Consider the following 72,089-nt stretch of genomic DNA (forward strand, 5'->3'; position numbering starts at 1 on the left):
CATCAACACGTAACTGATGCAATTCCCTTTTAACACTCCTAAATGCAAACATTTGCAGAAACAATACATACCAAATAAGAAACAGAATAGGTGTAGTAATTGACTGCATCTGCATCCCCTTCCCATTCCCATTGATCTATAAGTGTAGAAGAAAAACAAAACAAGCCTTGTAATGCTAGAAGAAAAACAATAGAATTTAATGTTTTTGCTGTGAAATACAACCAGAAGAACAAAATAGACCATGTAATGCTAGAAGAAAAACAACATAATTTGCTATGACATACAACCAGAAGAACAAAACAAACCTTGTAATGCTTAAAATTAAATAATAATACTTAATTTTTTAGCTATAAAATACAATCAGAAGAACAAAACAAACCTTGTAATGCTAGAAGAATAACAACATAACTTAATTTTTTAGCTATGAAATACAATCAGAAGAACAAAACAAACCTTGTAATGCTAGAAGAAAAACAATAGAACTTAATGTTTTTGCTATGAAATACAATCAGAAGAACAAAACAAACCTTGTAATGCTTAAAGATAAATAATAATACTTAATTTTTTAGCTATAAAATACAATCAGAAGAACAAAACAAACCTTGTAATGCTAGAAGAAAAACAACATAATTTAATTTTTAGCTATGAAATACAATTAGAAGAACAAAACAAACCTTGTAATGCTAGAAGAAAAACAACAGACATTAATGTTTTTACTATGAAATACAATCAGAAGAACAAAACAAACATTGTAATGCTTAAAGATAAATAATAATACTTAATTTTTTAGTTATAAAATACAATCAGAAGAACAAAACAAACCTTGTAATGCTAGAAGAAAAACAACAGAACTTAATGTTTTTGCTATGAAATACTACCAGAAGAACAAAACAAACCTTGTAATGCTAGAAGAAAAACAACAGAACTTAATTTTTTTGCTATGAAATACAACAAGAAGAACAATTGCTATGAAATACAACAAGAAGATCAAAACAAACCTTGTAATGCTAGAAGAAAGATGCTAAAAGAAAAAACTTGAAAGAGAAGAAATATGTATGGTGATAATTATGTGCATATCATTATATAGGGATCAATGTCGTGTGTGTTGTGTATTGGGGTGGATGTGCGGGGGTGGGGGGAGGGGTAGGAAGTAATGTATTGGGATGGGTATTTGTATTGGGGGTGGTTGGGTAGGAAAGGTGTCTGTTAAAGAAAAAAAGTGGAAACAAAAGAGTAATAAATTTATTTTAATAAGTGTGCATATCTTTTGTAATAAGTATGTGTTGTGTGTTGGAGTGGATGTGCGGGGGGGGGGGGGGGGGGGGGGGNGAGGGGTATTTGTATTGGGGGTGGTTGGGTAGGGAGAAGTGTATGTAACTGCCAAAAGTAAAAAAGTGGAAAAAAAGAGTAATAAATTCATTTTAATAAGTGTGCATATCTTTTGTAATTTGAAGTATTTATTTTAATACTTTAATAAGTGTGTGTTTGATATTTACGTAATCAAGACACAACTTCTAATTCGAGTGTCTACAATCGTACAATAGTAAAGTAACTCAATCAAGGGTTGAGATCGAGTCCCAAGGGAGTGGTTTTGAGAATTAATAGAAAAATAAAATTTAGTTCTAATTAGTCTTAGCTATATATATTATTGAATATAAACATACTAAATCTAAAGGGGGTGACACAAGAGTCAATTATCAATGGGGGTTTTTTGTATTAATTAACAACTACAAACAATGAAAATATACGAAAACTAGATAGAGAGACGTGATTCTTGGGATGTGATAGGAATATATGATAAACTAAACTGTCGGGTACATGCTGTTGATAGTAAATTGTTGAGTATTTGTTACAAGACTAGACTATAGTGGGGGTAAATTTTCTCTCGAACAACTTACCCCGAATCGACTCGATTTCTCTCGAACACCGAGTTGTCGCTTTAAGCACAACCTCTGCCTTTGCCCATTTACTCTCTTGAGCTAAATGTGTGGGAGAAGGACTATGATTCACTCTCTCAAGTTGAACCCATGTCGACCCAATACCACCGGCTATCAATTTAGTAGTCTTAGTTTTACGACCTCTCTCTCGAGCAAGCTGAAAACACTAAGATGAAATCGTATTTGCAACTACAACTCTATTAAGTTCTTACACAACTACTAAACGAAATCACATTTAAACAACAAATAAACCATCAACAAGCAAGACCCAACAAATAATCTAACCCATATTCACAAAATCACACCCAAAGAATTGAGGTTTTAGCTAGACATGTCAAAGAGATAAAAATTTATACTAATATTAGTTTCCATCAATTGGGTATGAAAGATTAAGTCTAAAACACTTCAAGAGTGAAGAATCTTCGAGACCTAAGTCCAATTTCTTAAAGTTGACACCCTTTGAATCTTCAAGGTCTTAGAATAAAGTCTCCAAAACCCTCTAAAACTTAAACTTTCTAAAAAACTGTAAAAAGTTCTAAGAATAATAATGATATGATACTAAGCTAGAAATTTAAACAAGTATTTATAGTGTTTGAAAATGTGCTGCGAAGGACCCTTCGGTGAAGTTAGTCGGGATCACCGATACATTCGTCGATCTGCCATTTGGTCGATTTTATTGCCTTCCTGCTTTAGCCTTTAGCCTCTTAGCGTTTTGAGTCATTGGGCAATATGGTATTGCTTTGCGAAACTGTTCGGCGACACGCAGACTCCTCTATTTTATCGCCAACTTAACCTTTTCCTTCAGGGCTCAGCGCACTGGAACAAAAGGTGATCTCTAGGACGATCGGCGACTCGCCAACTGGGCTCAACGACCTTCAGGCTTTCATTTTTTCGTTCTTTACAGCCGCCTTGTTCATTCTTGCCTAATAGTGTCTATGCTTTGCCTCAAACTCCAAATACCTGAAACTTAAGAATTTTCATCAGATATTGAGATAAAATATGCATTTGAGGACACTAATTCTATTAAAATATAGTCCTAAATGAGTCCAAATTGTGGACTTATCAATGTTGTGTGTTGGGGTGCATGTGCGGGGGTGGAGGGAGGGGGGAATGAGCAATGTGTTGGGATGGGTATTTGTATTGGGGTGGTTGGGTAGGGAGCCTCTCAAGCACCATCAATGGGGAATGACTCATTGGTCGGGACTTCAACGAAGTTCTTCATGCAAGGGAGAAGCTAGGAGGAAACAATATTAACCATAATAGAGCCAGTCTCCCCTGGAATTGTTTAAATGAGTGCAAACTGATAGATTTAGGCTTCAAAGGGTGCAAGTATACCTGGACTAACAAAAGATATAAGAATAGAATCAGCCTTATTTTTGAAAGGTTAGATAGGTGTGTTGCAAATGACTCTTGGATAAAACTCTTCCCCAACTCTGTGGTAACTCACCTCCCCATGACCAAGTCTGACTACTATTGTAATGACTCTTCTGGTCATTTCTATGTTTTACCTTCTGTGTGTCGTTTAGAGCATTCCTGTAGTGACCCCAAGTCATTTATGACTTGCTGGGACTGACAGTTCGGTCACCTGATTGTTTGTTTGGTCATTGTGCGAGTTTTAGTGTTTTTGGAGCTTATGAACCTTGAACGATCATTTTTGATCAAATGTTCAAGAAGATGACATCATAATCTAATTTTGACGATTTCATCAGCTTTGGAAGGGTCATTTTAGGCTAGTAGCATAGTCAACATGACTCCCGAGATTTTCAGTGTGTGTCGTTGCGATTAGGCGTTTTAAATTTAAGTTTAAGCCTAAGTTTGACTTTAGTCAACATTTTGAGTAAACGCACTCGGATGAGAATTCCGTCAGCGCAATTAGCTCTGGAATGTCGAGTTTGGTCTAGATTGACCCTTCCTTTGTGTCCCGAGGTTTCTGATTTTTTTTTAGCCTTTTTTTGGTTTTTGACTTAAAAAATAACGGTTGGGTGTAGGACCCACTTTTTGTCAAGATGACCTCGTATGGAAATTTCGACTGTGCCATTGAGTTTGGAATATTGAATTTGGTATGGTTGCATATCTTGTTTGTCTGTACGGGATTCCGAACGAGATCGGAGCACCCCGTCAGAGTTTTAAGTTTTTGGAAAGTTAGTGTAGAAAAATCTTCTATAAAATGCAGAAATATCAGCAACCCTTTTCCAAACTTAAAATCCTCATATCTCTCTCATCTCACAACCGAATTAGGCGATTCGAAGTGCGGGAGCTTTGTATTTTTGTTGGCTTCGCAGTAGAATTTTCGGAAGTTGTCGCGGGTGCACGTAGTTTGAGGTAATTTCACGATTAAGCTGATTGTTGTTCCCTTTTTCGAGCTTTTGTTTTTGGTATTCTTGTTTTGGTCATATCTCTTTCATTTTAGCTCTTTTTTGGGTGATTCGAAGTCCCACATGTTGGGAATTGCGTTGCTTCGTCGTGGAGTGCTCAATGAGTGTTGGGCACCATTAGATTCTTGTAAATTTTGAGTTTAGATTGCTGCGGGTTTTTTTTTAAGTTGATTAAAGTGTGGTTTTCTTGCTTGTTTTTTGCTGCTTTTTGAGCCTCGAATTGTGTTCCATTTTGAAACACAAGTTTGGGGTACTATTTTGGGTCTCTTGACGGAGTGAAATTCGAACAGTTCGGTGCGGGTCCCACGATTCTCATTTTGACTTCAAAATTGACTCGTCTTCATTTGTTATGATTTTGGTGTCTAAATGACCGTACTAACGTTGTGATTCTATATTTGATAGAGTGACAACGTTCAAAGGTTGTTCGGGAAGGAAAAGCTCCGGCAAAGTGATTTGGAGCGCACGCAGTCAGCCTTAAGGTAAGCTACGACTTTCTTTCAATTAGATTGAGCTTAGTTGTGTAAAAAACATATTGATTGGAGTGAATTCGGGGTGGGTACCAGTTTCCTACTTTACTTTGATTAGATACCTCATGTTAGGATCGATTGACCATATTTCAGGTATAGTATCATGTTAACCGATTTAGTAGAGTTGCATGCTTATGTGCTAAATGCTATTGTATGCTTGTATGCTATGTGTTGTATGCTTTTTCATCCTTAACCGTAAGCATGATTCCTTAGTCTAGGTTAGGCTAGCATTGCCTTAGACTTATTACCCGTGTGGGCTGGATAGCCTTGACTTTTTACCGACGTTATGACTTAGTTCCTTGTAGACTAAAGTAGCAAACTTGAGTCTGATAGTTGAGCCTTAGATTAGGCGTTATCACTGCCTGCTGCACTTCTGTATCATCTCTCTCTAATTTTGTGGTTTTAATGCGTTCTCGAAGGTTCGGTGCATCACTAGAGGCGTGGGATTGAGATAGTATAGGCTTGGAGCCTTTTCTGTAATTTCTTAGAGTGGACGGCGTTCCATGGTGGCTGTTGTTGGATTGGATCCTATTGGAGATACCATCACCTTCAGGATCGTTCTTTCTAGCTGGGCTGGGAGCGTATCGCTGGTTGGGTAGATTTGGTGATTTCGGCGATCACCCTCGGGCCTCTCTTTCTAGTTAGGCTGAGAGAGTGCTGTTGGCTGGGTATCCTCGGGTTGCTCTTTCTAGCTGGGCTGGGAACTGACTGCATGGTAGAATAACTCACGATATCAATGTCACCCTCTAGTCCCTCTTTCTAGCTGGACTGGGAGTGGACTGTTTGGTAGGGTGATCCCTGGGGCCACTCTTTCTAGCTGGGTTGTGAGTGCACTGCTGGCTAGGTGGAGTCTGATGGGTAATCTTGGTTACTTTAGGCGGGAAACTCGGTTTTCTTTTTTCTAAGTAGACTTAGCTTTTCTGTGTACCTGTTGGGCTTATGAGGGTCCATTCAGGTTTTATTTAATCTTGTGCACGAGTGTACCTTCTGGGCTTATGGGGGTCCAGTTAGGTTTAGTTTAGTTGTACTTAATTATTTCTGGTATGCTCGTGTGCTTTCTTTTCATATCCGTTTTGACATCTCTGTGTCTAAATTCTATCATTTCTTATTGTTTTTACCCTTTTTGCTCGATCGGCCTTTGATGCCTACTGAGTACCTGTTGTTTTGGTACTCATGCTACGCTCTGCATCTATTTCGTGATACATGTCCCAGTACTAGTTACCAGCGGTGAGTAGTTCCATCTTTCTTTTGCAGCTGTGATTCGGAGACGAGGGCGAGCACTTGGCGTTTTGGGTTTTTCTTGTCTCCCTCTTTTGTTTTAGCTTGCCTTGTTGCCTTTGAGACACGTTCTGTTGTGGTTCACTTTTGGGACGTGTACTCTTTATTAGATAGCTCTGTACTAGTGACTTCCAGGTTCTGGGAGGGATTTCTGTATATATTTATTTTGGTTTGTTTCCACTTTTGGTTGGCTTACCTACTGGTAGGGTATAGTAGGTGCTGTCATGACTCGAGAAATCAGTTCGTGATAGTCCTATGCTTATTACTCTTGACAATAACAATTCCTAGAAAGATACCAAACCTTTCAGATTGGAACCCATGTGGTGTGGGCACCCATCCTTCCAATCCCTTGTAAAGAACTGTTTTGACAACCAAGACAACTTTGAATGGGGCCATAAATATCTTCCAGAAAGATGTCACCATTTGGAACAACTCTACTTTTAGGAACATCTTCAAAACCATGAGGAAGATTTTGGCTAGACTGGATGGGATCCAGAGGTCCTCAAACTACCCCTTCAGGCCATTCCTTCATGATCTCGAGTCCAACCTCCTCAAGGACTATGACAATCTGTTAGCTGCTGAAAAGAAGTTTTGGAAAACCAAATTTAGGATAAATTGGCTTAGTGAAGGTGATGCAAACACTAAATTTTTCCATACCTCAACCATCAATATGAGAAGAAAAAACCGCATCACCTCTATTAAGGATGATGCTGGGAACCTTCTTGAGGCCCAGGATCAACTTAACACCCACACTGCCAACTTCTTCAGAGATCTCTCTACACCACTAACCACCAACACACAAAAAGAAACGTTGATAATGTGAAGGTTCAAGATCACTTACTCTCTAAGGATATGTCCAAATCCATAGGCACTCCCCTCACAAACAATGAAATCCTCAAAGCCCTCAAGGCTCTTCACCCTCTCAAATCTCCTGGACCTGATGGTCTACATAACATGTTTTGTCAAAAATTCTGGAACATTGTAAGCAACAAAACCACTAGTTTCTGTAAGATGGCTTTGGACCAATCCAAGATGCCTGCCCACAATAACACCACCCTTCTCTGCCTCATCCCCAAATGCCCAAACCCTCATAGTCTCAAAAGCTACAGACCCATTGGCCTTTGCAATACCAGTTACAAACTTGTAACAAAAATCATTGTCAATCGCATCAAACCCATCCTCCCGTCCATTATTGGGCCTAGCCAAGCTAGTTTCCTCTCAAATAGAAGAGCCTCTGACAATGCCATCATTGTCCAGGAATACATCACCCATTTTGGCAAGATGAAAGGCCAAATGTCCAATATAATCCTCAAAATTGATCTGGAAAAAGCCTTTGATAGATTGAAGTGGTCCTACATCAGGAAACCCTCAAATACTTTAATTTCCCCCCAAGCTCTCCACCCTCATCATGCTATCCTTGTCAATGTAAGGAGAACTGATTTCTTTAAGCCCTCTAGGGGGAGACCTTGTGTCCCCCTATTTCTTTATCATATGTATGGAAAGGCTCTACAAGGACATTCAAACAATTGTAGTGTAAAAGCATTGGACTCCTATAACTATCACTACAAGAGGACCCAAAATATCCCACCTGTTCTTTGTTGATGACCTCTGCCATTTTGTTAGAGCTGAAAACAGAAAATGCATCACCATCTCCAAAATTCTTAATGACTTATGTACCAATTCTTGCCAAAGAGTCAACTTCTCTAAGTCCAAAGCCATCCACTTAAAAAACTCCACCACTCATACCAGAATCATGTGTTCCACCACTCTTGGCATAGAGAACTCTGAAACCTTTGGTAAGTACTTGGGTTTTCCTATTTTCCATCAGAAACCTAGGAATGCTGACTTTCACCACATTATTGAAAACATGAGAAAGAAAATGGCTAGATGGAAGACCAAGTTCCTTTATATGACTGGTAAGGTAGTTCTTGCAAAGGCCACTCTCAGCAACATGCCCTCTCACGTGATGCAATATATAAGGATACCAACCAGGATAACTGACACAATGAACAAAATTCAAAGGGACTTCATCTGGGGGACAATAACTGAGAAAAGGAAAATCCACCTTCTCAACTGGACACCATTACTAACAGCAAGATCATGGGAGGCCTGGGCATCTTTTCTAAAATAAAGAACAGAGCTATCTTATCAAGCCTAGCATGGAGAATCATACAGAATCCTAATAAACTCTGGAGCAAAGTCCTGATGAGAAAGTACCACAGACCCAACACAAACTCCGAATACAGAGTGGAGAAACATTCAAAATGGATGGGTGGATAGTGCTGAAGCAACAAAATGAGTGGTGCATAAGGGAGACAAAGTCAGATTCATGAAGGATAACTGGCTCCCACACCATGACACTCTACGGAGAACAGTCCAAGGCCTAATGACAAATGGAGAAGATGAAATCAAAGTTGCTGAAGTATACCAAAATGGAATGTGGAATTTTGACAAACTTTCCTTTTAGCTACCTGAAAGCACCAAAATCATATTTCCAAAAGAAAGCACCAAAGAAGACTGCTTAGTCTGGGGACTCACAAATGATGGACTATTCTCAACAAGTACAACTTACAACCACATCAAGGGCAAACTTGCTAAGAAAACATTGGAGCCTAATGAGAGATTTGAATGGATCTGGAAAGCAAATGCACCAAACAAAATTACAACCTTCCTTTGGCTTTTGTACCATCGCAGACTGTCCACTAATCAATCCCTAAAGGACAAAGGGATGAGTGTCAAGCCGCTTTTGGAATTCTTAAATTGACTCACTGGTCCTGTGCAAGCCGCTAAGGCGAGATTATTCCTGCTAGGGCGGGGCCACTGTAGCGGGGTGAGTACCGTTGTGGCGAGACAATCGCGAGGTGGGGGTGGGGTTTGGTAAGAAGGGGTATTTTTATTGGGGGATTGTGTAGGTAGGGGTATTTCTATTTGGGGGTGGTTGGATAGGGGGGGGTATTTCTATTTGGGGGGGGGGGGGGGGGGGGGGGGGGGGGGGGGGGGGGGGGGGGGGGGGGGGGGGGGGGGGGGGGGGGGGGGGGGGGGGGGGGGGGGGGGGGGGGGGGGGGGGGGGGGGGGGGGGGGGGGGGGGGGGGGGGGGGGGGGGGGGGGGGGGGGGGGGGGGGGGGGGGGGGGGGGGGGGGGGGGGGGGGGGGGGGGGGGGGGGGGGGGGGGGGGGGGGGGGGGGGGGGGGGGGGGGGGGGGGGGGGGGGGGGGGGGGGGGGGGGGGGGGGGGGGGGGGGGGGGGGGGGGGGGGGGGGGGGGGGGGGGGGGGGGGGGGGGGGGGGGGGGGGGGGGGGGGGGGGGGGGGGGGGGGGGTGGGGGGGGGGGGGGGGGGGGGGGGTGGGGTAGGGAGGGGTATTTCTATTTGGGGTGGGGTGGGGTGGGGTTGGGTATTTCTATTGGGGGGTTGAGTAGGTAGTGGTATTTCTATTTGGGGGGTGGGGTCGGTAGGGAGGTGGTATTTCTATTAGGGTGGTTGGGTAGGGAGAGGTCTGTTCACGTGAGTTAGTAGAAGAAAAAAATGGAGGGATTAAAGATTATTATTTTTTAATTAATGGGAAATAATTGAATATTAAAAGGATAGATTTGTTGCATGAAAGTAAGATGGATATAAAAGCATGAAATACAATTACGATTCATAATAAGGATTGGAGGCTCTATACCAAAATGGACACGAATTATAAATTCTTTTAAATAAATGTGAAACAGTGTTTTTCCTTTATTAAATCATAGTGTAAGTATTTAAAACTTTTTTTCTTATTTATTACTACTATCTTATGGCCAAAATTAAGTCAATTAACAATGTCTTTCTCTATATATGCTTATTTTCTATGGAGTAGCAGTAAAAAAATGACGATTATTTTCTTCCTTATTTATTATGGAGATGCAGAACATAAATTTTTAATATATTTCCTCTGTTTTAAAATACTCGTAATATTTCGCTTTTTGAGAGTCAATTTGCTATTTTTTAAAAGATAAATATGATTTGATTTATTTGATATATTAAAATTAAAGTTTAGAAATTTAAAATCTATACGGAAAGTATTATAAATTATAGTTTTTCTCATGCAAATATAATTTTAAATAATACATCGTTATTAAATGTTGGTCAAAACTCATATCATTTGACTCTTGAAAAAATAATGTATTAAAATGAGAAAAATATATAATAAAAAAAAAAAGAGATTAAATAAATAGAAATCTTGGCTCACAAGATATAAGCTTATGATATGAGCTCATCATAGATTTAACCGTCAATTAACGAATTAACGGAAATTTATGCATACAAATATATTTTTTTAATCTAAAGTACATCACAAACTTCTTTTTATCTTTTAACGTAAATATTCAAAAATTAAAAAAAAAAAATCCATACCATATAAAAAAAATAAAATCTACTCAAAGTCCTGTTTTTAAAATATGTTAACACCGATACTCAAATGGTCAACTTTTTACTTTGCAACTGTCCCCTTGTTGAACAGTTATCTATTACATTTTCTTGGCTACTCAATCATTTGAAAATTGTTGGTCCTCAAGTTGAAGCATACATTATTGCTCTATAGATTGTGTGGAGATATTTTGTTTCTTTTTCATACAAGGGAGAAAACTTACTTCAGTTCATAACCTTGATTGTGAAGGCAAAATGTGTGAATCCCTATATGATTTTGTTCATTTAACTCAACTGGTGATGCTTTCAATTATACATACTACAAGGGAGGGGTAAGCAATTCAATTGTGCTTTAGCACTCCTCTATATGGCCTGAATTTTCACTCTGCTTGTTTGCAGGATCTTCATCTTATTTATGCTTATTCTTTTCCAAAATTCATCAGTCTGAAAGTGCTTTTGGTGGAATTAAATCCGTCTAACATCTCGGGTTACTTTAGTTCACTAGTTGCTACACTTGTAAGGCTAAAGTTGACAATCAAAGTAATATATTAAACACAATATTTGTTTCTTTGTATGTTGTTGGAGAACAACTATACATAAATCCCTCCCTTTTACCTTTTCCAGATTGACAGGTACATTATGGGGTTTGAGTATATATTCCGGTTTTCAAAGGCCAAAACAAACTAAACTGGATGATGGGTTCAAAAATTATCTTGCTGTTTTTCTTTAAGAATATAGTTTGTGGGAACTTACTTGTGATTTGATTTGAGGCTTATGTGCTCAATAATTCAAGTACAAATGGTATAAAAATATAGCTCAGTGTTGCTCGTTAAGTACAAAGGGGTTGGGGTATTTTCTTTTGAACTCCTATACAGAAATAGAAATTAGGGCTCCTTCTCTGTCTCTCTGAGTTAGTTACATCTAATTGATGCAAAATGGAGTTACAATCAAACCTTTAGTTTTCTTTATTTCCCTGTAAGGAATTTTATTTATATATGTACATCTGTTTTGTTTTTAAAGTAAAAGTTGGAGCTTGTTTTGGGGAATTGTTTTAGACAAACAATTTTCAAATTTTTTATATTGAGTGGTGATATGACATCATTACACACTAAATCTAGATTGGATATTAAAAGGGATTACCAGACATAACACAATATATATCTTCTGATCGAGCCCCATGGTCTGTCACTATGACTCGTGAAATAGAAAAAATTACAATATCCATTACACCTAAAACTAACCAGGATTTCAGTCTAAGCCATGAATACTCTCATGCACAGATACATTCAAAGTAAATGATGCTGAAGACATAACAATGAAAATGCACACTTCCAACAAAAAGTTCAATTTGATTTTGCCAGTTGACATATCCACCTTATTAGATGCACAAACATTAACCATTAGAAACATTACACTGGGGCTCATGTTATTAGTCAGCCCTTCCAATTATCCTTTCGTTGCCTGATTTCACGCATGGCTTCAACAGGAGACTTGCACCCCACTTTATCCTGTTTAGCAAGCAAAATATCCTTGTTAAAAGAAGCTTTGTAGCACATGAAGACGAGCATAATTTATCATTTTGTCGGCTGAGTCACACACTTCGGTCCTGACTCTATGCTAATTTATCATCTGACATGCAATAAAAGAGGTAGGTATTACAGAACTATTGTTTACCTGAACCTCTGGAAGATCAACCCGCATGAATGGGTTACTCTCAAATTCTTCCTGAATAGTCGATGGAATAGTTGGAAGGCCTACTCTTCTCTGACGCTCAGCCCATGCCAACTTTTGTGCAATTTTGGCATTGTCCGGTTCAACTGTTAATGCAAACTGCAAATTTTTTACTGTGTACTGCAAATCACTTAACAAACATTAGGAGTATCTTAGAGAGTATAGAATGGCAGCTAAAACCAAAAATGAGAAAGTCATGTTAGAGAAATTGGTAACACTACATGAACGAGCACCTACAATATGAGAGAGGCGTACAGTAATGCATTCAAAAATTATTTGTGGAAAAGAAGTTCAATTTCCGTGTTGGATAACATTCATGTATGTATGCTCAGATCACCTTACCCTGGAGTTACCTTTATTTGAAGGCTTGAAGCATGTGAATGAGAGCACTAACACAATGAATTTGTATTGATAGGAGAGGCAGGTAGGGTAATTAGAGAGGGGATGAGGGAGAATAAGCGGGAGGGTATTTTTAGTCTGCCTAAGAAGTAATTTTTCTCCTTTATCATTATTTTTTGGGGATAGAGGAGGGGGTTTAAGTTCTCCTTAAGTTCAAATGCTCTCACTGGAGGAAAAAAAAATTAGATACAAGGATCTAAAGTCGGAGAATAATTCTGATGTAGAACAGCCGCCAGGAGGGTCATACATATACAAGTATTGGAATCAAAACTACTGAATGTGTCTACTTAATGGAGGTTCATTGGAATGCAGCAGTGTCTTACAGTTGATGACATCTTTTCACAAGAGAAACCTTAGAATACTTGCACAGGCCAAATACATGTGATATACTACACACATTTGGAGAGAGCTTTTTGCATGTGAGTGAGTACATGCAAGGTGGTACTATATGAATTTTTTATTTGTCCTTCCTTCCAAAGTGTTCATCATACCGAATGCAAATAGACTATCATATCTGGTACACCAAGTCTAAAGAGGAGGAAAATTAAAGGAGGAACTCTTTTGATTAGTAAAAACGAGAAATAATTTCTCTGTGCTATAAAGATAAACTAGAGCTGAGGAGCTAAAGTTACTCTAGTCCTTAACACATGGACAAAGAAAAGGCAATTTAACCACAAGTTCTTCTCACTTTTTCACTCTTTTATCAAAGCAATTTTCACTCTTACTGAAAGTTGTACAAATGTGGCACATTAGAGAATCTAGAATCTGATCTGAGACCACTATATGAAGACACAGAATAACTCTTTTCTTTAAGAAAAAATTATAAGAGCATGCACACATTACCTCATGACCACAATATACCAGAGTTGGCTTTGGCAAAGAACCTAATGTCACACAGAGTGATTGATACATTTGTTCTGCAGTGCCTTCAAAAAACTTACCGCAACCAGCTATAAACTGCAAGACAAAAAGATGGAAATGTTCAGAGAAAACTCTTTTGACCATCCAACAGTATAATAATACAATTTTTTGAAAGAGGCTGTCCGTCCACAATAGCTCCTCCTGCTCACATTGGCAGACAATCTTATGGTTTCAAATATTGGTTAGTTGCTTTGTATTCCACATTTAGCAAAACTTGCATGGAGTGGTTAGAATTCCTATCATCTTCTCCCAAAATAAAACCTTTTCAAATCCATACACCTATATTCCAAGATAGAGCAGAGAAAGCTGGAAGAAGTAGACAGTAAGCCAAATTGGGTTCAAACCACCACTTCCTTTCTAAATCTTGAGCAAAGTTATAGTGAACCACTTAAGGAGGTTGAATCTAAAGATTCTTGTGTTATCTATTGTAACACCTCAAAGTTGAGAGATATTTACCAGAAAAAAAGAAAGAAGAAGCAGATGGATTTGGCATTGTGATTGCAAGGTATCAGCCTAAAGATTTAGAGCTGCGCATACAAAGAGGACAGAGGAATGAGAGTGAAATTGTAAATAAAGCATGGTAGGGATATTGATGATGAAGAGGAAGTGTTTTCTTCAGTGGGAAAAATAACTCGCCAGCAAGGGGAATCGAGGACCTCATCTTATTAATCGACAGGTACTCTTTTGATTTTGATTTATTTTGAAAACATGGATATACCTGAGTGTCTTTAAGTTGACTCTGCATATGAAGGGTGTTCAAGAAACCTCTCCTCTGGTTTATGCACCAGAAAACTTTATCACTTTCATTAAAATCTTATTCAATAAAAGATGAAATTTCATTAACTCTGCTGCAGTGTGTACAACAAAAGCAGATACAAATTCCCATTGAATCCTGTAGGAAGCTAATTAAGTATGAGATTTTCAGCATTCTCTATATATTCATTTCACACCAAAATGGAGTAACCAGAGGCAGTTGAACTATTCTTCCTCATTCGCTCTGCCTTACGCTCAAAGCATTTCAAGTTCCTTTCTTTATCTCCATAACCTGTTCAATTTTCCCCTTAGAACAAAACTGGAAGAAAAGAAAACTCTCATCAATTGAACACTATCCATGTGTTAAGATGCCAGGAGCTACCTTGATCTCTGAATATACATTCAAGATCATATGTTGTTTTGATGATTGACAATCATTGTACAAATGACAATCTACGCACAAGAAGAATGGTGGAAGAAGTACAGGAACCAGGTCCTTAACAGATCTCCGAAAGGAACTGGTGAAGTTGGCAACACTGCAGGGGAACTGCTCAGATTGAGCAGAACGGGAGATGGTTTTGGGTCACCAAGAAGAAGCTATTCCACGAGCACAAAAAAGAAAACCTTGAGAATTGATTACATTCTTAGTTGATTGTAGTAGGTGTTGTTTTGTATTGTAAGGGACTTCATTGACTGGGTAGAGTCATTGAACAGTCAGGCGACAGAGCCAGCAATTGAGAGTATTGTTGGGGAGAGGGGTAGGTACTGTTGGGAACAATTCCTTAGCTGTACAAAAAAAATTGTAACCTTCAATTACTCTAGTTTTAATGAAGAGTTGAGGAAAATCCTATAGAGAGATAGGTCATGGTTTTTGCCTCTCTTGAGCAAGGAGTTTTCCACGTAAAAATCCTTATGTTTATTTATTATACCGCACTTCAGCTTCTTGCATAATTACTCAAATAACCAGGTTTTTCGAGACAGTAGTCGCAGCAAAATAACAGTCTTTCCGCAATGATTTTCATAAGGAAGGAACACCCTCCCTGAAATAACAAACTATAAACAAACAGAAGCAATAGAATGATGAGAGCAATACTATAGGTAAAATGAATAGGTGCACCATGAATGACCTAAAAACAGGAAACAATGAGCAAAAAGTATGTGCTAGTTGCACAAGAAGTATAATTCTATTAAACAAATTCTTAAAGTAGAAAGCTTCTCTTGCCACAAAGCAAGATGTACCCTGTACAGGAACCAACTATTAATTAAGTTCTATGTGCTCCTAAAAGATTTAGAGGTAGAAACCTCCACTCACCAATGTATCCCCAGTAAAAACAGCAGGATCCTCTCCCTCTTTGTCAGTAACATAGTAGCTTATATGACCTTTAGTGTGGCTGAGAGGAAAAAAAAAGCAATTAATTTTGTGAGAAATGATCGTGTAGGATAACGAGATGAGATACAGTTCCCTATATGAGTCTATTATGTTCCAGAGATTATAATGGTATGTTTCATAAGATCCATCGAGCCTACTGCTATGCAAGAGATATTTCCAAAATGAGTAAAGCTTTTTTTCATTAGTATCAAGAGGCAGGGTCATCAAACAAGAGTATCCAATTAACGAAAGCAGTTGAGTCCTTGACAAAAAATCAGTATTAAGAACATCAAATTTAAAAATTAGTAACGGAAGGAGAAAGTAAACAAACTTTAAATCACTTACGCTGGTGTGTGAAGAGATAAGATGCTGATGTCAACACCAAGGGATACCCTGTCACCATTTTCAACTTTATCTGTACAACCCCTCACATTATCAACTGATCCACCATAAATTTTTATTCCAGGAACGAGCTGCTTTATTTTATCATTTCCTCCAGCATGATCCCTGAAATGCGTTGTTGTTCATCAGGATCAGATAAATGCAGATCCCACAGATGTCCTAAATAGATGTTTACAGCATATGCAGACAAATAAATGTAAGATGTCCTACAGTTGATTCGTTTGTCCTAAAACATGTGTTCCCATGGTGTGCTGTTCGACCTATGCTAGCCATGGATCAAGCTTGTGAATTGTTTTCCCCTCTTGGAATATGTGTAAACTAAATAACATCCAGAGAACAAATGGAAAGAAAAAGAAGAAAACAGTGTAAATGACAACCCATCAGAAATGAATTAATTTTAATTAGATAGCGCTCGTCCTAAAAGCAGCTAAGTTACAATCACATACCCTCCTCAAACAAACCAACTATCAATCCACCACCACCACCACCCAAAAAAATAGCACAGATCAAACATCATTGGTTCATAGGATATTATCCTCGAAAGATTCAGTTCCCAAGTCCCAATTGATCCCCCAAAAACTGCTTCTTTGCTTTTCAAGATCTGATCCCCCAATACTCTAGGAATATTCTCCTTTGCACTACATTCAACACCTCAAGAGGAGGCCCTCTGCAAATTTGCAATTTCCAACTTTTCAGTCTCACGTAATTGTGTCCATCTTAGTTGTAATAGCAAATATATTATTATAGCTGAGATATTGTTTTGATCCGTATCTTATTTCTGATTTATCAAACTATAAGTTATAAACTATTATACTCTCTTTCCTAATTTGCATGACACACTCTCCCTTTTTGGATGTCCCAAAATGTTTGATAGTATTCAATTTTTCACAACTTTCAAGGATTCAATTATTTTGTTTAACTATTCAAATTTTAACTTAGATGTGATGTTATCTCTATCGAACAAACTTTCAACCATTATATTATAATAATTTCTTCTACCAACACTAATAAAGCATATAAGTCAATGAACATCTTAAAAGCTCTATGGCGTGTCAACAACGTCATATAAATGTGATGGAGAGGGTGTCTATTATCAACATTTTTTTCAAGATATATCTTTCTTGGGCTGAAACAAGGAGAATTTGGGATTTCAAGTTCACAGAATGCCCAAATTTGTCCCTATACTGATCTGAAGAAACAAAAGCAACCTGTTTTTAAGGAGAACTGATGCCATATGAAAAGCAAGCATGATCAAACGGTCCCACAAATCTTTTTCCCTAATTACAAGACAATATGTCATAAGCTTGCCTTTGCCAACAGTCGTCCAACTAGTAGGCCAGGTTCAAAAACTCACGTGCCCTTATTTATAAACTTGAAAAATAGCAATTTCAGGATAATTCATCATACATCAGACTGAATTGATCATCCCCTTAGAATAATTTGACCATGTCGATAACAGCTTCTTGGGCATGAATACTATTTCAGCAATTACTTGCACATATTAAACTTCAAAATTTATATGATGACTGAGATACATAAACACTAGCCTAAAGGTATATCTGAATTGAATTATTGGTTTCATACCTTCAACTCTCAACATATATTTTCAAGTTCATTTAATGAACAAACACAACTTATGAATTACACAAAAAAAAAAAATCCAATTTCAGCTTCCAGCACTGTTTTGCTCAACTTTTAACTAAAATATTGTTCAGATGCCTACTAAGAAAGACTTAATTAGAAGTGTGAACAGACCAGTGGTGATGAGTGGTGAGAACAAACTTGAGGTCAACTTCGTTCTCTTGAGCAACTCTGAGGACCTTGTGCGGCTCGACAGGGTCTACCACCGCAGCTTCCTTAGTAGTTTCATCGATGATCCTGCCGAAATTCATGGAAATAGAAAGAAAAAAAAAACCTAATAAATAAATCTGATATGAATTAGAAAATCGAAATAGATATTCTGATATATAATATACATATAGGAATAGTTGTCATCTAAGCATGGGATGTGAAGAACTTTCATCTCCGACTCTGACTCCGGCGCCGATCAGATTTTACCACTTCACCTCTCTCAACTTCGATAAGCAAAGAGGACAGGGGACTAAAATGACGTGGGATAAGGTTCGAGCTTACACAGCGTTTAGCAATTGACGTGGCAGAGAAAATTATAGGGAGTAGCTCTCTTTCGCTGGGATAGAAATCAAAATTTTTGACACCCATCATGGACAATTTGGTCATCAAAATTATTGTGCCGAGTATTTTGAAAACAGTCTCTCGAGCTCCCATCATGGATCATTTGGTCATCAAAATTATTATGTCGAGTATTTTGAAAACGATCTCTCGAGCTTCACAAGTTCAGGTGAGTATTGTTGTTGTTGTTGTTGTTGGTCATCAAAATTATTTGATTTTTTTCCCTTTCATTTGAAAGATTAGTGTCTGATAATAATTTTTTTATAGTCGTTTGATCATGTTTCATTATAAAATATGAAAAAATAATTTTTATTTATAAAGTAAAAAATGATATTTGAATTGGAATTACATTTGATCATAAGAACTGATTAGTGTTTTTTTTAATTTCTTATGAATACTTTTGAGCAAAAAAGAAAAAATACATCGATCGATTTGCTTTGATTCAGTTTAGAGTACATTATCAAAGATATATGCTTTGATTGGTGGTCCTCCGACAATCAATAGAACCAAATAAGAATTTTTTAGTAACTAAGGGACCAAGAAAGCAATTGCCCCCAACTGAATTAAGAGGTAAAAAGCCGCACCTCATAAAGTAGAACATCAGGATCATTTAAAACAAAGGTGGAGAATCGAACCCTCCTCACCATGAGTTTAGGCAACAACCAACCAACTAAGTTACTATATATCCTGACACAAAACTAATCTGTGACTTTAGAAAAAAAAATAAAAAGACGGGATAAAATACAAGTATATGACTCAATCCCCATGTCATAAAAAGTCCTCATTTTGCCTACATCAGAGGACATAGTTTATCCTTACTCTTACATCTCGAGACAATTGAGCACTGATATTTTTGAATCATTTGATGAGAAAAGTGGAAGCATCACTTATTGCCACTTCCTTAAATAATGTTGGAGCAGTAGAAATATTTCCTCTAGTAAGCTGGTGAGACAACCAAAAAAATCATCATCATTCATTGCAGCTCTATGGGGCAGAAATTGCTTTGTAGCCTTCTTTCTCCAGAACTTTAGCTATTGATATGTCTCCAGTCTTCACGATTCTCCCTTTCTCCTGCAAATGGAATTCAGATATTAACTAGTGACAACTAAAATAATGAAAAGGTAGAGCCAAAATACACGTATAACACAAAAACTATTCCGTAAAGGGATTTGATATTCTTCGGTATCCTTTACTATTTAGTGACAAGGGCAAAAGACAAAGCAAATAAAAGTCAAACCCTGATTAACCAAGCAATGAAGACTCTAATAAACAATCCAAATCATGAGTACTATCAAAACCGTACCAACAGTGGGGAAAGCTTAAAGAAGATAAATACTACAAAAATCTTGGGCAGCTTATCTATATAATATAATATAACAGATGAGTATCATAATACAGCTACATCCTTAGTGTACCATTCAAGCTACCTAAATGAGGAAGATTACAGAATCAGAATGCAGATCATATGAAGAAACAAATTATATTTGGCAAATCTAGAATGTAGTGTTACTTGCTTTTAGAAACTTTTAAGTGAAAAAGAATAGTTCATTATTTCCTAATGCTGGTAAGGTATCAACCCTCTTCTACTTTACTTCTTATCACAAACCAAATCTAGTGGTCAATCTGTTTCTTTTCCGTTCAGCTTAGTTGAGTAGGCACTTGCTTACCATGATATGGATATATGTCGGCTTGATGAATTCTAATAATCGTAAGTAATGCGTAATCATCAACACCGAATTCTTTGGCGATAGAAGTCCATTTACTGCCTTTGCTACGTCTCGAAGTGCGTCAACGTCTAAACCAGAATCAATCTCATCCAGTATTGCCAAGTCAGCCCCGAGGACCTGTATCAAACAAGAAACTTTAGAAAGCTCAGACAATTGTGACTTTCAGTCAAATGCTTATTATAGTTAAGAACAGAAACCATCTCTTCCTTCGATATAAAACTAAATTAAGTTCTATAATTTCAATATACCGATCTGAAAAGTAAAGACCAACTTGAGAAGTATATTAAAGAAGTCATAATCATACAGTAACTCAAAAATTGGTTACCATAGACCCTAGATCATATTGGATACTCATTAAACAGCAGCCTTGAAACATAAACATTGATGTCATGGTCATGATTGGAGAAGGAAAGATAGGGAGCATGGAATACCGCTAGTTGTAGAATCTCATTGCGCTTCCTTTCTCCACCACTGAATCCTTCATTTACATTTCTGTTCAAGAAGTCTATCTTCATGTTGACAAGTTCAAGCTTCGGGGCAATGTACCCGTAAAACTGCACATGAGAATTATCCAAGATTGGAAATACCTATCTGCCTCTTCTAGTTGAGAAACAATAAGGCATAAAATTCCCTATGATGGACGCTAATATTCATTAAATATGAAGGTCACATGTAGATACCTCAATTGGTCCCAGCTCTGGCAGTCCAAGTTTCCTCCTTTGAGCATTATACGCCATGTTAAGAAAGTCAATATTGCTTACTCCAGGTATGGCAACTGGGGACTGGAAGCTCATAAAAAGACCAGCAAGAGATCTTTCCTCAGGTTCCATCTCAAGTAGATTCTCACCTTTAAATGACACAGTGCCTCCTGTAATTTCATAATCTGGATGCCCAACAAGAACCTGAAACAATTCAGTCCATACCAAAAGTTCTGATCAAGGAACAACATTTCATTGCAAATAGCAATCATGACCACAGGTGAGTTTGCAAGGAGACATATGGAGAAAAAAGAGAAAGTGCAGTTGAGAAACTAGTTTTGAGTATTTCATGTGAATAATGGTTCACTCGCAAATTATTAATTTTTTCCACTAGAAACTCATGTCCTAATATAATCAACTTCCAAATACCCCTTTTCAGCTTGAACTTCAAAAACTTTTTATTTCCAATTCAACCAAATATTGTCCAAATGCCTACTAAAGTCCAAGTAAAACAAAATGAGATGACCAACCAAAGAGATCATTCAAAAGAATAAAAAGGAATTTGTCTTTTGTTATAAAACATAAGGGAGACGAAGAAATGTAGAATAGCCAAGGAAAAGGCATATGCACAAATAACATCACCCAAGAACCAAGATCAATTACAATAATCAATACTACTATTCCAGATGTGCAAAGAACTAGTTAAGTGTGAAACAGGAGAGAAAATAAGAGCTATTGGGGCTTAAATTACTATGTTTCATGTCCTAAAAAGAAAAAGAAACCAAAACCTAATTACAATAGGAATAAATGAAGCTACATACTATAATTACACATTCTAGAATATACAATTCTACAAGGATTCTAACACTCCCTTCAAGCTGGTGAATACAAACTATATGTCCCACGCTTGCTACATATATAATCTGTTTTGGGACCAGCCAGGGACTTGAAGAATATATCTGCAAGCTAGTCAGTCATTTGACCGCACAAACCTCGTGACGACGTCTTTCTCTCAGACGAGACAAAATGACAATCAATCTCTATGTGTTTGGTCCTCGTGTGAAACACTAGATCCGATGCAATGTGAAGTGCAACTTCATTTTCTCACACAAGTTCCATTTCCTTAACCTCTCCAAGATTTAACTCATTGGTAGTTGCTTGATCCACATTAGTTCACATGTCGCCACCGACATATCTCAATATTCTGCTTCTACACTATTGGGGTTTATATAAGAGAGAACTCGTCTTGATTATTCCCTCAAGCTATTGGAGTTTAAATAATATGTTTACATGTCCTAGAAAAAGGAAATCAAACTTAATTACAATAGGAGTAAGCTAAGCTACCTATTATAATTACACATTCAAGAATTTCTACAAGGATTCTAACATAAGAAAATTCTAAAAGCACAATAACAGATCCAAGGAAAACAAGAAAAAAGCACTAACCTTGGCAAAGGTGCTCTTTCCAGAACCATTCTTACCCATTACAGCATGAACCTGTTTCAACACAATACATAGTCAGAACTTGGACAATTATATTCTGCTTATGTCCATGCCAAAAGGGATGGGTAAGCCTCAACTCATTGGAAAAATAACAAAAACTGGAACAAAACTGAATAAGAAAAAAGAAGAAAATTTGTTGTTAATCTTGTCCAATTGACCTTTTATCCCGTTTATTGCTCAATTTTTCCAATATAAGAAAACAAAGAAAATTGTTGTTAATGTCGAATTCATCTAACCACTTATCCAGTAGTACCAATTTCTTAAATATACACAAATTTCCTCCCATTTTTCCTTCCACAGAAAGACCAACATAAATCACTAAATTGAATTATCAAAAAATACAACAAACTATATTCCTACTAATTCAGAACACACAAATACTTAATAGCTTCGGCATAGCTATCGATTATAACTAAACTTCAATAGAACTATGAAATACCTCTAGAACTACCAAATATAGCTAAAAATTTGGGTACAATTATGAAATACAGCTAAAAACTTGGGTAAATTGATCATCAAATATAGCTACAACTTAGGTAGAACGATCAAGCAGAACCATCAATTGTAAGTAATAACTCAGATAGAATTATCTAATTCATGGAAAGGAGATTGAATACCTCGCCTTGGCGGACAGTGAGGTTAACACCATTGAGAATTTGCTGCTTTGACTCGACTATGACAGCGCATAGGTCCCGGACTTCAAGTAAAACCTTGGGCGAGTCATCACAGCGGTCGGTGGCGGAAGACGACGGAGACTCGACGCTGACGGTGGCTTTCACTGTGAAAGTGCAGCGAACTCCGGGAAAACAACGGCGGTGTGAAGGGAAGAAAGAGATGTTGTTTTTGAAGGAGAGAAGTGGGGAAGTAGAAGAACAACTGGGACTGAAAACAGCCATAGGAACAAGTTTGATAAGTGGAAATCCGTTTAACGACTTCTGAATTCTGATGATTGCATCAACCTCACTTTTTTTCAGACAAAAACGAAATAAAAACAAAAAAGGGAGCCCAGAGTGCACTGGGCGGTCGAGGAGTATTCTTTGGGTCTATCGTGATTGGGCTTTGTTGGACTAATATGGAAAAATTACCTAATTACACTTACTTCATTATCATATATATACTTATTATTATTTATATTTTTAAAATATTACTTATCTTACTATTAATTAGTATATTCAGAAAAATACATTTAGATACATATATTTTTGCTACCAAATACACTAGAATAGGAAGAGAGGTGATCGAGATTCGTTATGTATCTCAAATATATATGAATCACATTAGATACACAGTAGATACATGTATTTGTATATATCTTGTGGGATTCACATGTATCTGGGATACGAGATACATTAGAGAATGGTGAACGAGATGGGAAAGAAGCGAGGGAGGCGAGCAAGATTTGTTATGTATCCCAAATACATGCGAATTCACTTGGATATAATGTATCTATAAAAAATTACACTTAATTTTGACCTAATTTATCTCAAGATACATGAAATTGGATGTATCTGGACGCACAAAAATATGATAAGTTACGCAATATTGCAAACTAGAGTGTATCTAAGTAATCAACTCATAAACTAGTGAAATTTATGTAAGTTCCTCGACAAAATATCTATTGGATCAAAAATGGGAAACTTACCTAAATATGTTGTATTAAGAAAATATTTATCATTCGTAGCAATAACATATTTTTCATTTGAACACTTATAATACAGTTTTAATATATATTATAGAAAAACAGTTTATAAAACACATATAGTACAACTTTTAATTATGTATAACATATTTATCACACATTTTAATACACTTATAATACATTGTGTCAATTTCTTATCAAACCAACATAATATATTTTAAAACACTTATAATACATCTATATTTCATGCATAATTTATTTTTAATACATAATGCAGATTTATTATAGTATTGTTATATATTGGTATAAATAATTTAATAAATAAAAAATATTACTAAAATCAGTAATTATTTATTAAAAAATACTCACTCAAATAATCTTTTCATCAAATTATCTACCTAAAATAACTTAATTATCACTTATCGTCCAAAATGGTCATTCCTCCACTTTTCTATTCCAACGAAGTGTAACTTTCTTCTTCTTTCAACCATCAAAGGATTTTGTTTTTCTCTTCCTTCCTCCTTCCTCTTCTTGTTTGCTGCTTTCCTTCTTCTATGTGACTGAAAACGTGAAAGAAAAATTAAGATTCCATGTTTAATTATTAAAATTTCTTCAAAATTTGATGCGTCACAAACATGAATTGTTTCAAATGAATAATACATCAAAAAATTCAAAATATGGAGAAAAGCTCATATATAAAATTTAGGATTGTTTGAAGGAGATTTTGGGTTGATCTGAATTTGAAGACTCCATTAGCGATTAAAGTTTCTTCAAAGCACAATGTTAAATTTCAATGTGTCGCAAACATACATCGTTTCAAGTGAATAATATCTCAAAGACTCGAAACATTGCTGAGAGAAGATCATATCCAAAATTTGGTCCTTTTTACGGGAGATTTGAGTTGATCGAGGTTGGAAAAAAAAATTAGCCTGCAATGTATAATATCATATAAACAACATATATGGATCTATATACATCTTTGATACATAGTTATACCTTATTTATACACATTTATTTATTATATATACACAATTATACATATTTATACAATATAGATACATTACATATAACCATTTTTGTTGAAATTTTTTTGTTGTCTATATACAGTTACGTAAGAATTCCATGTCTTTTTCGGTGAAGTGTACAAATATTTGCAAATTTTATGGGTTGTCCTATTTTGATCGTGTCATTTAAGCTTTTTTAAAAGCAATTTCGCTAGGCAATGTGTGCCTAGGGCTACTTTTATTAATAAAGAGAAGATGATTTCAATGACAAAAGTACAAGCAAGGGGAATGACAAAAGTACAAGCAAGGGGGGCTTGACCTTACCTTACTAATCTTAATGAGGTAATGAACCTCTACTAATTAACAAGCATGAAGAAAATAAGAGCTAGAGAAAACTAGATATTCTATGATCATCATAGAATTTATAATACACTATGTGATGATACTACAAATGAGGATGCTTACGTAATGCAAAAATAAAAATCTAAGAATAAAGCTGAGTTATCAACCTCAATCTTCATTTTATATATGTAAAAATTAANTTTGTTCTTTCTAAGTCTTTCCTTAAAGCATTCTCTTAGCGATCTAAGTCTTAAAGGCTTCCTTGAGTTTACAAGACCTTGAAAGAATAGTGAGTAAATTGTCAAGGGCCACACGGAACTTTAGCCAACACTCTAAGTCCATGACAACGTGGTATCAGAGCGAGGCTTGATACTAAGGGAATGGCGACCGAAGGAGACGTAAACGCCGCTAGCACCACCAACATCCGTCCGGATGGTGGAAAGAAGTCCCGAAAGGGAAAGAAGCACCAAAGGAGTCCTGAGGAAATGCTGCTGGATCCTACACCAAGCGAGGCGCTAACATCTCATCCACCCTCGACCACCGAGGCCAGTGACGATGAACATGGTGAGGGGGCCATTGACGTCACCGCAGGAGAAGAGTGGGTCTCAAGGGTTGAAGTGGCGAGGCAGGCTGTGGAGATATTAGGCCGACGCATGAACGTAGCCGACGGCAACTTCAAGACTCTTGAAGACTTCACCCTTGAGGAGACCGAAAGCATCCGAAAGGAGTTGGAGGGACGTCAGCGGGCCGAGTTTGAGATGAAGGAGGCCACCACTTCCTTAGAGTGCCGGCTCATGGAGGCATTGAACACAATAGAAACCATGAAGGCCGAAATGAGGACACTCAAGGAGGGCATGGAAGCTGGAGGATCGGCATCACCCGACCGTGATAGGGAGGCCAGGGTCGAGGCTCCCAAGCCACCTATGTTTAAAGGCATCCGCGATGCTCAAGAGGTGGAGAATTTCTTGTGGCACTTGGAGAATTACTTCAAGTGTAGCCGGGTGAAGAGTGACGAGACCAAGATCAACACTGCCGTGTTGTATCTTTCAGAGATGGCCATGTTGTGGTGGAGGCGCAAAGAAGCCGGGATAGGGAAGGGGACGTGCACCATCAACACGTGGGAGCAATTTCGCGAAGAATTCAAGAAAGCCTTCTTCCCTAATAACGTCATATACGAGGTTAAGCGCAAGTTCAGGGAGCTGAAGCAAACAGGAAGCATTCGGGCGTACGTGAAAGAGTTCACAACTTTAACGCTTCAGATTCCCAACCTCACGGACGAAGACATGCTGTTCCACTTCATGGACGAGTTGCAGAATTGGGCCAAGACGGAGTTGGAGCGGCGACAGGTCAAGACCATAGACGAAGCCATCACACAGGCCGAGTCTTTGACAGATTTTAAGCATGATCGGCATGACAAGGCTAAGGGCAAGGATGCAAGGAGCAGTCATGCCAAAGGTGGGGGAGACCGTGGCCGAGGCAAGGAGCAGCAGGCATACCCCAAGCAGCACGACCCCCACAAGCCGGACAGCAGACGGTTCGTGCGCCAGAACTACACGGAGAAAAAGGCGCAGACCACCAAGGGAGATGGTTGCTACATATGCGGAGGACCACACGGCTACGCCAGGTGCCCGGAGATGAAGAACCTTGGTGCCATCCTACGCGAACGGAAGGAGAAGGACGCACAGGAGCAAGGGCAAGACGCGGGCACGACGCAGTTGGGCATGGTTGGACTATGCGGAGCGATAGCCAAGCAGACAGAAAAGCCGGGAGACTTCAGCACGCAGTATGTAGACATCTCCATTAACGGACGTACAGCTCGTGCCATGGTGGACACCGGGGCAGAAGCAAACATCATGACCAAGACAGCGGCAGAGAGGTTAGGGCTGAACTATGTTCCAAGCAACACCCGCCTCAAGACGGTCAATGCACCACCAACCCCCGTGTGCGGAATCGCCCAAGGAGTAAACATCACATTGGGAAGTTGGCAAGGTAAGACAAACTTTACCGTCGCTCCTTTGGATATCTTTGACATTATTCTTGGGCAAGAGTTCTTCCAGTGGTGCCACACAATGATTGACCCCCAACTCCAACGACTCATGGTCCTGGAGCGGGAAGGGTCATGCATGGTACCTCTAGTCAAGGTACCAAAGAAGGAAGGACACGCCCTCCTATCGGCCATGCAGATTATGAAAGGCCTAAAAAAAGGGGAGCCGACGTTCCTAGCCACCATTGCCAGCTCGAGAGAAGACAATGGTGCCAAGGAATCCTTGCCACCGATCGTAGAGAAGGTCCTTGAAGATAACAAGGACGTGATGCCAGCCGAGCTGCCAAAGACCCTACCTCCGAGGCGCGAGGTAGATCACAAGATAGAGCTGGAGGTTGGAGCTAAGCCACCTGCACATGCCCCTTACCGCATGGCTCCACCCGAGTTAGAGGAGCTAAGGAAACAGTTGAAAGAGCTCCTCGAAGCCGGTCACATTCGTCCATCTAAGGCACCTTATGGCGCGCCGGTATTATTCCAGAAGAAGAAGGACGGATCATTGCATTTGTGCATCGACTATCGGGCGCTTAATAAGGTAACAATTAAGAACAAATATCCTATCCCGCTTATCGCAGACCTATTTGACAGACTTGGACAGGCCAAGTACTTCACGAAGGTGGACCTCCGAAAAGGGTACTACCAAGTACGCATCGCAGAAGGAGACGAGCCAAAGACAGCGTGCGTGACCAGATATGGAGCATACGAGTGGTTGGTGATGCCTTTTGGCCTAACCAACGCACCCGCCACATTCTGCACGCTGATGAACAGGATCTTTCAGCCCTACCTAGATCAGTTCGTGGTGGTGTACTTGGACGACATAGTCATCTACAGCAACACCTTGGAGGAACACGTAGAGCATTTAAGGAAAGTCTTCCAAGTCTTAAGAGAAAACCAGCTTTATATTAAGCGGGAGAAATGCGAGTTCGCCCAACATGAAGTGCATTTCTTGGGGCATATCATCAGCCAGGGCGAACTACGGATGGACGACGCCAAAGTACGGGCAATCCAAGAATGGGAGGTGCCCACCAACGTGACCGAGCTGCGATCGTTTCTCGGACTTGCAAATTATTACCGCAGGTTCATAAGGGGTTACTCCGCAAAGGCCGCTCCGCTGACTGAACTATTAAAGAAAAATAAGCCATGGGTGTGGAGCGCGAAGTGCAAGCAAGCGTTCGAAGGTCTCAAAGCCGCGATAACGGAAAAGCCGGTCTTGATGCTGCCTAACTTTTCAAAGACCTTCGAAGTACACACGGATGCCTCAGACTTCGCCATTGGGGGAGTCTTAATGCAAGAAAGACACCCAATAGCATTCGAGAGCCGCAAGCTGAACGAGACCGACCGGCGCTATACAGTGCAAGAGAAAGAAATGACGGCCATAGTGCATTGCCTGCGCACGTGGAGACACTACTTGTTAGGCTCCAAGTTCGTGGTCAAGACGGACAACGTAGCCACTAGCTACTTCCAATCACAGAAGAAGATCACCCCAAAACAAGCTAGGTGGCAGGACTTTCTAGCCGAGTTCGACTACGTCTTGGAGTACAAACCAGGAAGAGGCAATGTTGTGGCCGATGCGCTAAGCAGGAAGGCCGAACTTGCTGCCATCACGACAGCCCATTGTGATATTCAAGATGCAATCCGAGATGGCATGCAATATGATCCCGAGGCCAAGAAGCTGATGGAGTTAGCTGCCCAAGGCAAGACTAGGCGTTTTTGGGTGGAGGATGGCCTCTTGCTCACGTCCGGTCAAAGGGTCTACGTGCCAAAATTCGGGGCTATTAGGCGGCGAATAATCAAAGAAAGCCACGACACACCGTGGGCTGGGCATCCAGGGCAGCGAAGAACGAGGGCGCTGATCGAGGTTATCTATTTCTGGCCACGCATGCGAGACGACATCGAGTGTTATGTACAGACTTGTCTTGTGTGCCAACAAGACAAGGTAGAACAAAGGCATCCGGGAGGCTTATTGGAACCACTACCCGTAGCAGAACGTCCATGGGAGAGAGTGACTATGGACTTCATCACCTCCCTACCGAAGTCCGACGGGTACGGAACTATCATGGTCGTGGTGGACAGGTTTTCAAAGTATGCCACCTTCATACCGGCCACAACCGGATGCACCACAAAGGAAGCCGCTCGATTGTTCTTTAAGAACGTGGTGAAATATTGGGGGCTGCCAAGGCACATCATTAGCGACCGAGACCCCTGCTTTACTGGGAACTTTTGGAAGGAGCTGTTCGAGATACTTGGCACCAAACTTCACTTCTCCACAAGTTTCCACCCGCAGACCGACGGCCAGACCGAACGCGTCAACGCCCTGCTGGAGTGCTACTTAAGGCACTATGTTAGTGCGTATCAAAAGGATTGGGCCAGACTCCTAGACATGGCGCAGTTTTCTTATAACTTACAAAGGAGTGAGTCCACCGGGCGCACACCATTTGAATTGGCGACGGGCCAACAGCCCCAAACTCCGCATTCTCTACCAGCCGCGTTCGAAGGGAAGAGTTTGGGAGCTTACCATCTTGCCAAAGGATGGGAAGAGCAGCTTGACACTGCCAAGTCCTACTTAGACAAGGCAGCAAGCAAGATGAAAAAGTTTGCCGACCGCAAGAGGCGTCCCACAGACTATAAGGAAGGTGACATGGTCTTGGTGAAGTTCAACCCAAGACAATTCAAGGCACTAAGGGGCGTTCATCAAAACTTAGTGCGAAAGTATGAGGGTCCGTTCAAGATCGTTGCCAAGGTGGGCAAGATATCATACAAGGTGGGGTTGCCTCCACACTTCAAAATCCATCCGGTGTTTCATGCAAGCGTCCTCAAGCCTTACCATGAGGACAAGGAAGACACTAGCCGGAACCAACCCCGCCGGGCCCCCATTACTGTCACTGCCTCGCACGACCGGGAGATTGAAGCTATCATAGATTATCAAGCCAGACGGAAGCGGGGACAACAAGCCAGCGTCATGTTCCTTGTGCATTGGAAGGGACAATCTCTGGAAGAAGCCACATGGGAGAAGTATGAAGACTTGTGGCAATTTAAAGACCAAGTCCGGGATTTTCTGCAGCAATGCACCGCGGTCGTCGCATCATCGGGTGGGGGAGCGTGTCATGTCCCGCCACTATCCGAGCCAAATTTTGCAGCCAAGAAGGCGTAGAGGTTTCTAGAGTCAAGTAGAGAACTCTAGAATGCCCTAGATATTTCAAGAAGGCCTTGGAGACTTCTAGGCTATGTAGAATTCTCTAGAAAATGGGTCAATGTGTAAATACTTTAGGGACTTCTCATGTAAATATTAATTGCACTTTAGTCCTTAGGAAGTAGTATAAATAGAGGTGCCACTCATTTGCAAAGGCATCACTCAAGTGTAAAGCATTCTCCAAAGCAATACAAAAAACATTCTTCCAAAACTCTCTCTTTGTTCTTTCTAAGTCTTTCCTTAAAGCATTCTCTTAGCGATCTAAGTCTTAAAGGCTTCCTTGAGTTTACAAGACCTTGAAAGAATAGTGAGTAAATTGTCAAGGGCCACACGGAACTTTAGCCAACACTCTAAGTCCGTGACACTAGGGCTACCTTTATTAATAAAGAGAAGATGATCTCAATGACAAAAGTACAAGCAAGGGGAATGACAAAAGTACAAGCAAGGGGGGCTTGACCTTACCTTACTAATCTTAATGAGGTAACGAACCTCTACTAATTAACAAGCAGGAAGAAAATAAGAGCTATAGAAAACTAGATATTCTATGATCATCATAGAATTTATAATACACTATGTGATGATACTACAAATGAGGATGCTTACGTAATGCAAAAATAAAAATCTAAGAATAAAGCTGAGTTATCAACCTCAATCTTCATTTTATATATGTAAAAATTAAAAGAGATGGATTGCCCATGTAAAGTAACCTGGAGTATTTCCCTCTTGTCTTCTTAGTCAAATTTATCTAACAAAACTTGATAGTTCTTCACTTCTTTTTGGATTTACTGGATCGTGTTATTGTTGAAACTGTCATATGATTTTGCTTTGCCAGTCGCATTGGTAGGTGCCTTGGAATAAATTCCTCAATCACCTTACCATCCTAACTATATATGTTGTCTTTCATGTGTTTTTTTTTTGTTTTTGTTGCTTCCACTTCTTTGTTGCCTAGGCGAGAGATCTCCATCCTTGGCTACCTTATCAAATAATAGGTCTAGCATCTCATCCTCATCATCTTCATCAAACCTTTCACTGCCCAAGTCACTATCATAAGTTGTAGTTGGACTAAGTCTTGAAACACCAGCTTCTGGCTCATGACTTTTTTCCAATACCTTGGTGGTAATGGTCAAGATCTTTTTGGAGTCATCAATTGTCATTGCCATAGATGGATTTGCCTTACTTGAAGGCACAAATATGGGTGCTTGAGGACTTAACTTACTCCTTGCAGGTGCAGACATATGTTATTTTTCCTCAACTAAATTTGCCCATCTAGAATCACTTGTTTCCTTCCCCAAACTCTTGTCATTCCTTTTAGAGATTGACTGTTGTCCAAATATTTGCTCTCCAAGCAACTCTAATGATGGAGAATTAGGAACATCATGATTCGAGGTGTTGATTGTTGCCATAGGTTGTTTGACCATTGTGTTTTCTTTATTCAACATTGCGGCATGTAACTCCTTGATTATTCTAGTAGTTTATGGATTAGAAACTTGAAGAATTGGAGTGGATAATGCATGGATCTCTTGATAGGAATTGATCATTAAGGCATCAAAGGTGTTAGAGCACACAACCTTACTTGATACTTTATCTTCAAAATTTATCATTTGCTCCTTGCGTGTTGGGTTAGTGCAATCTAGGTGTTGTAGTTTGGTATTACCTGGAGAAAACGGTTTGCTTGGTACTTCAGTCCAGCCTCCCTTATCATTGTCCTTCAAAGTGAAGTCATGATCACATGTATCACCAAATTCAAAAATTTGATCCAAATTCTCTTCACACTGCTACACCTTGTTAGCCTGGCCAGAATCTTCAATCGTGGCCAAACTAGGATCTTTCCTAGATAAAACACCAGCAGTAGGTAGTTTAGGATTCGAAACTAGACCAGACCCCAAATTAATCACAGGAACCACCGAATCAATAGTAACACCTTCCTTTGCACCTAAAACCAAAGTCTGCGAGACCGTAGCTAAGGTGCAATTTAGTGTAACTGTAGTATTAAGAGTATCATATTGAACACAAGTATCTACAACTCGATCTCCATTATTTTTAATGGCTTCCACCATTGTTATTTCATCATTATTTGCATTTACAACTCGAATATTATCATCAATACTTTGATCTATGTTTGCTAGTCCCCTCTTCTCATTTAAAATTTATCGCAAATCACCTTGAAATTTCACACCATTGAATTGTTCATCTCCAACCACTCCATTATCTTTGCGATTGTTATCTTGATTTATTTTTCAAAATCAATCGACAACTGTTTTCATCGTGACCTTGATGCTTACAATGGTTACAATATAAAGGTAAATTATCATAAACAAATTCCTGAAAAACCTCTTGAATCTTATCGGTCTTCTCGTTCAAATACCGGAGACGCATGCATCCTCTTAGGCAGCTTGTCCATAAGATCGAGTATCACCTTCACCCTAGCAATGCTAGGCCTTGTCTTGTGTTGCCTTGCCTTGTCGATAGCTATTGGCCTTCCAACCACTGATGCCATCAACAATAAGGATCTCTTGGTAAATAAATCTAGTGATAATCGAGGCAGCAAAATCCACACCGCGGCCATTGAAGATTCTTCTCTTGAATTGAAATCTATTGTCCAAGGAAATACCCTATAAAGTTGTTGTTGTCCATGAAAAGGCAAAAAGCTTACCGATTTTTGATAGAGTAACCACATAATCTTTATATTGGTCTATCCTTAGTAGAATATGTCTACGAGCAAGTAAACCAACTAAACAGTTTCCTTTAATGCCCAAGTGTTTAGGTAAAACTGTTCGCAAATCCTTCACTTCTAGTATATCGGATGAGAACTTAATAATTACAGCTTGATGTAATCCTTCTTCCTGTGCGAAAACCTGGCGTTCTCCCTTTGTGAATTGAATTGTAGGCTCTCCATGTACACTAGTGACCACCACAATGAGTAGGTGTTTACTACTGTATGGAAGGTACCTTATGGACTTCAATTGTAATGAATCTTACTTACATCGTTTTTAATGTTTTTTTTTCACATCAATACACTCCCNCCCCCCCCCCCCCCCCCCTCCCTCTCCCTCATTGCCATGTTCAAAAGTCATGTTTTGAGGAAACAAACGTGAAATAAATCTAAACGTTTGATTCTAACATAAGTACTCTCTTTTTTCTTTTTTAAATGAAAATAGTTTATGCACTGTTCTTTAATATTACTAACCCATACTTATGAAGATTTTGTGAATGATGATGAAAATTATTTTGCCAAAAAATTCAGGCCAAAGAGAGATTTATTAGAGTTTGCCCCGAACTCTCTAATCTTATTTGGATTCTATCGGTGCTTTAATTCTACAAAATTTCCTTGATACAAAAGATTTTTTGGTGGAAAAGATTTCCTTGTTGGAAAAGTGTATTTAGTTAATGTTTATCTTTAAGGAAAAATTTTGGACTTCTATAAATTGAAGATCATTTCTAAATATAATATTATTCACAATGTAGTTATTTAAGAATTTTTTTTAAAGGTTAATTATTCTCTGAATATTTTAAATATTTCTTTTATATTAGTTATTTCATATGTGGCCAATTGATCAAACTATATCAAAATATTATGTTTCTTTTAGTTTAGTGTTTTTGTCGTTAATTTATCGCCGTTAATATTTACAATTACTAACTTATGCATGACAATATGTTTACTTTGATCCCAACAATTTTAATTTTTAAGCTGCCTAAGATAATACAATCATAAGGGATAATGACATCCATGCCCTTTATATCTGAAACTTGCTTATATAACAAGCTTCAAATTTTGGCTAGCGCAACATTTACTTCAGCTATACAACCTCAACTCTTTATTATCTAATATTTTTTTCTAACCGACTGATGTCGAAGAATTAACGGATATGAGTTGTGGTTAGGGTGAAATGTCACTATATACATATTGTTATTTATTGAACTGAGCATATATATAACAAACCATGGAAGTGTAGGAGTATTTTTTATGTGTAAATAGTTATATATAAAGTCAATGTTACTTCCCTTCCATGTGTATACAAAATCTATAATAAATATGTTTCAAATCTTCATCAATAACGTGGTACCAAGTACCTCCAAGAGGAGATCTCCATAAGGGATTTATCATCCCTTTATTTCTTTTTTTAATTGAATTGGTTGTTTTGAGTAATACATTTGTAAACAAATATTCAATCTTTAGTTGCATAATTTAAGTTTTGTGCTCTTTATTTATTATGATGAACTATTCAAAACTAATAGAAAATTGTACCTTGGTTTTTAAGCATAGATTCACTCCAAAAATATGATGAAAATGAAATTCATTGGGAAAACGGTCAGATATATATAGCACTCCTCAATTTTGAGATTTAGAGCAGTTATACCTCTCGTTACTAAAGTGACTCACATATACCCCTACAATTACATAAATGACCATATCTAATCATGACATGTGAGATGAAATGTGTATTGGGTAAAAAAGTAGTCAAGACACGTAACCATATCTAATCATGATGTAAAACGTAGTGAAAATTACTAAAAAGCAAAATTAGACAAGAGAGTGACTGAGTCATAGAATGACGTGTGGAAAGTAATAAAAACAACAACCATACCCCAAAATTTAAGAACACTTATTATTTTTGTGGTATATTACACCAACACTATTCACTCGGTGAGATTAACACAGGGTTAAGGATTAATTGGAACGCCAAGAGGTAAAGTCAGCAGCCAACACTAGCCATTATGAAACCATCTAGAAGATAACTTCATATAGTTTAGTATACTTTTTGGTATAGCCAACTGTACTTATGTTCCAAATATTTAAAAGACTAATTATCATAAAGGTTAGTTCTGGCTTGCCTCTTGCTTTCTCAATAATCAATCAATAAATTTCCAGTGCTTACATTTTAAAATTGATCAGGTCTTAAATCCTTTCACTAAACATCTTGTGCAGACTGATTAATTTTCCTAACACAATGACTTAGTCTGTTTTTCACAAGAAGAACCAACTGATTTTTCATCATAATCGCGCATTATTTGCATAACCTGAGTAGTAAAACATAATGAAACTACAAGATTTACGTGCAACTATCGTCTTTCTTCTATCATTGCTAGCAATTCTTCCTCACATTATTGCTAATCTTGATTCTGACAAACATGCTCTACTTCAATTTGCTGCATCTGTCCCACATCTTAGAAAACTCAACTGGAACTCTGCTTTGTCAATCTGCAATTCTTGGATTGGGATCACTTGCAACAAAGATGGAACGCGAGTCGTTGCAATTCATCTGCCTGGTGTTGGACTTACTGGCCATATCCCAGCCAACAGCATTGGCAAACTAGATGCCCTCCAAGTTCTTAGCCTAAGAGCAAACAATCTAAACGGAAATATTCCTTCTGATATTCTTTCAATACCTTCTCTTTACTCTATCTACCTTCAACATAATAACTTCTCTGGTGATATTCCTGTTTCCTTTTCATCAACACTTGGTGTAGTAGATCTCTCGTTTAACTCTTTTACCGGAGAAATTTCCCCCACGATCAAGAATTTGCCTCGACTATCCATGTTGAACCTAAAGTTCAATTCATTATCTGGATCAATTCCCAATCTTGATGTGTCAAGGTTGAGTTTTTTGAATTTGAGTTACAACATGTTAAATGGCTCTATTCCATATTCCCTCAGGAAGTTCCCACTTTCTTCTTTTGTGGGGAACTCTAATTTATGTGGAACACCTTTGAGTAGCTGTTCTTCGAGATCTCCATCACGTAAAGGTGACAACTTTAAGAAACTTAGTAATGAAATTATCATTGCAATTGCAGTAGGTGGTCCTTCTGTTATAATTCTCCTTGTTTTATTCATCTACTTCTGTTATTTTAACAAGAAGGTTGATAACAACACAAGCATGGTTGAAGAGAAGAATGAGAAGTTAGAAGACTTTGGAAATGGGGTTCAAGATTCTGAAAAGAACGAGTTAACGTTCTTTAAAGGGTGCTCTTATAACTTTGATCTTGAGGATCTGTTAAGTGCTTCTGCTGATTTTCTTGGTAAAGGGAGTTATGGAACTGCTTACAGAGTTTCTTTGGATGAGGTATCGATGATAGTTGTGAAAAGGCTGAAGGAAGTAAGGGTTGTTAAAAAGGAGTTTGAACAGCATATGGATATTGTTGGAAAGATTACAAGGCACCCAAATATAGTGCCATTTCTTGCTTGTTATTACTCGAAGGATGAGAAACTTCTTGTTTGTGAATACGTTCCTAATGGTAGCTTGTCATCGGCCTTATATGGTATAAGCTGCTTAACTCTTCTTATATAAAACTTCTTCTTAGAACAGATCATGCTTGCTGCACATTATGCTGTTAATAGCTATTCCAATTCCAGCTTTATGCTTACATGGTCTTTAGCTTAAATGGAGCGACATGATTATTGGTGGTGATTCATATAGCCGAGTAGTATAGTAGTAGTTGTTGTTGTTTCGTACGGTACATGATCTTGTTTATAACAGTTATATGCCTACTGTTAGCTTGTCAACAGCCTTGCATGGTATACAAAATTATATTGTTTATACATGATTAAAGTTACTATTTATGTATATATAGTAGATGTTGAACCCCTATGGCTTTTTCATCTTTTGAACCTCCTAAGTGAAAATCCTGGCTCTGACGGTATATGTTGCTCAATTCTGATTGGAACTGAAGTGTCATTGATCACTTGCTACAGATTATTAATGATTCCTGTTTTGGGCTTTATTCTTACATGATATTGGTTATAGCAGGTAACGGAAGAACTCGACTAGACTGGGATACCAGGTTGAAGGTCTCTCTTGGAGCAGCAAAAGGAATAGCTCATATCCATTCTGAAGGTGGAGTGAAATTTACTCATGGAAACATCAAAGCATCCAACATACTTCTTACAAGGGATCTAGATGGTTGCATTTCTGATTTTGGCTTAAGCCCTCTAATGAATTACACATCCATCAAGAATAAGGCTGCTGGTTACCATGCTCCAGAAGTGATTGAAACGCGAAAAGGCACACAAAAATCAGATGTTTATAGCTTTGGAGTGTTAGTTCTTGAGTTGCTCACTGGCAAATCTCCTCTGCCATTGCCAGGGCACGAGGACGTAGTCAATTTGCCTAGATGGGTACGAGCTGTTGTTAAAGAGGAATGGACAGCTGAAGTTTTTGATGCAGAACTAATGAAGTATCATAATATTCAAGAAGAGATGGTGCATATGCTTCAAATTGCACTTTTATGTGTAGCAAAGGTGCCTGACATGAGGCCTTCAATGGATGAAGTGATTAAAATGATTGAGCAAATTAAACATCTATAATCAGAGACAAGATCTTCGATTCTCCTGATCGAATGAACCAAAAAGTTTCGATTGATTATGGAGAATGCAATTATATGTCCCTGAATTAGACAGTGTTCTACGACGAGCTCTTCTCCTCGTGCTAGTCCAATGATACAGACACAATAACCGACTTACTTGTAGCTAGGAGTCTTAATGGTTGTGTTTATATATATCAATATATTCTCTCATGTTGTATCGAATAATGAATAAGAAAGCATGATTTATTCTCGAGTAAGTATTCTTCATGTTCTAATATGGTATCAGCGCCTTCAACGGACTCGTTGACTTGATCAACTCAAGATATGGAGAATTTCTTGTTTCTTCCTTCTCTCTGTTTATGTGTGTGATTAATTTGTGCATAGGTCATAAGGTTGACAAGAATAGATACTCTCTTGTCTAGCCATAAACATATTTTGCAACTTACTTGGATGCTTTTACATATGAAATACTACTCTTTATGCCTTGTGCAATGATCAATATATGACCTAATTAGTAGTAGAGAATTTTGTATATTGCAAGTTGCAACATTCAAATATTAAAACAAATCAAGTACTATTATTTTTTTTGGTTAAACAAATCAGGTATTTCAAGATATTGGAATGTTCAATTTGATGAAAGTTAATGATACATACACCAAAGTGTCCTTTAGTTTGTATTAAGGAACGATTTATGTATCTAAATATTTTATTTACAGGATAGTTAATTTTTAAAAATATATTTATTCAAAACATTAGTTAATTATGGATTTGATTATTTATTTTTCNGAAGGAGTGGAGGTCGCGTATTAAGGTTGAAGGTTAGTAGGGCTAGTGTGTTGTCCTTTCTTGCGAGGGTATGGGTTGCTAGCATGTGTAGTGGTCTTAGCCTTGCTCTTGCAGTTCTTGTCTGTGATACCTATGGCCTATGTTGTTTACGGCGTTTTACTTCTCTCATTGTTCTATTGAGGCTACCGTCTCCTCTGTTGATTATTTACTATCTTTCTTATTGGATGGTATGTTTTATACACTGTTTTCCTCGCCTTTAACTTGGATTTGATGTACTTGAGCTGAGGGTCTTTCGGAAACAGCCTCTCTACCTCCACGAGGTAATGGCAAGGTCTGCGTACACTCTACCCTCCCCAGACCCCACCTAGTGGGATTCACTGGGTATGTTGTTGTTGTTGGAATGTTCAATTTGATGAAAGTTAATGATACATACACCGAAGTGTCCTTTAGTTTGTATTAAGGAACGATTTATGTATCTAAATATTTTATTTACAGGATAGTTAATTTTTAAAAATATATTTATTCAAAACATTAGTTAATTATGGATTTGATTATTTATTTTTCAACAAAAGGCAACAGATGGTATATATCATGTTAGGATTACTAAAACTAGTTTGATAAAATATACTAATGAAATCAGGTGAAATGATTCTTCAAACCAGCCTAAAAAAATGTCTTATTAATTCAATTTAGAAACAATTAGTTAATGTGGATGCCCACTACTTTAGAATTCTCCATTATTTTTCGCTATTATGATATTAACATCTCACACCTTCATAATCTTATTCCCTCGTAATCTTCATGATTAATTTCATGTTATGATAACTTTTTGGATGCCTCTATGAACACTAAAAATAAAAAGTATAAAAAATCATAATCTTGTAGATACTTGAGAAACACTTTGAAAAAAAAAGAAGAAATTTATCTTATGTTATTCCTCTCAATTTTATTTTTACATTGTGATTTGAGCTTGATTTTACAATATGTTAATTTAAGACTATTCTTTAATTATTGTGATCATGGCATTCAAATTTCAATGAGAGTTTGCATAGTGGCAAGAAGTTTTTCTTTTGTGGTCTCAACTTCTATTGACGTGATAATCACTCATTTGACAGATTAATCTAGTAGATCATCTTATAGCTTTTTGGCTGCCATAAGTTAGGAATTCTACTAACATATGATTTTTGTCTATAAGAATAAGTGCTTAAAAATATATAGATTTTTATTTTATTCAAACATTACACAAATGCTTAACGTTATTTTAGCTTAACAACACTTAAAATAAGTCAATTCAAACAATCTCTTAAAATGATCTATGATAGGTGAGTAAATCAATAAATGCTTCTGGCTAAAAGCTATATATCAAATCTCTTAATTTCTCCCTAATACTATGTTGGGAATTTTGTTTTCTGATGGTATTTGTTTGGCTTCAAATTATTTTATTATTGTTTTCGGAAACAACCTCTCTATCTCCACAAGATAGTAATAACTAATAAGGTCTGCGTACATTTTATCTTTCTTAGACCTCCTTGTGGGATTTCAGTATATTGCATGAATGTTCTGCTTTAGGCACGTAGAAGATAATGATAATTATATTGTGGTCCACATTTATCTACATGATTAGTTACTTAGCTTCTTTGAAAGTAATGTTCAGGAATAATAATTTTGTGGATGTAACTCCTAATTTCTATTGATAATTGAGTGAATTGTTGGTTAGACCTAACCTTGCAAGAGGTAATTCTTATTCAGTTGAGTGTGCACTCTTGTCTGGCCAAATATCTTTTAATATGTTCTTATAGTTTCTTAAATGTGACCAAATTTGGTATGTACACATATACGACGTTTGAATTTTTGTGAGTGTCTTCATAGTAAGCTCTAATCAAATATTGATGGAGGATTTATTTTTAGAACGTGGACATAACAAAATAAAAATATTGACCTTCTATATCACTCTTTTTATATTTAATAAACAAAAGTAAAGAAACAATAAAGCGGCAACATTTTTGGGTCTACTAATTTACCAATTGAATTCACCAGAGTAGATGAAGGAAGAACTTAAAAAAAAAAACAAATTGGCCCATGCAGGTCTCGAACCTGCGACCTTCGCGTTATTAGCACGACGCTCTAACCAACTGAGCTAATGGGCCTTGTTGATACAGAAAAGGTAAGATTACATAAGATCATATGCTAGAGCACTATCAATTATCATTGTCTCATTGTAGTTTTACCGTAGAAAATTACTTTTTTTCCTTTCATATAAAAGTAGAGAATTATTAGGAGAAGATTGTTAGGACCCGAGTAAAGATAAAATTGATTTAGAATTATTAAAAGAAAATAATTATAAAGATCTTAACAATTTTGCATCTCAAAGAACTAGAAGAATAAACTTCATAAGAAAATATATTGATTTATTTTTTAAACTTTAAAGTATTCATTCAATTTTCACTTTAGATCAGTAATGCGCTTGATTCGTCTTTAATTAGCATCTTGAAAAATTAGTAGTTAATGTCAAGAGTAGAAACATGAAGTGAACAAGAGAATAGTACATTAACTTAGCTTGAACACACTTTCTTGTAATTTGACTTGACTACACATGGTTTTATCATTGTACATATGCAAGTAATAACCACATTGACACTTTCACAATACACAGTTTCACCATATTAATTCCTCAATTTCAATCTAAGAAGAGTAAACCACACTATACTATATACATGTTGAAATATATGAGATGAGAGTATATATCTCAATCAGTATTGCACCTCCCCAATAGAAGCAGCCTTAATAAGCATGCCAAATAACAAGAGTGGAGCAGAGAAGAATGGGCTATGATCAGTTTCCAATGTGTACACATTCTTTGGAGGCCATTTCTTAATCATTTCATCTTGCTGTTCTGGCTTCACCACTCGATCGTACGCTGTTCTTATGTATATTCGAGGCACTTCCTCTGCACCTTCCCCTTCTTTAAATCGAGCACTAGCTAAAGCTTGAATTGGTCCAGGACGCAACAACATTGCTGCTAATGTTGAATCCTGTTACAACAATGTCAAAAAACTGTTGAATTATCCTAAAAATGAAATAAAGTGGTAATCTAATCTATACCTCGAGTGGACTCATTTGGTAAATGATTTTGCGTTGTAAACTTGTCTTGATGACTGCACTGGTTGGAGGTTGCTCTGGTCCTAATCCGAAACACATATCATATACATCAATAGCTTCGCCAAAGTCAGATAAATCTGGGATCCCCTGTTTCAACAACCATCCTACATATGAATGAGTTGTAATAACAACAAGCTAAGGGGGGAAAAATATTCTCTATTTGACGATTTATATAGTTAAGGCCTTTATAGTTTATAATTACATAAAGTACAAATAGCTAACATGTTCAAACTCAAAAATATTACTACTACTAATAACTATTATATACTATTATTATTTACTCATTTGTGTTTATTTCTATTATATTCTCCTTTCAATCAAAGGCGTAATAAAAAAATTCACCCAAAATATTTATTTTTGTTTCCTCATTTTAAAAATAAATATATATACTTTTTTGTGAAATTTATTTTTATTTTAATAGTTATTTATTTATAGAGATATCTTTTGGTTTTTTAAAAAAAATAACACACTTAATGCCCTGATATTTGTGTAGGATTTTCATTGTATAGTGTGTTTTTCTTAAAATACAAGAAAGTTTATAGAAAAAATAGACATAGTATAGGAATGTTTAGTATAATTAATCAAATAAAAAAAATTATTCAAACTCAAAAAGGCTTATAATATTAGTATGAAATAGGAGTAGTTTCCGTAGTCAAAGGGTCCCTAAAGCTAGGAAACTAATATAAACTATAGTTACTGGGGTCAAATTAGAAAAAAAGTCTAGCACTGGTCAGGTAGGTGTAGCGTAGTGGTCAAATAAATTGAATTGAGAACCATGAGATATCAGAGACAAAGACTTGGTGTGATTTATTTTCTTCCCATCGATCTGTCTAACTTTGAAGCTAGTCGAACAGTATCAAAATTGACCCGAACACGATTATTAAAAAAAGATTGATAATATGAATAATAGTCCAGCTAGTAGGACAGGATGATGTAATAAGGCCATAGAAGCAGCCCAAAATAAGAGCTCTTGCAGGCAGGGCTAAGGCCTAGAAGAAGAGAGAATCTGGCGGATAATGCCACAAATGCCTACATATTATATATAATATGAAAGAGACTTAATACTATACAAATAGACAATTTTGTACTAATTTTACTTGTGTAGCCTGCACGGATGACGCAGATTGCTTATACAACATCCAAAATATCCCTCTTCTTTGTTTTGTTTTTACTTTTTATACAATATATCTCACTATCCCTCACCCCACCTATAAATTAGTGGTACATTTTTTTTAGAATTCGAAATTCATAAACTCAAAATCTCGATTTAAAACTATGTTACACGTGTCTCATTTACGATTATGATGAAGGATGGAGAACAACTTACATCTTTAACATCTTGTTCAGTCACAAATCCATTTCTCAACATAGTTGCTCCAATATACACTGCCATCCTTACTTTTTTTGGGAATTTGTGAGTTGCATCCGTGACACTCAGTCCTCCAGCACTGTGTCCTACCAAAATTACCTATTATAACAATCATGTTCACTAGTATTATAAGTCTGTTATATACGCAGTCTTACCTTTAATAGAATTTAAATAGATCGAGGATCGAACCTGTTCATTTTGAGGCAAAGATGATAAGAAATTGATGAGAGGTTGATTATAATCATCAAAGGAAATAATAGTTGTAGGATCATGAGGATGAATTCCAGCACCTTTAAGGTCAAGACATGTAACTTTATAGCCTGAAATCTCCATAAGTGACTTGATTTTGTACCAACACCATCCACCTCCACTAATTCCATGTATTAAAACAAAGTGGATTTTTGATACTTCTTCTAATTTTTCTTCCATTTTCTCTTTTTCTACAAAGTGCTCTTCTCCCATCTTGGATTTCACAACAAATCTAAGGTTTATATACCACTTGGCCTCTGCTTGCTCACTAATTTCAAAGTGGGAAAGGAAGGAAGGAAATTATTTTTTTCTAGTAATTTACAAGTGACTTTGTTTTGCTCTTTGTCAACATGTAGTTGGGATAGTCTCTAATGTCATCATATATATATAATAAATGTATTTTACTGTAATTTGTAACTGTTGAATTAGTAGATTATATCAATGTTGGACCAAGACAGCTGGAGAGACCATTTAAGTCAATTTAATTTAAATAGCTTTTAAAAATTTTGAGTTAAAAAATTTAAATTTATGATGTAATATATATACTCCCTTCATTTCTTTTTAATTGTCACAATTTCTTGATTAAGAGTCAAACAGCATGAACTTTGACTAAATATTTAGTATAATCTAGTTTAGCTTTGAAAATAAGTCAAATTGACTCTAAAAAAATACAGCTTGACAACTAAAAAAATGGAAAGAGTATAGATCTACTTGATATTTCAGTATTTGAAAGAGATAGAATTAGTGCTATATCGCCTAGACTATTCCCACTTTGTAATGACTCTTAATTATGTTTAATGAATAAAAAAATTTACTACCAAAAAGTTAATAATATAATTCTACTTATACTATATTCTAAAATAGAGTATTAATTAAAAAATTTCCACTAGAATTAGTTATGTTCAAGAGACAAAGGGGTGTACTAATTAAGAGCCCAGCAATATGACTTTGATTAATATTTTACTATGATCTAATTTAACTTAAAAATCAATCAAATTGACTCTAAAATAACAAAACATAACAACTAAAAAGAAACGAAAGAAGTATAGTTCTACTTGTTATAACTGACATTGTTTTGCTCAAGGAGAGTGAAACTTAAATCGATTCCTATCACTTTTAATCAAATTCCAAATTATTTATTAGATTTTTCTTTTTATAATTTAAAGATCCTTTTAATTTATTTGTAAAATTTGAGATTATGTTGCTGAAACAAAATAAAAGAATAGTATCATAGGACAGACATCTTCGATAATAGAGATTTGTCAGGTAATAAGAATTAGGGGCATGTTTGTTTGTTTCAAATAATAATTCATTTCACAAATCAGGTTTGTCGGCCTTTTGACATTTATTTGTTTATTATATAATATAATACTATTGTGTAAGCTCTGATTTTGAGGATTTGCCTTATCAATTATCATCACATATTTTTAAAGTTAGTTTTGTATTTTTTAAATAATCGATGATGATTAATAAGTTAAAACAGTTAAGAAGAACCCAGCAAGCTGTTTCCCCCTAACTTCTACAATTAATTAAGTAGTAATTAAAAACAAGTGTAATCTCTACTCTCTGCGAATTTAGGTTTTAGGGACTCCTTCCCTTATTTTATTTCTTCCGTCTCAAAATAATTGTCATTTTAATAAATAAATAAATAAATAATTGAAAAAAATATCATAAAAGTATGTACTTCATTTCTATTTGTTTGGTTTAATTTGATTTAACAGGTTGACACGACATTTAAAAAAAGAATTTTGAATCATGTAGTCTAAAATAAAAATATATCAAATGTATCAAAATGTCTATTAATCTTGTGATTTTAAACATGTCACATGAAAATTGAGATTAAAGAGTTGTTAAAAAAGAAAATAACATTCTTTTTTGAAACTGACTAAAAAGATGTTGGGTTGTGAAGGTGATTAGGGCGTCATGCGGAAGCTTACAATTTGCAAATCATATAGTTGATAAATCAGATAACAAAAACTTATACTAAAAATCAAAATATTATTATATCAAATTAAAACTAATATAAAGAAAAACATTGAAACTTTAGAGAGAATAAATCTCCCCATAAACAAGACTCTTAAACGACTACATTGTGGATGTTATTGTGTTATTGTGTTAGAAGAAACAAACCTATATTTATATAGTCCTAAAACCTTTCCTACTAGAAAAAAACTAGCTACTCCAAAACTTTTTCCTAAAAGGAAAGAATAAACCAAATATGAAAGAATATTATATTTTCCTTTCAGGAAAAGTAAAAACATTTATGATAATGTTTTGTCTTTTCTTTAAGGAAAAATAAATCTTAAATTATGGTAAGAAAATCAGAGCAAAACTCTAACAAAAGAAAGGTAGATCAAACAGATTGAAACAGTCGAAGTGTGATCATCTTAAGGATTCAAGACAAAAATTAGGTAATATATTTTTTCAATTATACTTTTGTATTAAAGAACTACTCTACTTCTTTTTAATAATGCTCAATTTTTAAAAAAATATCTTTAACATATGAATAACTTAATAATAAACTATGTATTCTATTTATTATTTTTCTTGATAGACATGAAATGATCTAAAATAATACTTATTTTGAGATGAAGGAAGAATGTGAGAATTTTTTTTTTTGTTTAACTAAAGAATATCACTCTTTACTTACATGAATAATAATATCTTTACTTTATCTTTATTGACATGACTTGTTAGAATTTCACTGGTATTTTAGGATAGAAAAAATGAATATATTATAAATATAAATTAATTGTATAAGCTTGNAAAGATCCTTTTAATTTATTGTAAAATTTGAGATTATGTTGCTGAAACAAAATAAAAGAATAGTATCATAATTCATAGGACAGACATCTTCGATAATGGAGATTTGTCAGGTAATAAGAATTAGGGGCATGTTTGTTTGTTTCAAATAATTCATTTCACAAATCAGGTTTGTCGGCCTTTTGACATTTTGAGGATTTGCCTTATCAATTATCATCACATATTTTTAAAGTTAATTTTGTATTTTTTAAATAATCGATGATGATTAATAATAAGTTAAAAACAGTTAAGAAGAACCCAGCAAGCTGTTTCCCCCCCAACTTCTACAATTAATTAAGTAGTAATTACAAACAAGTGTAGTCTCTCCTCTCTGCGAATTTAGGTTTTAGGACTCCTTCCCTTCATTTTGTTTCTTCCGTCTCAAAATAATTGTTATTTTAATAAATAAATAATTAAAAAAAAATCCTAGAAGTAAGTATTTCATTTCTATTTGTTTGGTTTAATTTGATTTAACAGGTTGACACAGCATTTAATTTTTTTTTAAAAAAAAAATCTTGTAGTCTAAAACCAAAATATGTCAAATGTATCAAAATGTCCATTAATCTTGTTATTTTAAACATGTCATATGGAAAATTGACATTAAAGAATTGTTAAAAAAGAAAATAACTTTCTTTTTTGAAACTGACTAAAAAGAAAGGTAGATCAAACACATTGAAACAGTCGAAAGTATGACCATCTTAAGGATTCAAGACAAAAATTAGGTAATATATTTTTTTCAGTTATACTTTTATATTAAAGAACTACTCTACTTTTTAATAATGGTCAACTTTTAAAAAATATCTTTAACATATGGATAACTTAACAAACTATATATTCTATTTATTATTTTTCTTGATGGACATGAAATGATCTAAAATAACACTTATTTTGAGATGTAGGAAATATGTAATAATATTTTTTTGTTTAACTAAATAATATCAAAACTCTTTACTTATATGAATAATAGTATCTTTACTTTATCTTTATCGACATGACTCAATAAAATTTCACTAGTGTTTTAGAATAGAAAAAATGAATAAAATTATAAATATAAATTAATTGTATGAGCTTGCAACTAAATAAATTTGTAATTGAATAAACTTGCCATCAAGCACACATGTTTTAGGTACTCCTCCTCTCCCATACTATGAAACAAATATAGATTTTTTAAATTTAAATTAAGAAAATTAAATTTTATTTATACTACTAATATTTTTACTTTATCTTTATTTGCCTGGCTTGTTAGAATTTTACTAAATATTATTTAGAATAGAAAAAGATGAATGGACATATAAAACTCTTATCACATTTCATTTTATTATTATTATTATTAATAGTAGTAGTAAGAATAATTTGACATTTTACAAATATTTGATTCATGGGTCAAAATTTCTTTATCGAATCAAATATCATCTCATAAAAATTAGGGAACTGAATTATTCGAATTAAACAAAAACAAATCAAACAAAACTATTTTTTTGTTACTGGATTTAGTTTTCCGATTTTCACATTTGATTTGGACGAAAGATTTTAAAAATTTCCGCAATATTAACATGAAATAATTAGAAATATATTTTACTAAACTAGTCTTATTAAATATATTTGAAATTTCAAATTTAAATATTACTATTTTATATAGCTATTTAATAATATAAATAATATGAGAAAAAAAGAATATAACTCTCTTTATTTAGTAAAATAGACAAATACAATAAAATATTTATCTTAAATTTTATAAAACCAAATAAAATTAAACGATGGGAGTACAAAGGTAAATTGAAAGATAGAATGCATCCCCAGACATAAAATCAAGATAAGTCTGCCCATGCACATGAGGAACCTTTCTCCATTTATTTGGCCCTTTCAAATATAGAGATGTTTTGTCTATTTTGAAAAGAATATTATTTTTATACTTTTAGTAATTTAATTCATATAAAGTGAATTGTTGGGACTTGGGATAAGACACATTTCTTAAGAAAATATTAAAGACATAAATTAGAGACTACTTTTAATTATCATTCTTTTGATTATTTTCAAATCATTATTGAAGAAAATGTAAAGTAGTTAAAGAACCTCATTAAATGAAGGATAAATTTTTAAAAAAATCCCAATAATTTTTTTAAACTTTGAATAATTCACTTATTTTGAACTATAAAAAAAGTCTTAATAATTGACTTAATATAGAGTAGACTAGATAAAGTATTAAATGACTATATAAAAAGTGATTGTCAAATTTAAAATAATTTCAAAACTATTAACATGATAAAATACATTTTAATCGTATCAAACACACATCAAGATAAGAAATACTCCATCAATAATTAAAGATCTTGAATTAGAATCCTAAATATGTTGAAGAACTTGTTAAATGTATATTCTCAAAATGAACTCTAAAATATGCTATTCAAATTAAATTGAAGCTTTAATGCAAACATCGAATGACTCAATTAAAAAAAAGGTGGGTAGTGAAGACCAAATTAGTGGAGAAAAAAGGTTGCAAAGTGAAAAAGTCACTACTGATGATCAAGTCACCTAGATGGTAGGACTTGCTGATTACTTTGGAAGTTGAGCTCTCAATCATTTGAGCATCTTACTCTCAAATTCATAATTTGACAGCTAAGCTGATTATCTACTTTATTTCTTTACTTTTTTATAATGTACTTACAATTTTAATTAATATTTAAACTTGAAAATTTGAGGCTTTAAATTAAATTGTGATTGAATTTAAAATTATGTTTAGATATGTATTATACTTAAAAATATTTTTAAGGTTTATAAGAAGCAGTCCTCAAGAAAGATCAAATTAGAGGTCAAAATTTTATTTAAAATCAGATTTCTAAATATGATCAATTACATATTTAAAATAATATTTAACAATTTTTTGGCCAAACTTTAGTTTAGGTGCCTATTGTCTAATCTAAACTCTAAACCAAATTATAAATAATTGCACAATGATATTGTTAAAAGGCTGTAATCATTTGCCAACACAAGCAAGTACGATCAATTATTTAAACAATAAATAAATATTTAGTATTTTTTTTATGACCGTCTTGTCTAAATTAAAATTAGCCCACATCTAAGACTAGTTCAAAAAATGCTTTATAATATTTTACAAATTCATGTATAAGACACGTTACCTTTTTGAAAAGCCACAAAGAAACTAAAATTAGGTGTAATTGGATGAATTATACGATTTGACATATTTATTTAATCAAATAATTATCAAATTAGAGAGAAATTGATGATGGAAAGGGTATAATTACCCTTTCCATTTCTCAAGAAGGGGACGGGAATTGAGAATTGGATGTAATTGTAAGGTTATTTTTTATTTCTTCTTCTTTATTTTAATTTTTAAAAAATTTTATTTTATTTTTCTTAGTCTAATTATTATTATTTTATTTCTAAAATATATTTTTTGCGTCTTTTTACATCATTTATCTTTCATTTTCTTTCTATTCATTTTTCAACCTTTATGTTTTGTTATTTAATGTAGTTGTTGTTAATCAATCTGTATTAGTAAATCACTTAGAACAGTAAATCCTTGGGGGTAATTATATTATTAGATAAATACGCAGGTTGGTTACTTGAAAATATTACTCACTATAATTGAAATAAGGTGGATTGCTTAGAAGTAAAGGTATTTATTTCCTCGAAATGTGTAATATGTCCCATAAAATTTCTGTATTCAAGAAGAAGAGACTTTGCGATGAAAAAAAGAAGAAAGTTTGATTTAAGATAATGTGGTGAATTAAAGAAATTAAAGTAGGTAAAGAGTAGCCATCACGTGTTCAATAAAAAAAACAAAACATCCACTCCAGTTGTTACATGTTTATATACTAATAAAAGGAAAAATAAAATAAAAATTCATATTTGTATGAAAGCACATCTTTCTCATATCCAAAATTATTTAAGTAAGTTATATATATTTTGACATACATATATTTTCTTTTGTATTTCCTGCTGTCACACACTTGCATATAAATAGCATATGTTGAATATAAATTTTGTATAGGGCACAAAGAATAAGTTAAATGAGAATGGCCGGTCATATTTTGTTGTGAATATCTCACTGTCATACACTCACGGAGCATGTATATCTATATCTACACAGCACACACTTTTGAAATTTTCTCCGTTTTAATTTATGTGATGTATTTTGACTTTATCACGAAATATAAGAGAAAAAAACTTATGATATCTATGTAACTATAAATCATTTCATTAAGGATAAAATAATTATTTTAAAGTTAAATTGCTACTACATATAGAAATATATCATTCTTTTTAAATTGACTAAAAACAAAAGCGAGAAATATAAATTAAGACAGATAGAATACAAGGCACAAAGAAACAATAAATTTGAATAGTATTTTGTGACGGAGATGAGGCATAAACTTGTCTGTTCCTATTGAAGACTTGACCAGCAATATTATGACCAATCTTATCTTTGTGGCCATTCACAATTGACAACTTCTGGTGTATCAAATTGTGATCCTTGTTTTGTGGATAGCAAAATTTTATTGTAGACAAATTCATATGTCATATCTAGCTGGTGAGAGGTAGCAAATATTTTTTTGAAATGATCGAGATATGCAAAGCTGATTTGGACCACCATGATGGTCATCAATAAAAATAAAATCCTATGTACTGAAATTTTTGCACTAGAATTATTAGACTAATCATAAGCAAATAAGGTTTCCAATTGGTTTTTATATGGTCGTCTCTAAGATATAAAATTTCACCCTACCAAACTTATTAGTGGCCGTTGAAATAATTTTTGAAAAAAAAGAGTTTAACTACCTTTGAATTATTTTTGTTTCAAAACACATTTTGGTGTGTTACACGAATATACAAATTATGTTATATACACAAGGTATACAATTGCTTTGCCAATTAAAACGGTATTGTGTGTGCATGTTTGGACAAATTAACAGAACCATAGAAAGAGTTCGTTTTTCTTTCTTGCGTGTGAAAATGAGAAAGTGATGGTTGTTCAGTTCGGTTGACCGTACAACCGTGTAATCTCATAAGTAAAGTCTAAAAATGACAGCGTGTAAGTCTCCAAAATCTAATGTAGTGATATATTTTGTTAAATCAAATAAATTAATTCTATAACATTCACTACTATCATAATTTGTTGAAGACATGGTTAAATAATTACTAATAATAATATTATTTCTTAACGATTTAAGCGCGCATTAGAATAAGATAATGCTTTCTCTAGTTTAATTTGTTTGTCCAGTTTTGATTGGATACAAAGTTTTAAAAAAGTAAAGACAGTTATTGATGATGCCCGGTTGACTATGTGAGAGGAAATAATTATGATATGAAATCATATGAGATAAAGTTGAAGCTATGTTTGGACATACAATTTGTATTTTTTAAGTTGTATTTTTTTGCTCATAATAATAACCCCATAGTTGTGATAACTATCAAAATAGCCCCAGTTTATTTATACAATCTTACTAAATAAACAAAAGTTCATAATATAAATATAATACACTATCACAAAACTATCCTAAAAGATACTTACAACATTTATTAATCGAACTTTAGTCCAATAAAAAATAATTGAACTTGAGTTGTAATGTACGACTCTTTAATATAATCCTTCCTCATGATATAGACAATCTCCTCACGTTGAGCATGTATTTCTCGATATAAATGATCTAAAGAAAGATAAGAATTATAAAATCAACTACTATAGCTTTAGTTGGTGAGAATAATAGTTATATCTGATATAAATAATTTTAAAACTTGTATAAAAATTGGTAAGAATATTAATATCAGCTAGAAATAAAAACTTGTATGTGTTTCACAAAATAAAAAAGGGAGTTTGGATCGCAAATGACTACGAGTATTTTGGATGACAAAACTAAATAGATAAAAAGTATGTTATTTTTTTTTTTTATAAATTTTAGGAATTACATAGTTTTAATATGAAATTACAATCTATCCCTATTTAGTTTGTAATTACATTAATCCCTGAAAAAAGTAAAACAAACTGGATACATAATATGTGGTTCGGATACTTTATAAAATAAACCTGATACATAATATGTAGCTTGGATACATTAAAAACTAGCTCGGATACATTATAAAATAATTTAGAATTAGGAGAGAAATAAAAGATTTTAGAGATTTTTAGAAATAGAAGGAAATATTAGAAATAAGAGAAACATAAAACGTGCATTTCAGAATTTTTTTCTATTTTTTAACTGTTTAAATTTTTAAATAAAATAATCATACAAAATTACACATGATCAATTGACACTTCGTTGGATAATGTCCATAATAAGAAAGGAAGAAGAAAAGAAAGCAAAAGATGATAACTTGTTTGGGTAGCCATCAATAATTGCAAGGAAAAAGCACAATATTTGGGGCCAATATTTGAAAGAGAAAAAGGGGTTTGTTTACCTTTGAGCACACAAATCCTTTGGCAGATATAAAAAGGTACTTTATAACAAACAAAATAAAGTTGTACCCCTAATGACCTCCCCTGAGAAAATTCAGTCGATACACGTAAATATCTATAACTTATTTTCAATTAAAATACCATAAAGAAAATTTACATTAATAATATACTTTTATCTAATTTAATAGATTATTTATGTTTGTGTGTCAAAGTTGCTATACGTAATCACCTATTACACGTAAACTTTATTTAATAGTGCAATTATTTTTGCTTGCACTATAATAGGATCTCGGGGTTTATGCAAAAAGTTATATATATTTAAAATTTGTAATGCATATATATAGATTTTGAATCTTAAATGTAAGATTATTGATTAGATTAATGGTTGAGGGAGTTTAATATATTCAAACCTTAAGCATTATATTTTTATTTTTTTGAACATTTTAATAAAATTTCTGAATCCGCGGGGAAGAGGTCGTGCCACGTTAAGTTGTCTGCCTCTAGTGCTGGACAGTTAATATTTCATGTTTCATATATATTTCTTTTTCCCCACATGGGAAACAAGCTACGATTAAAATAATCAAATATTAGGAATTGAGTGCCTATATATTTATTTATTGTCATTTATAAATATAGGAGTGTTAAAAATCGTTACTAAATAAGATTAAATCATAATATTTCAATTTCAAAAATAGTTAGTTGTTATTTAGATATAAAAAAAGTTAATCTGATCTCAAAAGTAAAAAATAATATTCAAGAAATCAAGTCCTTCCAATGTTGTTGATTTTCTGACTTCATGGTAGTTTTCACGATGAAATGTTAATATGAAAGAACAATTTTAAGCTTCTTTTTGGGTAAGCAAATTTTTTTATGAGATCATTACATTACAGTGCAATTCGTAAAGTTTATTACATAATTTAGTCAAGATTTTTAATGCTTATCTAAATTGACTCAATTTTATGTTTCCCTCCCTAATAAAATTTCATTATTGCTTACAATAGATTATTCTAGTTAATTTTTCTTCCATAAACCCACATTAAAAGACACCTTATTTTGCTACCTTCTATCACAAAAATAATATTGTATAGATTTCTATTTCAAAAAATCATCTTAATAATTGATTACCTTCAATTTCCACTTCAATTAACTTATCAAAAACACTTTTTTTAATCTTTCTTCATAATGAAACTCCACTATTGCTAACAATATATTCTTATTAATTTTTATTTCTCAAACTCGATAGAGGATTGGTGTCCAAAATATTGTTGAAGTTCAATGCTTTAAAGTTTGAAAATCAATTTTTCACAAACAAGCTCTGTTTCAAATGGATATTGTTGCAAAAGATCGATATTCAACTTTCAAGAGCCTAAATCTGAAATTCTAGAAAATTTGGGGTACTTTTTGAGGTGTTTCTGGATGAATATGGTGCTTAGATTCTAGGAAAAAAGACCAAGTCAATTTTTTGTATAATAGTATATAAAATTGTATATTATTATATATATATGGATAAATAAATGAGCAACTTTCACATATATCAAACATAAAAATCATATTTGTTTGTTATAGCTATAGTTTGTATAATTACGCTCTATAGCAAATTGTATGTTTGCTATGAAACTTTTGATTTGCATAATTCACTACAAACATCCAATTTTACACAAATTGTTCAATTTTGTATAAATTCATTTATACATTGTAATTTGTATAATAAGATCTGTATTCGTATAATTATAAGTGTATAGGAAGAAAATATATGTATTTGTATATACACTTTTCTCTCGCTTTGTACAAACACAAACGCATTTTATACATTTTATACCGAAATGTATAAAATGACTTATTGTATACCGAAAATGGCTAATTGTATACCGAATCAGATGGCAAAAAAGGGATGTTTGCTGCGAATTACAATTAAAATAAACTATGGCTATAACATTTAATTTGAATTAATAGTTTGCTATTTCATACAATTTTCTCAAAATAAATACCCCTTGTAAGTTTGTATAATATTGGATATAGGATATATAACAATGTATATTACGTTTTGAAACATTTTTTTATAAATAAAATATGAAAGTTTTGTATGTTAGTAGATATCTCTTGTATAATATTGTATAGCGAAATGAGTTTTGGCCTAAGAATTTGTAAAATAATTTTTAGGCTATATATATGCAATAAGTTAAGTAATTTTACAAGTTTGGACAAACTACCACAAGCTTTTCAGGTGTACACAATTGCATAGTTGTTAAACCATATCAATGGTTTATTGACTACAGCATAGAGAGCATTTCAAGTAAGAAGAAGAGAAAATGTTTTCATATATGAACCAGATCCAAGTTACAGCTATTTATACATCACAATTATTGTAACTAACTTTGTACTATTGTAACTAACTTTGTACTATACAAGTTGGTATAACAACTTTCACATGACTACTGACTTAACCAATTCTAATTATAAACCACTATATTATTTAATACTCCCCTTCAATCTAGGATGGAAGACATCAAGGACTCCTAGCTTGGAAAGAAGAAATTGATGTTGTACAATCCCTAGACCTTTTGTAAGTAAGTCTGCTAGCTGAGATTTGGTCCTCACATATTCAGGCTTGATCAAGTCATCTTTGATCTTCTCTCTTATAAAATGACAATCAATCTCGATATGTTTAGTCCTCTCATGAAAGATTGGATTGGTAGCAATCTGCATAACAGCTTTGCTATCACAACAGAGTTTGACTGGAGTAGTAATGTCTACCCTTAGGTCCTTTAATAATCCAGTTAACCAAATAAGTTCTGCTACTGTGCCTGTCATGCTCCTATATTCAGCCTCTGCTAAGGCTGGCAAACGGACAGGACCGGATCAACAGGACCAGTTTTATTGGAACCGGTACCGGAACCGGTCCTTGTTACCGGAACCAGATCTTACCGGAACCGATTTTACCGGAAATTTCCAAAGGTTCCGTCCGGTCCCTTAGTTACCGGATTGGAACCGGTTTGGACCGGACCGGAACCGGTTCTTACCGGATCATTTTGTACTGGTAATTTTTTTTTTTATTAACTTTAATTATTATATAATATTATATTATTAATTAATAAAATTATATTATTAAAAAACTTCAATTTAAAACTTTAAACTTTAAAGTTACTTTAAAGTTTCAATTGAATTTAAGTTTAAACTTTAAACTTTAAAGTTTAAAGTTTAAAATTGACTTTAAATTTTAAAGTTTATAACTTTATATTGAATTTAAAGTTTAAAATTGACTTTAAAGTTTAAAGTTTAAAGTTTATATTGAATTTAAAGTTTAAATCTTAAAATTCAATTTTATATTAAAGTTTAAACTTTAAACTAATATTAAAATAGTTGAAAATTAAATTTCTAAAATGACTTGGATTAAATATAAGAGACTATTTTAAAAGAAAATCAAGGCGAATAGCCGTATATTTATTCAAATAAATAAATTGTACAATACAAATATTAGAAAGAGACAAAGAGTACATAATCTAGGTATTGAATATTAATTATTGTACTAACAATTGAAACTCTTTTTAAAATCTTTTCGTAACTTTTGTATCATTTCAAAAGAAACATTTTTTGGAACTTGTATTTGTCGTTCTTCTTCCATTGCTTCCATACCATCATCACTATTATCACCAAATATTTCATCTATTTCGTCTTCTATTTGGCTATTTAATTGTGGTAGTCCGGTATTTCTTCTTTCGGCATTGACCCAATCTCGAAACAACACCGATATTTCCAAACTATCCTTTGCTAATGAATATCGATGATCTCCAATCATAAATCTCGCCGCACTAAAGGCTTGCTCCGAAGCGACCGATGATGCTTGAATCGCTAGAACATCTCGAACAATCCTAGCAAGGGTCGGAAATTGATTTTCACGATTCTTCCACCATACTAATATTGGAGCTTGAAGTTGTCCTTCTTCATGCCTAATCTTTTCCCGTGCCTGATTGAAATATAAATCAAAATCATTATTAGTAGATGATTCAAGCTCAAGATAATCATCCATCCAATCATCCGTATCATCGCTTCTAGGTTTACAAGATGGAGGTTCAACTATTGGAATATTTTTTTCCATAGATTTATATGTATTATATAACTCTCTAGCTTTTATATATATGCTACTTTTACAATCTTCAACACTAGGAGTTTCATCATCTTTAATTTCTAAATTTGCATAAATCTTTTCAACCATTCTTTCAACACCTTTTAATTTGTAATTTGGGTTGAAAGTAGTAGCAGTCAAATAGATTTGAGGAATAGGGAAAAAATATTTTTTGAATTTTTCAATCATAAAAGCAAGGGAATTTTCAAATCGATCTTTTCCTTTATATTTTGCAAATTCAGATGAAATAGCACAAATATTTACTAAAACAGAAGAAATAGTTGGATAATATTGACCAGAAGCAGCATTTGTTGCTTTATAAAAAACACTTAAAAATTCAATAAGTTCTTTTGTATTTTCCCAATCTTCATAGCCAATTCTCAAATTCGGGTCCGCATTATGAGCATTAAAAACTAATTGTACCGGCTCTTGATAAATATAAGCAACTTGAAGCATTTCAAATAAAGAATTCCATCTAGTGCATACTTCTTTTGGAACTTTTCTATATTCAAGTCCACATTCTTTACAACGATTTTTAAATTCTGTAATTCTAGCTTTTATTTTAGCTTTAAAAATCCAATTACAAGCAAGTCTAATTTTTTCACAAGAAATTCCAAATTGAGAAATACCATCTTTTACTATCAAATTATACACATGTGCGGCACACTTAATATGAAAAGAATCATTATCAATTGGACAAAGTCTACATTTTAAATAATCAATTGCTTTTAAATTATTAGAAGCATTATCTAAAGTGACACTCATTATTTTATCACATATTCCATAAAATTGTAAAATAGAGCCTATTTTTGTTGCTATATAAGCACCGGTTTTAGTTTCTTCAACATATTTATATCCTAATATTCGTTTTTGCATGTTCCATTCATGGTCAATCCAATGGACAGTAATTGTAAAATAATCATTACCATTAGGACTACGTCCCATATCAGAAGTAATAGATAATCTACCATCATAATAAACAAATAAACAACGAAGAAAATGACAATATTCTTTTTGATATTTAAAAAGATCACTTTTAATTGTACTTCTTGGAATACCTTCATAATCTGGGTTATACAATTCCCGAATATACTGAATAAAACCAGGATGTGAAGGAAATGAAAAAGGCAAACCACAAACAGCAACCATTTTAGCTAATTCTCTACGATCTTTTTCTTTACTATATGTGCGGTGTGTGCTTCGGCTAGCCGGGTTAGTCATATTTAATACACTTTGAACCATATTAGAACCTCCAGCTCCCATAGAATTTTCAGGTTGAGGTATTCCATTTCTATTAGCCCTTTCTATATCATCTAGGCGAGCAAATTCTTTATTACACTTTCTCAAATGTGTTCTTAGTCGTCCCGTTCCCCCTTGTGTACCCGTAGTTACATGTTTCATGATCAATTTACATTTCGTGCAAGTAACAGTAGTTTTTTCCTCATTTTGTACCAAAAATTTCCATACTAAAGATCTTTTAACACGTACAACGGTCTTTGAAAAAGTAGGTAAAGAGGGGACTTCATCTTGTTCCGGTAATTCGGTAGCCGGACTAGTAGGGGTAGGGGTCTCATCATCTTCCTCATTTATTTCTACTTCCTCATCTAATTCTTCCTCAAAATTAGTAAAACATCTATTTAAAGTTTCATGATCTACTTCATTTTCGGAATTAAATTCAATAGGTCGTGAGTCTCGTGTAAAAGAAGTTTCATCAACATGAGTATAATCATTAGTATTAATTCTAAATCTAGGAGGTGGCAAATTTTTAGAATTAGAACTACTTCCTCCTCCCCTATTATTTTTTCTTTCCGACATTGGTCTTTTACCACTATATTTTTCAAAATTCATGTTCAAGTTTAAAATAATTAATATTATGAAAAACAAGCAAAGATAATATAACAAAAAAATAAAATAACTTAATTAATAAACAAATAAAAAATTAAAGTTGGAACGAATGTACCGAACGTCTACGTAAAAGTAGACGTATAACCAAAGCCGGAATTGAGAGATGCCAATTGAAGCTTCCGATTTACTTCAAATAAATCTCCGAAATTCGAACTCCAAGTCAATATCACAAAATAATAATTATGAATTTATAAGAGATTGAAAATTGAGAGATTTTATAAGATATTAATGAAATAGTTTGTAAATTTGTGATTTAAATGAAAAAATATGAGTATATTTATAGTGTTAAGGGGTAGAGAGGGGTGGGGGCTGTTTGGATCCGTTTTGGGCCCCAGCCCAATGGCTAAAAGGGCCTAACGGCTCCTTAACGTTCACATTTTTTTAAAAAAAAAACAAAAAATAAAATAAAATTGACCGTTGAACCGGTTCTTTCCGGACCGGAACCGGTTCCGGTACCTATAAGACCGGTTCCTTACCGGTTCAACCGGTACCGGTCTTACCGGTACGGGAATCGGACCGGAACCGGACCGGACCGGACAAAAACCGGTCCGTTTGCCAGCCTTAGCCTCTGCTGAGCTTCTACTGATAGTATGTTGCTTCTTGGACTTCCATGAAATTAAAGAATCTCCAAGTTGAATTACATACCCTGTCACTGACCTCCTGGTGTTGGGGCACCAACTTGCCCAATCTGAGTCACAGTATGCTGTCAAGCTTGTGATAGGTCCTCTTGTCAATAACCCCTATTGCCCAGGTGCTTGTTTGAGATATCTGAGAACTCTAAATGCTGCATCCTAATGTGACTTCTTGGGATGTTGTATGAATTGACTGAGGACTTGGATTGCAAAACATCTATCAGGCCTGGTGATAGTCACATAGATCAGTTTCCCAACTAATTGCTGATAACTGTGAATATCACTTAACACAGGATCTTCAACACCTCCAACTACTGAGTCATACTCCAGTGTAGTAAGCTTTACATTCATCTCCATGGGAGTGGAAGCTGGCTTCGCTCCTGCTATTCCTACTGTGGAGAGTAATTCCAAAATATACTTTCTTTGGTTAAGTAGAATCCCCTTTTCTGACCTCAATACTTCGATCCCTAAAAACTACCTGAGCTGCCCCAAGTCTTTCACTTTGAACTTGCTATGCAGTGTCTTCTGACCATCATCTATCAGTTGTTGGCTGTTTCTTGTGATTATTAAATCATCAACATAAACCAGAATTACAACTATGTCATTTCCACTATGTTTGGTGAATAAGGAATAATCATGTGAGCTTTGAATGTATCCTGCTTCCAACAAGGCAGCAGATAATTTGATATTCCATTGTCTAGAAGCCTGTTTCAGGCCATACAATGATTTCAACAACTTACACACTCTAGTCTTCCCCTGTCTGTAAAAACTTGAGGTAGGGACATGTAAACCTCTTCATGTAAATCACCTTGAAGGAATGCATTATTAACATCCATTTGAATCAAAAGCCAGTCCTTAGATGCTGCAACACTGATTAGAGTTCTGACTGTTATCATCTTTGCAACAGGGGAATGTTTCATGGTAATCTAACCCCTCCTTTTGTGTATATCCTTTAGCAACCAACCTTGCCTTATATTTATCAACAACCTTATGTTTTATTTTAAACATCCATTTAGAGCCAATAGCTTGTTTGCCTGGTGGTAAGTCAACCACCTCCCAAGTGTGATTACTTTCCAAGGCACAAAGTTCATCAGTCATAGCTGCAATCCATTTAGAATCTTGAGATGCTTGTTTAAAGGTTTTTGGTTCAACTTGAGGAGATAAGGAACCCAAGTATGCTTGGTAATGAGGGGATAAATGTGAGTATTGGAAGGAATCAGAAATGGGATAGGAACAACTGGCAGATGGTGGCTTAGCTTTAGAAGTGGTGATGTAATCATTTAACCATCCAGGAGGTTTAATAGTTCTAGAAGGTCTGGACTTAGACTGATATGTAATTTGGAGAAGTTCTTCTGTAGGCTGTAAAGAAGGTAAGGCATCAATTGTGGGAATATCTTCAGGAATGGAAGCAGGACTGGTCTTAATAATAGGATCAGGAATAGGAGTAGTGTTGCATTCATTAGGATGATCAGAAGAATTAATGAGAGGGGTGGAAAGATAATCTGAATTTTGCAGTTCAAACATGTCAAGGTCAGTAGAAGTAGATTCAACAGGTTCAACTTGGTAAGGGAAGATGGATTCTCTGAAAGTTACATCTCTACTCACAAAGAATACATTATCAACTAAATCAAACAACCTATAACCCTTTTGAGTTTCAGAATAACCAAGAAAGAATGCCTTCCTGGCTCTAGAAGCAAACTTATCTCCTCTTGGTAATTGAGTTGCATAACATAAGCACCCAAAAACTCTTAAATGATCAAGTCTAGGAACCTTTTTCAACAACATCTCATAAGGTGATCTACCTCCAAGTAATTCAGTAGGTAGCTTATTGATCAAATACACAATTGTCCTAACACACTCACCCGAGAAATGAATTGGGAGAGAACTTTGAAATCTCCAAGCCCTTGCCATCTCCAAGATGTGTCTGTGTTTCCTCTCTACTTTGCCATTCTGTTGAGAGCTGTATGTACAACTACTCTGATGTATAATGCCTTGAGAAACAAGTAAATTATTTACAGAAGAGTTGAAAAACTCAGAACCATTATCAGATCTCAGGGTTTTCACAAGCAAACCAAACTGATTTTTTATTAAGGCAATGAAATCTTTGAGCACTACAATAACCTCACTTTTAGAGTGAATGAGGCATATCCAGGTGTATCTACTATAGTCATCAACAATAGTGACAAAATAGTGCTTTTTATCAAAAGTAGGCTTCCTATATGGCCCCCAAACATCTACATGAATTATTTCAAATGCTTCGAATATTCTGCAAACTGTAATCTACAATGTTTTGCTAGGGGACAAATCTCACATTCATGTTGTATATTCTTGTTTGATAAATGCTTCAGTGATTGAATATGCTGTAGAATACCAATTGAGGCATGTCCTAATCTCAAATGCCATAATGTTGCATCTCTACTCATATTTGCAGTAGCCATAGCATGCACTGGTGACTATTTGTTTCTTCAAAATGTACAATCCTTCCCTCTCTTTACCAATCCCCAACACCTTGCCATCGTAGAGTCCCTCAAAGATACAAAAATCAGGGAAAAAACACACTGTACAAGATAGTTCCCTGGTTAACTTCAACACTGACAACAAACTAAATTTGAAGTCTGGCACTTGCAAGACATTTCTAAGTTCACGATCCTCTAGAACCTGTGCAGTACCAATTTCTTTGATATCACATTTACTTCCTGTTGGAACTTGTACTCCATCACTGTTATTTCCTTGTATTATTTTAATAGCAGTCAACAACTCCTTATTAGGTGTGATGTGGTGTGTAGCTCCACTATCAATTATCCATTCATAAACTCTACCTGGTTTTGAGTTTAAAGAAGCCATACCTGACATATTAGCAACACAATCTGATGTTTCTGCTCTATCCATCCTGTTTACCAGATCTTGGTATTGAGGTGGTGTCATGTGACCTTCAGCTTGCTTTCCTCTATCATTGAAGTAATCAACATTCCTTGTGAAATGTGCACCTTCAGCTTGCTTTCTTCTATCATTGAAGTCATCAACATTCTTTGTGAAATGTGCATTTGGTTTGAAGTCAGGCCTAAAACCTTCAGCTGCTTTGTAGTCATTCTTGTAACCAGCAGTTCCTTTTCTTTTGCTTTGAAATCCTGGTGGATATCCTACCAATTTGTAGCAATCAATCTTATAGTGACCTTTGAATCCACAATGATCACATATTGTATCAGGAGGCACAAACTTCTTTGGCTTGGAGTGCATGTCTGAGCTTTTCCTGCTAAGAGAGTTAAATGATCTCTTGTTCTCTCTGAAACTCCCAATGCTCTTTGACTTTCTTCTTGTGCTGCTACTGCATATGCCTCATTCACAGTTACTACTGGTTTCCGAGCCAAAATGTTACTTCTAATACTGCTAAAACTCTCATTCAATCCCATTAAAAACTGTAGAAGTCTGTGTGATCTTAAATGTCCCACAGCGACATAAGCTGCTGAATCCTCACAATTGCAACCTGGTGATGGGATCATCACATCCAATTCAGCCCACAAATCCCTGAGCTTCGAGTAGTATGAAGTTACAGAGTCAGTACCCTGTTTAAGAGCTGCAATTTCAGACCACAAATGGTAAATTCGCGTTAGATTTAATCTATCAAACCTTTCCTTAAAATCTTCCCAAACGCTTTTCGTGTTTGAAGCATATATAATCCCTGGCAGTAATTCACTTGTAACAGTACTCGCAATCCACGATAACTCGATTGCATTACATTTTTTCCATTGTTCCTCCAGTACTCCTTTGAAAGCTGTCGTCCTGCACGATCCATCAACGAATCCAAGTTTTCCTTTTCCTCTAAGAGCCAATTATATCGAGCGACTCCACAAGGCATAATTCTCTGGTCCTGTTAGCTTGATTAGGACTAAGATCACTCCAGGTGCATCAGGTGCTTGAAGATAAAGTGGATGATTGTGATTTAGAGATGTGACTTCATTTTCTGCCATTGATGTTGCTTCGTCTGTCGGCATTGATGCCTCTTTTAGGAGCTTTTCTTCGCTTGTTCTTATCTTCTTCTACGCAGATCGATCCCTCACGATCTGGGATCTGATACCATCTTAAACCATATCAATGGTTTATTGACTACAACATAGAGAGCGTTTCAAGTAAGAAGAAGAAGAGAAAATGTTTTCATATATGAATCAGATCCAAGTTACAGCTATTTATACATCACAATTATTGTAACTAACTTTGTACTATTCAAGTTGGTATAACAACTTTCACGTGACTACTGACTTAACCAATTCTAATTATAAACCACCATATTATTTAATAATAGTAGGTCATATGGCTAAATAATAAATTGTAATGAACTAGTAGATGTACTATTAAAAATTGAGTTAAAATCGAGGGTTAAAATCACAATTTGGTCTTCACTCTTCATCGGTTAAAGGCGAGGCTTAGTTGATTCTATCCATTTGTTTTTTATTTTTCTTTTTTTAGAAATATTTTTAAAAATATAGCTACTTAGAATCGAACCCAAGTATTTTCTTTGATTTTGGATACTTGACTATACATATTATTTGATGAAATATTTACATTGCTTTTATTAATACTCTTCAATTGTAATTTTACACTTCAAAAATTGTTGGTGTCCAACATTTTTGTAAAAAAAATAATTAGAAAATTGAGGGACTTCTTCATTTAAAAATATATATATATATATATATCTTTCGAATTTCTTCTCCATATACTACCTCAAAAAAGACTTCTTGTCTAATGAATTACATTAATTCTATTTCATTTTTGGCTTTCTTTTGGAATAATCTCATATTTCTCTCTGATCACATGTATTAGAATCTAACAGCTAAACATATTCTATAGATATTTGTAGTAATTGAATGACCTCTTGCATGTATCACATTCAGTACTACTAAAACTATTTTATTTTTTTTGAAATGAGGATCAAGATCGATATATATTGCCAAATTGATGCACTTAGGGATATAGATTTTTCAGTTACAAAGGATCATTAGACAAGATCAATTTAATCGAGGAACGTCCATCAGTTTATTTGGTTCCGCCAGATCGGTATTTGAGGTAGAGCATGTTGGGACGATTTTCCTTTTTAAAAATTTTTTTTACACCCGACATGAAAAAACTAAACTAACGGGAAATTTGGATTTAATTATTTTATTTAATTTTAATTCACAATAAATTAAAACCAACCCAAATTTTAGGACCCGTTTGGCCATAGATTTCTCAAGTAATATTTGGAGAAAAATTTGGCAAATAGTGTTTGTTCATACAATTTGTCATTTTTTTGGCAAATATCCCAAATTCCCAAATACTAGTTTTTTCTTGTATTTGGGCCAAATCTCATTATTTGGGATCTTTTAAAAATTGAAATTTTACACCAAACTTTTATTTTTTACAAAAACACCCTCTATAGTAGTTATTTGCGTTGTATTACATAATTTTTTACGTGAACACTAAAGTAGTGATGAAATATTCAGTGAATATATATGAAAGTGATTATATGGCTGTTGATGAAAATGATGAACAATCGGCTCAAGGTAAGAAAGTCATGTGCTTTGTCTACTTCACAATGTATGGAATGATGCTTGTTGCACTCACTCCGAACTACCACATTGCTCTAGTGTCACAGACACTACTTGTTATTTGTTGCAACGAAGATCCAATTGACTTGTAATACAAACTTATGGTTAGTTTTGATAGTTTTTAAAACTTATGGGTATAAATCATATTTTTTTTAATAAAGTGAAATATGTTTCCCAAATATATGGCCAAACACATGGTGAAATTTCACCCAAATTTTCACCCAAATAATATTTGCCAAGAATATTTGGAAATCTATGGCCAAACCCTAGCTTAAAATTTAAACACGTTTTTAGAATGTATGTTTAATTTTGTTGGTTAAAACGGTCAGTCATGAGTTTTGATTTTAAAGTTTAGGTGGGTTTTAATCATTATGAATTAAAATGTGGCGCCAATTAACAAATGTCATGTGATTTTTTAAAGAGTTAAAGTTCACCTAAATACTTATGTTGGGTTGAGGGGTATGTTTGAGCCCAAAAATAAGTTTTAAGGGTATTTTTAAGGAAAAATTACATAACAAGATAAATATTTAATATGTATTTATCATAAACCACTATAGTTTAAATAATTACAATTCATAGTTATAATTAGGATTTTATAGCAAATTATAACTCTGAATATTGACTAAAGCCAACTCTTGAACTAAATTCACTTAAACTTCCAACTAAAGAGATCAAATCGACATAAAGACTTCAAATTGATAATGACAACCCTCCTAAAATCAATTTTGCAATCCAGAGCTGATGGAAGTGATATAATTTCATCCTGAGACTAGTAGCTCCAAGTATTGACAAAAATCACGTTTAACAACTTAAAGCCTCCAAAACTCTAAAACTCTTAAAAATTACAATTTTTTTATCCGACTAAAAAAACTAATCTCATTAGCTAATCCAACATGACTTAGTGCAACTATCGGAAGGGATAAAATGATAATTCTCCAATAATTTTCAAAAATGACCTTCAGAGTCATTACAATTATTTATTCAAATAATTTAAATATTAAAAATTATATTTCTAGCTAACTCAAATTTATTAAGTTGATTAAAATTGATAATTGACCTTACACGTGAACACTACACACATCTTCCTACCCAACCCCCAATGAGAATACCCCAACACACAACAGATGACTCTTCACCCTCTATCTCTATATAAAACATAGTCATGCACACTACTCGATCATCCACACTTTTCAGTAACAAAATTTCAAGTTTTTGCCCTGTTTTCTTCTAGCAACTTATAACATAATTTGATTCTTTCTCCTAGCTGATTTGATATTTTCATTTGATTCTATTACTTGACATCTTCATTCTTGTAGATGACATTTAGGAATGTCAATAGGGAGTTTCAAGAACTACGTGTTGTTGTCTATCAAGTCAAGTCACTTGAAATTTGAGGCAACCACCTCTAATAGAAGCATTCTTTTGAATCATTTTGTCTTTGTGATGTTCACTATGTTTTTTCTAAAAAGCATATCGAATATTTGATTGGTATCTCCGAGTTCAGGCCAAATTTTTGTCGAGTTATTGTCTCAGTTATATCAACCCAAATATTTGACATTATTGTGGTCATGAAGATCAAGAATACATTTATTTTTCATGCTTAGGATCTTATTAGTGCACTTCTCTTTTAGCACAATCATATTTTTAAACAATATTTTCTTAAAAAATAATGTGAGTAAAAAATTATATATTTATTAAGAAAAAAACGATGAAACAAAAAAAAAAAAAGGAAAAAAACATAAATTAATAAAAACAGATACCAGATATAAGCTAGAATGATGAATCAAAAGAAGTATACAAACAACAAGAAGAAAATTGATGAAAGAAAAGAAGAAAACAAATATGACGAAGAAAACAAAGACACCACATATATATAAGGTAGAAGAAGAAAATTGATGAAACAAAAAAGAAAATAAACAAGAAGAAGAAAACTGATCATGAAACCTGTAGAAGAAAAGACATTACATAATAAATAGGGATACATGATATAAACTAGAAAATGTTCTTTAGAGTTAATAAAATATTAGTCATTTGATATAATACAATACCTTGGTTCTTGTTATTAAAAATCATAATAATAGATGATAAATTTAAAATAAGTTAATTTAACATTTTAAGATATTAGGTAAAGTTCTACTATCATTTAACTAAGAATATTTATGCACTTGAAATTAATTTTTTTTTTGTAATAAACAAACATTTTATACCAAATGAAATGTTGCACCAGAGCATGGAAAACCTGGGCTTGGACATAGTCCCAAGCTTCAGCTAATATAAAAACTCTGACCATCTACACATAATATTTTCGGGTAATGCTTGAAGTTCACCTTTACCCCTGAAAGACTCTGTAGTTCCTCTCTTGTCACACCATGTATACACTGCTAGCCATTATTACCCTGAACATTTGAGATTGAACAGCTTTGTCATTCACATTTTGAGACATCTATGTTAACTGATCAGCAGACCAATCCATGACAGCTCTAAGATATTGTTGCCAAGCTAGCAGTCTTTTCCACACTTCTTTAGAGAATGAGCACGAAAAGAACAAATGATCTACTGTCTAAAACACATCAAGGGCATATATTATCATAAAAAAAAAAACCCTCATTTCAGCATTTGTCCCTAATGTACAACTTTCCATGTAAAGTTAGGTATAAAATAAACCCTCATTTAAAAGCTCCAAAATTGTTGCAGACTAGTCTTCTCCATGCTAATTTAGGATTAACACCTTTAAGCTTAAGGTAAAATTGTTTAATAGAGAACACATGTGACCTTTTCACACTATCTTAATCCAAACAAGCTTCCTCCATAGTTTTAGTAGCTCTTAAGATCTTTTTCAACATCCAAGATGCTTGATTTTGAACCCATTCCCAAACTTCAAGTAATACATATAGACCCATTTAATCCACAATTTATCTTTTTTTTTTATACAAGTTTCATAGTATTTTGTACACACCAATTTGTGCCATCTAAGAAAATGGATAAATAATCCTCCTGCACAATAAAACAATTATAGTGTCTTTTCATTTCACTTTAGCCTTCTAAGAAGAATTGTTTCCCCTTGTCCTGAGAAAAAAATTGTAAATAGCTTCGATTGTCTTTAGTACCTTTTTAGGTAGAACAAAGACTTGAAATCAAAAGGTATGCATAGCAAAGAGCATTGATTTGAATAACCGATCGATCTCTACATGCATAAGATAAGAGCTTTAAGTAGAGGAGTACACTGGCTACTTGACAATCTTTTAGTATTCATAGGTACTTTAAGGTATCAAAAAGGAAATATTCCTTTTGAGAACTATAACATTTTCATAATAGCTTGTTGGTAGCCAGATCTATACCTTCAAAATAGACACAACTCTTACGAACATTAGCAATAAGACAATGCATCTGAAAATAGTTTTTCCACCGACTGTATGTTATATCTACAAAATCATCAGCAAATTCAAGTTGCACTATATGAAATTAGGTTGAATTGTAGATCGTTTGGCAACCTTGGTCCTTAAAAGCCCTTTGTAATAGCTATATATATATTTCCTTCTCAATGTCTTGTTCAGTGTGTACAATAATACTAACAACAATAGTAATACCCTCAATTCTACTATGTGAGACTTTATTATTCATATTAGCAAAGAATAAAGAATTTACATAGAGTTCCCAAGCTTCTACCAAGTAACTCTAGACTTTTGCCTAGAAAACTCTATTCAATACTAGCCCATTTCATACTCCATTCGAACATTGATTCTTATTGCTTTCCATCACCAGTTTGTTCCTGCATTCACGCCAGCTTAATCTTTGGTTCTTGCACAATACTCTTTATACTTGAGTATTCCTGCTTATTGGGTTGCTTCATATCTACTTTTACACTCATTGATTTCCTCTAGATGGTAGGTAGTGTAGCTAGCCCAGTAACCTTTTGGCTTTTTCCAGCATTCAACTACTATTATATGAAAATTCCGATGATCAGCCATATAGTTGAAAAACTTAAAGGATGTATGATTCTGCCACTTGTGCTCGATCAGTAATGGTTAGACAAAGTGGGGAGTGATCTGAAAATAATGGGTTCATAACATTAATGTTGGTAGTTAACATATATAATAGCCACTGAGCATTACCAGAGCTCTATCAATCTTATTAAAAATATGTCCATTGCTCTAAGCGTATTTTATCCTAACAAGATTAAGCCCATCAGGTCCTGTAGCCATGAGGAACTGTCTAAAATCTCTATCTCATTTTTCTGAACCTCATTCCCATATAATTTGTCATCCACCTCAGAAATAGAATTAAAGCCACCCATGATTCTTGGATACTTCTTTGACACGTTTCTTAGTCCTTCCATATAAATCTTCTATCTGAAATAGTGTGTTTCCCATATATAATGAAAAACATGAAACAAACATTTCCATACTACACCCTACATTGTCTAAATTGTTCATGTTTCAAACTTACAGAAATACTGAACCTATTAAGATCCTACATTATCCATATCCGACTTGAGCCAAAGCTATTGTAGTTAGCAATTTTTTGAACTATGTTCTTTTCGGATATATCCATAATTAGTCTATGTTCAATTATAACTATAAAACCAACATTATTTTTTTCTGATAAACTTAGCCAACTCCCTCTGCTTGTGTAATTTATTCACTCTCCTTACATTCGAAGTAAAAATACTCATTTAGAGGTTGGGAGTGTATTAGGGACAACTTCACCATTCTTTATGTCATAAAAATCACTACTTTTCTGCTTCTCACCACTCACATCCCTGTTGAATATACGAAAGGTATTCTCTATTCTAGCAGTATCAATACTTGTAGAAGTTATATCACTTTCTTTAGAAGTTGACTTAGGAGTTTGCCACCATTCCTTGTCTAGCTAGTGTTTTTACTTGTTTACCAGCCCAATTCCTGGGAATGTACACCATTTTTCCATTGTTACCATAGTTCTTATATTGTTTGGTAATGTTCATTCCTTTCTGCCTCTATTGGGGAAGTTGTTTATCCTCTCATTGACCCTTTTTTTACTCCACAATAGGTTGCTGCACTTTGTATTTTGAGCAGTCTGGCCTTAACTGACAACAATTGTTACAATATGTAGGTCTCCAATCATAGACCAGATCAAACTCTTCCCATCAGGATCCGAAACTTTGACCACCGTAGAAAGGCATCTAGTAATATCCATCTCTATTAGAACTCTAGTGTATGAGATCCTTTCCATCTTAGTTATACATTTGCCTGCATACAAGGGGTTGTGTTAGACATTATTTAGCCTACTCAAGGAGTCCATAGAACAACAATTGAGAGGTAAGTTAAGGAGTTTTTCCCTAAGGGGATGGTTTTGAGAGCCTCCTTAGCAAAGTCAAACTCGGGGGTCCATGTCTTAATAATAATAGGTATGTTGTTCATCAATTGAGGACCAACATAGAGCGCCTTATTTTTGTTATCTAAGCTCCCAAATTTAACCACAAAATAGCCTTCATTAAGGTAGTATATCTTGGGCTTTTTCACCATGCTCCATCTTCTCGCAATGAACCTTTCAATGCTAACAATGGTAGGATCAACACCCACTACATACATGATAATTTCTAGCAACCACGACTCACTCGCCTTTAGATTTCAGCTTTAGAGAGTTCAAGGGGAAATGAATTTGAGGCCTATTTCTTTCTCTACTAATTTGTTCCCCTTAATAGATTTACGCATGTATTGTCATCCCCACGAACTGTAGTTAGATCCTCGACACCTGAAAAAACCTCTCCACCACCATCAATAATCTCCCCTACAACCATTTCAGGACCAATTACTGTTTCAATGCCATTTTCCCGACTCATGCTTGGTGGAGGCTTGCGTAGACCATCCTTAGTCACGTTAGCATGTTTAGAAACACCTCAAGTGTGATGCGTATCGATAAATTGGGAAGAAATCAAACTAAGCCTAAAGAACAAATTAACTAATTGCTCTTGAACAGCTGGTTCTGTAGAATAGAGGAATTGAGAAGAGAAAGAGAGAGAATTGTTTATTGATCTTTTACAATTGGGGTTGATCTCCTATTTATACACATGAATTAAAAGCAGACTCTCATAGTTAGTTATAACTAACTTGGCTACAGTGTTAACCGACTAATAACTAGCATGTGCGACTCACATGACCACTAACCAAACTAACGACTTATTTATTAATTGGCACATATCAATACCTCTCCCTTGAGACCATCCTTGTCCTCAAGGATGAAAAGAAGGAAATTGTTGAATGAATGACTGGTAATCCTCCCAGGTATTGTCTTCATCAGCCGTGTTAAACCACTTGATCAACGATTGAGTAAGTGATTTGCCATGTTGTTTGATCAATCACCTATCAGGAATAACTTCTGGTGCCAGCAACACATGTCCAGCATCTGAGCGAACCAAAGGTAGAACAACAGAAGCAGTGTGGTCGCCCAAATTCCTCTTGAGTTGAGAGATGTGGAAAGTAGGATGGACCTTAGCATTAGAGGGCAAATCGAGAGTTTAAGCAATAGAACCCACTCTTGCTATGATTTGAAAAGGTCCAAAAAACTTTGCAGCCAACTTTTAGAAAGTGTGAGCTTTCAATGATACTTGTCTGTATGGCTGTAACTTCACATATACCCAATCTCCTACTGCATACTCCCATTCAGTCCTTCTTTTATCAGCCTGTGTTTTCATCCTGTTCTGAGCTCTTGCCAAATGAGACTTGAGACTCCTTAGAGTAGCCTCTTTAGCTTGTAGACTTCTATCCACTAGATCTAACTTAGATTCAAATGCCATGTAAGGGAGAAATGGTGGTGGTTTCTGTCCATAAACCACCTCATAGGGGTTAAGTTGATAGAGGTATGGAAGGTGGTGTTGTACCACCATTCAGCCAGTGAGAGCCATTGAGGCCGCTCTTTAGGCTTATCAAAAGTCATATATCTCAGATACCTTTCTAAACACCTGTTAACCACTTCAGTTTGGCCATCAGTTTGTGGGTGGTAGAAAGTCGAAGTGAGAAGAGACACCTTCTGCAGTCTAAACAATTCCTTCCAAAATTTGCTAGTGAACACAACATCTCTGTCAGATACAATTGTCTTGGGCATGCCATGAAGTTTGAACACCCCATCCATAAACAGCTGAGCTACCTCTAAAGCTGTGTAGGGATGCTTTAGGGCCATGAAGTGGGCAACTTTACTCAGTCTATCAACCACCACAAAAATAGCTTCCTTGCCTACAACCTTAGGAAGACCCTCAATGAAGTCCATGGAAATATCTTGCCACACCTTATCAGGAATAGGCAAAGGTTGTAGCAGGCCAGGGTATGCAACATTCTCACATTTACATTGTTGACAAACCTCACGGTGCCTAACAA

At 34.8% G+C, this 72,089-nt stretch overlaps 5 protein-coding genes and 1 non-coding gene across 6 annotated transcripts; 1 reads left to right on the forward strand and 5 right to left on the reverse strand.

The window, feature by feature from the left end:
* Positions 1 to 11,814: 11,814 nt before the first annotated feature.
* Positions 11,815 to 18,293, reverse strand: LOC125873072 (hydroxyacylglutathione hydrolase cytoplasmic). Its single transcript, XM_049553936.1, has 7 exons — positions 18,056 to 18,293; positions 17,835 to 17,957; positions 16,023 to 16,184; positions 15,621 to 15,699; positions 13,478 to 13,591; positions 12,179 to 12,355; positions 11,815 to 12,012 (listed from the first exon to the last, which is right to left on the reverse strand). Exons 1-7 carry the CDS (start codon positions 18,100 to 18,102, stop codon positions 11,938 to 11,940), a joined length of 777 nt encoding a protein of 258 aa, XP_049409893.1. The 5' UTR covers positions 18,103 to 18,293; the 3' UTR covers positions 11,815 to 11,937.
* Positions 18,294 to 18,776: 483 nt separating this feature from the next.
* LOC125873069 (ABC transporter I family member 6, chloroplastic) lies at positions 18,777 to 23,152 on the reverse strand. Its single transcript, XM_049553934.1, has 6 exons — positions 22,815 to 23,152; positions 22,141 to 22,191; positions 20,677 to 20,898; positions 20,428 to 20,550; positions 19,937 to 20,113; positions 18,777 to 19,340 (listed from the first exon to the last, which is right to left on the reverse strand). Exons 1-6 carry the CDS (start codon positions 23,091 to 23,093, stop codon positions 19,254 to 19,256), a joined length of 939 nt encoding a protein of 312 aa, XP_049409891.1. The 5' UTR covers positions 23,094 to 23,152; the 3' UTR covers positions 18,777 to 19,253.
* A 12,297-nt stretch (positions 23,153 to 35,449) lies between these two features.
* Positions 35,450 to 37,716, forward strand: LOC125873639 (probable inactive receptor kinase At5g58300). The gene is made up of 2 exons (XM_049554526.1): positions 35,450 to 36,671; positions 37,157 to 37,716. The coding sequence occupies exons 1-2, from the start codon at positions 35,450 to 35,452 to the stop codon at positions 37,714 to 37,716; spliced, it is 1,782 nt and encodes a 593-aa protein (XP_049410483.1).
* A 2,858-nt stretch (positions 37,717 to 40,574) lies between these two features.
* On the reverse strand, positions 40,575 to 40,648 carry TRNAI-AAU (transfer RNA isoleucine (anticodon AAU)). Its single transcript has one exon. It is a non-coding gene; the product is annotated as a tRNA-Ile (tRNA).
* Positions 40,649 to 41,193: 545 nt separating this feature from the next.
* On the reverse strand, positions 41,194 to 43,612 carry LOC125873070 (methylesterase 17). The gene is made up of 4 exons (XM_049553935.1): positions 43,219 to 43,612; positions 42,988 to 43,128; positions 41,604 to 41,747; positions 41,194 to 41,533 (listed from the first exon to the last, which is right to left on the reverse strand). Exons 1-4 carry the CDS (start codon positions 43,489 to 43,491, stop codon positions 41,252 to 41,254), a joined length of 840 nt encoding a protein of 279 aa, XP_049409892.1. The 5' UTR covers positions 43,492 to 43,612; the 3' UTR covers positions 41,194 to 41,251.
* Positions 43,613 to 61,546: 17,934 nt separating this feature from the next.
* LOC125873073 (uncharacterized) lies at positions 61,547 to 62,584 on the reverse strand. The gene is made up of 2 exons (XM_049553937.1): positions 62,002 to 62,584; positions 61,547 to 61,681 (listed from the first exon to the last, which is right to left on the reverse strand). Exons 1-2 carry the CDS (start codon positions 62,390 to 62,392, stop codon positions 61,647 to 61,649), a joined length of 426 nt encoding a protein of 141 aa, XP_049409894.1. The 5' UTR covers positions 62,393 to 62,584; the 3' UTR covers positions 61,547 to 61,646.
* Positions 62,585 to 72,089: the final 9,505 nt, after the last annotated feature.

The sequence above is a fragment of the Solanum stenotomum genome, chromosome 8, assembly GCF_019186545.1.
Source record: "Solanum stenotomum isolate F172 chromosome 8, ASM1918654v1, whole genome shotgun sequence".
NCBI lineage: Eukaryota > Viridiplantae > Streptophyta > Magnoliopsida > Solanales > Solanaceae > Solanum > Solanum stenotomum.

Excerpts from the sequence above, each read along its gene's own strand:
- LOC125873639 (XM_049554526.1), top strand. The coding sequence starts at position 35,450 with ATGAAACTACAAGATTTACGTGCAACTATCGTCTTTCTTCTATCATTG. Across the intron at positions 36,672-37,156 it reads CTTGTCATCGGCCTTATATG|CAGGTAACGGAAGAACTCGA; the intron begins GTATAAGCTGCT and ends TATTGGTTATAG.
- LOC125873073 (XM_049553937.1), bottom strand. The coding sequence starts at position 62,392 with ATGCACTCCAAGCCAAAGAAGTTTGTGCCTCCTGATACAATATGTGAT. Across the intron at positions 61,682-62,001 it reads TTGTGTTGCTAATATGTCAG|GGACTCTACGATGGCAAGGT; the intron begins GTATGGCTTCTT and ends TGTATCTTTGAG.
- LOC125873072 (XM_049553936.1), bottom strand. The coding sequence starts at position 18,102 with ATGAAAGTTCTTCACATCCCATGCTTAGATGACAACTATTCCTATAT. Across the intron at positions 12,356-13,477 it reads TGGTATATTGTGGTCATGAG|TACACAGTAAAAAATTTGCA; the intron begins GTAATGTGTGCA and ends AGTGATTTGCAG. Across the intron at positions 12,013-12,178 it reads TTGATCTTCCAGAGGTTCAG|GATAAAGTGGGGTGCAAGTC; the intron begins GTAAACAATAGT and ends CTTGCTAAACAG.
- LOC125873069 (XM_049553934.1), bottom strand. The coding sequence starts at position 23,093 with ATGGCTGTTTTCAGTCCCAGTTGTTCTTCTACTTCCCCACTTCTCTCC. Across the intron at positions 20,551-20,676 it reads CAGAGCTGGGACCAATTGAG|TTTTACGGGTACATTGCCCC; the intron begins GTATCTACATGT and ends TCTCATGTGCAG. Across the intron at positions 19,341-19,936 it reads CGACATATATCCATATCATG|GAGAAAGGGAGAATCGTGAA; the intron begins GTAAGCAAGTGC and ends TTCCATTTGCAG.
- LOC125873070 (XM_049553935.1), bottom strand. The coding sequence starts at position 43,491 with ATGGGAGAAGAGCACTTTGTAGAAAAAGAGAAAATGGAAGAAAAATTA. Across the intron at positions 43,129-43,218 it reads CTTTGCCTCAAAATGAACAG|GTAATTTTGGTAGGACACAG; the intron begins GTTCGATCCTCG and ends TTGTTATAATAG. Across the intron at positions 41,534-41,603 it reads ACCAAATGAGTCCACTCGAG|GATTCAACATTAGCAGCAAT; the intron begins GTATAGATTAGA and ends TTGTTGTAACAG.